Here is a 70609-nt window from a genome sequence, read left to right on the forward strand (position 1 = left end):
AATAGGATTATGAAGATCCGTCATGAGATCCTAGGAGGACTTATATCTTTAAATTATAGATATGCAACATACAAATCTCATACCGGATAATACATTCCTGATGAATGGTCACTCTCTAGTGTAGAGAGAATATCTCCTAGTTGAGATTATAGTTCCCAGATGGAACCTTTCTAGAAGAAACAAAGTTTATGTTGAACACCAAAGTTTGATAACCCCTATAAAAGGATAAAGACCCATACGAACTCAAAAAGGAATAAGACGAGGAACAAAAGGACTTGAAGTTCACCGAATAAGCACATGTGCATTCCATAAGTTTTACTCATGGTATTTTCCACTTGATGTGGAATTACGGTATCCTCTAAAGCCTTGATGGCAGAACCTATAAGGTTTAGGTGTTACTAGCAAAATATCCCCATTGTACCAGAATGATAGACTATAACGATGTATTTGATCGATGAAGAATCCCTGATGGATTACGATCTTTGATGGATTTATGTTACACCATCATATAAGTTGTAATGAATGAACGCCTAGAGCGATGAGTAATATCTAGAATATTGTCGGGGACCATAATTAGGGGTACCCTCAAGGCTCCTAAATCTCAGCTGGTAACCCCCATAAGCACTAAGCTGCAAAGGCCTGATGGGTGCGATTAAGTCAAGGATCGGTCCATTCAAGGGACGCGATCGCGCCTCGCTCGAGCCCAGCCTCGGGCAAGGGCAGCCGACCCCGGAGGGTTTTACATCTCGCCCGAGGACCCGCTACGGCGACGAACGCACCTTCGGCTCACCCGAGGCCCAGTCTTCACCAAGAAGCAACCTTGGCCAAATCGCAGGGGCATTTAATGCAAAGGCGACCTGACACCTTTATCCTGACGCGCGTCCTCCGGTTGACAGAGCCGAAGTGACCGTAGTCACTTCGCCGCTCCACTGACCAGCCTGACAAGAGGACAGCGCCGTCTGCGCCGCTCCGACTGCTGTGCCACACGACAGAGTGAGGCTGACAGCAGCCAAGCCCGGCCCCAGGCGCCATAGGAAACTCCGCTCCGCCCGACCCCAGGGCTCGGACTCGGGCTCAGCCTCGGAAGACGACGAACTCCGCTCCGCCCGACCCCAGGGCTCGGACTCGGGCTCAGCCCCGGAAGACGACGAACTCCGCTCCGCCCGACCCCAGGGCTCGGACTCGGGCTCAGCCCCAGAAGACGACGAACTCCGCTCCGCCCGACACCACGGCTCGGACTCGGGCTCAGCCCCGGAAGACGACAAACTCTGCTCCGCCCGACCCCAGGGCTCGGACTCGGGCTCAGCCCCTGAAGACGACGAACTTCGCTCCGCCCGACCCCAGGGCTCGGACTCGGGCTTAGCCCCGGAAGACGACGAACTCCGCCTCGCTCGACCCCAGGGCTCGGACTTGGCCTCAGCCCCGAAGGACGACGAACTCTGCTTCGCCCGACCCCAGGGCTCGGACTCAGCCCTGGCCTCAGCCGACGGTCTCCGCATCGCCCGACCCAGGGGCTCGAACTCGACCTCGGCCTTGGAAGACAGACTCGACCTCGACCTCGGAGGAGCCTCCACCTCGCCCAACCCCAGGCTCGGACCGACCACGTCAACAGGAGGCGCCATCATTACCCTGCCCCAAGCTGACTCAGGCTACGGGGAACAAGACCGGCGTCCCATCTGGCTCGCTCCGCTATACGAGTAATGATGGCGCCCCGCACGCTCTATGACGACGGCGGCTCTCAGCCCCCTTACGGAAGCAAGAGGACGTCAGCAAGGACTCGACAGCCCCGACAGCTGTCCTTCCGCCAGGCTCCAGCGCTCCTCCGACGGCCACGACACCACACGAACCGGGTGCCAAAACCTCTCCGGCTGCCACGATGGCATGTACTTAGGGCGCTAGCTCTCCTCCGCTAGACACGTTAGCACACTACTACACCCCCCATTGTACACCTGGATCCTTTCCTTATGCCTATAAAAGGAAGGTCCAGGGCCCTCTTACAGAGGGTTGGCCGCACGGGGAAGGACGGGACGGCGCTCGCGTGAGGCCGCTCGCTCCCTCCCGCGTGGACGCTTGTAACCCCCTACTGCAAGCGCACCCGACCTGGGCGCGGGACAAACACGAAGGCCGCAGGATTCCACCTCTCACGCCCATCTCCCTCCGGCTTCTTCCCCCCTTCGCGCTCCGTCTCGCGCTGACCCATCTGGGCTGGGGCACGCGGCGACAATTTACTCGTCGGTCCAGGGACCCCCCGGGTTCAAAACGCCGACAGTTGGCACGCCAGGTAGGGGCCTGCTGCGTGTTGACGAACAGCTTTCCGTCAAGCTCCAAATGGGCAGTCTCCAGCAACCTTTCCAGCCTGGGACGGTACTCCGTTTCGGGAGTCTTGAGTTCATGTCTCTCGGCGGCAGCTACGACATAATACTCCTTCCCCCGCCGCACGACAGCGACAATGGCGGCCGATAGCCCACCCGCCGGCGGCGGAATCGACGACGTCTTCCCCGCGTGGTGGAAGAACAACATTCAAGCTCGCCCCGTCCCCACCCCCGCCGACGGAGGAGGAGGCGGGGCAACCAAGGCCAAGCAGGAGGCAGCACCTCGTCGGTTGTCGAGCGAGTCGACGGCGCCGGCCCCAACGGGGGGCACGTCGGGCATCGACCTCGCGTCTGAGACGAAGACGAGCGCCGTCTCCCCGCAACACGCCAACCCCAAGCAAACAGACGACGCCAGCACGCTCGCGAAGGACCTGCTGGGCGTCACCCTCGTACCTGAGACGATGGTGTAGTCAGCCCCTGACGTGACTTTGTCACCGCCCGTCGACCAAGAGGTACCAACCGATGCCCATCTCACGCCTTTTGGATCCAGCCTCAACCCACCAGGCAACTTCGCTTTGGTGGACGCTCTCATAGAGGCGAGTCCAAACCCTCTGGGGTATCGTATGCGGTCACCCTGGGACCGGCTGACGGCCGTCTCGACCTACGGGCCCTCGGGGTCCGAGGAAGATGACGAGCTCGACTTCTATTGGGATTTCTCCGGACTTGGTAACCCCAGTGCCATGCGGGACTTTATGACCACGTGCGACTACTGCCTTTCCGACTGTTCCGACGGTAGCCGCAGCCTCGGCGACGAGGACTGCGGGCCAAGTCGTGAATGTTTCCACATCGATCTAGGGTGTCCCAACGAAGGCAACCATCTTGGTATGCCGGAAAACGGTGATCTCCCTAGGCCTGTGCCTCGCGTTGACATCCTTCGGGAGCTAGCTGTGGTCCCCGTCCCGGCGGGGGGTCATGACCCACAGCTTGAGCAAATCCGTGAGATGCAGGCCAGGCTCGACGAGGGGGCAGGAACACTTGAGCCGATCCACCGGGACATCGGGCAGGAATGGGCGGGCCAACCTCCGGCCGGAGAAGTGCGTCATCTACCCCAGGGTATCCAGCACTGCATCGCCGATGATGTCAGGGTAAGGCCGCCACCGACTTCCAGTGGAGTCGGCCAGAACCTGGCTGCAGCGGCAATGCTTCTCCGCGCGATGCCGGAGCCATCAACCACCGAGGGGCGGCGTATCCAGGGGAGCTCAAGAATCTCCTGGAGGACGCCGCGGTCCGACGGGCCGAAAGCTCCGCCTCTCGAAGGCAGGGGCACCCCTCGGAACATCGCGCCGCGACTTCCCGATTCATGCGGGAAGCCTCGGTCCACACCGGGCGCACGCGCAACACAGCGCCTGCGACCCCGGGTCGCCTCGGCAACGAGAACCATCACCACAACCGTCGGGCCCACCTCGACGAGAGGGTGCGCCGAGGTTACCACCCCAGGCGTGGGGGACGCTACGACAGCGGGGAGGATCGGAGTCCCTCGCCCGAACCACCCGGTCCGCAGGCTTTCAGTCGCGCCATACGACGGGCGTCGTTCCTGACCCGGTTCCGAACCCCGACTACTATCACAAAGTACTCGGGGGAGACAAGACCGGAACTGTGGCTCGCAGACTACCGGCTGGCCTCCCAACTGGGTGGAACAGACGATGACAACCTCATCATCCGCAACCTCCCCCTGTTCCTTTTCGACACCGCTCGCGCCTGGCTGGAACACCTGCCTTCGGGGCAGATCTCCAACTGGGACGACCTGATCCAAGCCTTCGCCGACAATTTCCAGGGCACGTACGTGCGCCCTGGAAACTCCTGGGATCTCCGAAGCTGCCGATAGCAGCCGGGAGAGTCTCTCCGGGACTACATCCGACGATTCTCGAAGCAGCGCACCGAGCTGCCCAACATCACCGATTCAGATGTCATCGGCGCGTTCCTCGCCGGCACCACCTACCGCGACCTGGTGAGCAAGCTGGATCGCAAGACCCCCACCAGGGCGAGCGAGCTGATGGACATCGCCACTAAGTTCGCCTCTGGCCAGGAGGCGGTTGAGGCCATCTTCCGGAAGGACAAGTAGCCCCAGAGCCGCCCACCGGAAGATGTCCCCGAGGCGTCAACTCAGCGCAGCGCCAAGAAGAAAGGCAAGAAGAAGTCACAAGCGAAACGTGACGCCGCCGACGTGGACCTTGTCGCCGCCGCCGAGTACAAGAACCCTCGGAAACCTCCCGGAGGTGCCAACCTCTTCGACAAGATGCTCAAGGAGTCGTGCCCCTATCATCAGGGGCCCGTCAAGCACACCCTTGAGGAGTGCGCCATGCTTCGGCGTCACTTTCACAAGGTCGGGCCACCCGCGGAGGGTGGCAGGGCTCGCGACGACGATAAGAAGGAAGATCACCAGGCAGGAGAGTTCCCTGAGGTCCGCGACTGCTTCATGATCTACGGTGGGCAAGTGGCGAACGCCTCGGCTCGGCACCGCAAGCAAGAGCGTCGGGAGGTCTGTTCGGTAAAGGTGGCGGCGCCAGTCTACCTAGACTGGTCCGACAAGCCCATCACCTTCGACCGAGACGACCACCCCGACCGCGTGCCGAGCCCGGGGAAATACCCACTCGTTGTCGACCCCGTCATCGGCGACGTCAGACTCACCAAGGTCCTCATGGACGGAGGCAGCAGCCTCAACATCATCTACGCCGAGACCCTCGGGCTCCTGCGGGTCGATCTGTCCTCGGTCCGGGCAGGCGCTGTGCCTTTCCACGGGATAATCCCCGGGAAACGCGTCCAGCCCCTCGGACAACTCGATCTACCCATCTGCTTTGGGACGCCCTCCAACTTCCGAAAGGAGACCCTCACGTTCGAGGTGGTCGGGTTCCGAGGAACCTACCACGCAGTACTGGGGAGGCCGTGCTACGCTAAGTTCATGGCCGTCCCCAACTACACCTACCTCAAGATCAAGATGTCGGGCCCCAACGGGGTCATCACCGTCGACCCCACGTACCGACACGCGTACGAATGCGACGTGGAGTGCGTGGAGTACGCCGAGGCCCTCGACGAATCCGAGGCCCTCATCGCCGACCTGGAGAGCCTCTCTAAGGAGGCGCCAGACGTGAAGCGCCACACTGGCAACTTCGAGCCGGTAGAGACGGTTAAATCCGTCCCTCTCGACCCCAGCAACGACACCTCCAAGTAGATCCGGATCGGCTCCGAGCTCGATCCCAAATAGGAAATAGTGCTCGTCGACTTTCTCCACGCAAACGCCGACGTTTTCGCGTGGAGTCCCTCGGACATGCCCGGCATACCGAGGGATGTCGCCGAGCACTCGCTGGATATCCGAGCTGGAGCCCGACCCGTGAAGCAGCCTCTGCGCCGATTCGACGAAGAAAAGCGCAGAGCCATAGGCGAGGAGATCCACAAGCTAATGGCGGCAGGGTTCATCAAAGAGGTATTCCATCCCGAATGACTTGCCAACCCTGTGCTTGTGAGAAAGAAAGGAGGGAAATGGCATATGTGTGTAGACTACACTGGTCTAAACAAAGCATGTCCGAAAGTTCCCTACCCTCTGCCTCGCATCGATCAAATTGTGGATTCCACTGCTAGGTGCGAAACCCTATCTTTCCTCGATGCCTACTCGGGGTATCACCAGATCAGGATGAAAGAGTCCGACCAGCTCGCGACCTCTTTCATCACACCCTTCGGCATGTACTGCTATGTTACCATGCCGTTCGGTTTGAGGAATGCGGGTGCGACGTACCAACGGTGCATGAACCATGTGTTCGGCGAACACATTGGCCGAACGGTCGAGGCCTACGTCGATGACATCGTAGTCAAGACGAGGAAAGCCTCCGACCTCCTTTCCAACCTTGAAGTGACATTCCGATGTCTCAAGGCGAAAGGAGTGAAGCTCAATCCCGAAAAGTGTGTCTTCGGGGTTCCCCGAGGCATGCTCCTGGGGTTCATCGTCTCCGAGCGGGGCATCGAGGCCAACCCAGAGAAGATCGTGGCCATCACCAGCATGGGGCCCATCAAGGACTTGAAAGGCGTACAGAGAGTCACGGGATGTCTTGTGGCCCTGAGCCGTTTCATCTCGCGCCTTGGCGAAAGAGGCCTGCCTCTGTACCGCCTCTTAAGGAAGGTCGAGTGCTTCACTTGGACCCCTGAGGCCGAGGAAGCCCTCGGGAACCTGAAGTCGCTCCTCACGAACGCGCCCATCTTGGTGCCCCCCGCTGCCGGAGAAGCCCTCTTAATCTACGTCGCCGCGACCACTCAGGTGGTTAGCGCCGCGATCGTAGTTGAGAGACGAGAAGAGGGGCATGCATTGCCCGTCCAAAGGCCAGTCTACTTCATCAGCGAGGTATTGTCCGAGACCAAGATCCGCTACCCGCAAATTCAGAAGCTGTTGTACGCGGTGATCCTAACGCGGCGGAAGTTGCGACACTACTTCGAGTCTCATCTGGTAACTGTGGTGTCATCCTTCCCCCTAGGGGAGATCATCCAGTGCCGCGAGGCCTCGGGTAGAATTGCAAAGTGGGCGGTGGAAATCATGGGCGAGACGATCTCGTTCGCCCCTCGGAAGGCCATCAAGTCCCAGGTCTTGGCGGACTTTGTGGCTGAATGGGTCGACACCCAGCTCCCAACAGCTCCAATCCAACCAGAACTTTGGACCAAGATCTTCGACGGGTCGCTGATGAAGACAGGAGCAGGCGCAGTCCTGCTCTTCATCTCGCCCCTCGGGAAGCACCTACGCTATGTGCTACGCCTCCATTTCCCGGCATCCAACAATGTGGCCGAGTACGAGGCTCTGGTCAACGGGTTACGCATCGCCATCGAGCTAGGGGTCCGACGCCTCGACGCTCGCGATGACTTGCAGCTCGTCATCGACCAAGTCATGAAGAACTCCCACTGTCGCGACCCGAAGATGGAAGCATACTGCGATGAGGTTCGGCGCCTGGAAGACAAGTTCTACGGGCTCGAGCTCAACCACGTCGCCCGACGCTACAACGAGACTGTGGACGAGCTGGCTAAAATAGCCTCGGGGCGAACAACGGTTCCACCGGATGTCTTCTCCCGAGACCTGCATCGACCCTCCGTCAAGACCGACGACACGCTCAAGCCCGAGAAGGCCTCAGCCCAGCCCGAGGCACCCTTGGCTCAGCCCGAGGCACCCTTGGCTCGGCCCGAGGCACCCTCGGCTCGGCCTGAGGTACCCTCGGCCTCCGAGGGTGAGGCACTGCGCATCGAGGAGGAGTGGAGCGGGGTCACACCTAATCGAAACTGGCAGACCCCGTACCTACAATATCTCCACCGAGGAGAGCTACCCCTCGACCAAGCTGAAGCTCGGTGGTTGGCGCGGCGCGCCAAGTCGTTCGTCTTGCTGGGAGATGGGAAGGAGCTCTACCACCGCAGCCCCTCGGGCATCCTCCAGCGATGCATCTCCATCGCCGAAGGCCAGGAGCTCCTACAAGAGATACACTCGGCGGCTTATGGCCATCACGCAGCACCTCGAGCCCTTGTTGGAAACGCCTTCCGACAAGGTTTCTACTGGCCGACGGCGGTGGCCGACGCCACTAGAATTGTCTGCACCTGCGAAGGGTGTCAGTTCTACGCAAGGCAGACCCACCTGCCTGCTCAGGCCCTGCAGACCATACCCATCACCTGGTCGTTTGCTGTGTGGGGTCTGGACCTAGTCGACCCCTTGCAGAAGGCACCTGGGGGCTACACGCACCTGTTGGTCGCCATCGACAAATTCTCCAAGTGGATCGAGGTCCGACCCCTAAACAGCATCAGGTCCGAACAGGCGGTGGCGTTCTTCACCAACATCATCCATCGCTTTGGGGTCCCAAACTCCATCATCACCGACAACGGCACCCAGTTCACCGGCAGAAAGTTCCTGGACTTCTGCGAGGATCACCACATCCGGGTAGACTGGGCCGTCGTGGCTCACCCCATGACGAATGAGCAAGTAGAGCATGCCAACAGCATGATTCTACAAGGACTCAAGCCTCGGATCTACAATGACCTCAACAAGTTCGGCAAGCGGTGGATGAAGGAACTCCCCTCGGTGGTCTGGAGTCTGAGGACGACGCCGAGCCGGGCCACGGGCTTCACACCGTTCTTTCTAGTCTATGGGGCCGAGTCCATCTTGCCCACATACTTAGAATACGGTTCCCCGAGGACGAGGGCCTACGCCGACCAAAGCAACCAAGCTAATCGAGAAGACTCACTAGACCAGCTGGAAGAGGCTCGGGACATGGCCTTACTACACTCGGCGCGGTACCAGCAGTCCCTACGACGCTACCACGCCCGAGGGGTTCGGTCCTGAGACCTCCAGTTGGGCGACCTGGTGCTTCGGCTGCGACAAGACGCCCGAGGGCGGCACAAGCTCACGCCTCCCTAGGAAGGGTCGTTCGTCATCGCCAAAGTTCTGAAGCCCGGGACGTACAAGCTGGCCAACAGTCAAGGCGAGGTCTACAGCAACGCTTGGAACATCCAACAGCTACGTCGCTTCTACCCTTAAGATGCTTTCAAGTTGTTCGTATACCTCGTTCCCACGCAAAGTTTAGTCATCAAGGAAGGGTCAGCCTTGCCTCGACAAAGCCCGACCCTCCCTCGGGGGCTAAAAGGGGGGAACCCCCTCTGTGCCAAAATTTTCCTCAGAAAAAGATCTTTTTGCTAGAATGTCTTTCGTGCTTTTCGACTACTTCGAAAGAGGATCCTGAAAACGACGGAGTACACGTAAGCAGCCAAGGCTGACCGAGCCGAGGGACTCCTACGCCTCCGGGATACGGATACCTCACTCATCACCTTCTGCGATAAGTAACTCGCGCTCGGATAGGTGATTCTGCGGACCGAACAAGTCTTCACGCTCGAAAGCTCCTCTGCCGAAATGATTTTTCGGGCCTTCTTGACTGCGTCGGTGACAGAACCCTATGGACGAGTAAGAGTGCGCGTAAGCGGCAAGGCCGATTGAGCCGAGGGATTCCTACGCCTCCGGGATACGGATACCTCACTCATCGCCTTTCGTGAAAAGTAACTCTCGCTCGCACAAACAATTCTGTTACCGACAAATAAGTCCAGATACTCGAAACAAGGGGAAAAGAAACGCAGCTTTACAACATGACGATGGTGTATTTGGGCCTCGGCGGCCGCAGAGAACATACACACACTACAAGATAATCCGATCCTGCAGGCTCAGATCTTGACAATTGAAGGGAGCAGCAGCACCCTCGGCGTCAACTACACCTTCGGCGAGGTCTGACCTAGCCTCGGACGGCGACGCGGTCGGAGGATCTCCACTCTGAAGGACGACATCAGCACCACGCCCGGGCCATCGCCGTCAGGGTCTTCTCTAGGAATCCGGCTCGAGCAGACGGCTCAGCCGGCCACCCCGAGGCCTCAGCCAGCTGCCCCCCGAGGACATCGACTCGGTTTGTGGCCCCGTCAACTCAACTCCGGCGTTGGTCCCGCCAGTGGACGACCCGGCCAGGCTCTGGCCGACCAAATCTTCTTTTTGAAGCCAACTCTGCCTCTGTTCGAGCTGACACCGCTACCTCCGGCTTCGGCTCACCGAAGAGCGGCCGAGGGGTTCCTTTAACTAAGCAAGAGAAGCCTCAGACAGCAAGGTCGATCGAGCCGAGGGACTCCTACGCCTCCAGGATACGGATACCTCACTCGTCACCTTCGCACGAGGCGACTCACGCTTGGTGAAGCGGTTCAGATAGCCAACAGGCGAGTCTTAGTGCTCAAAATGAGGAAAAAACACGACTCCGTGCCGAAAATACATACATGTTCAGGCCCCGACAGCCACAATGAACAAAACACCGGCATTCAAGGTGCCATTACAAACGGAACCCCGGTTCCACCTCCGCAGGTACGAACAACCCCACACGACTGGGGGGCCTGCGGAGCAACAGAAGGACGACGGATGGCTCGCCGCCGCTCGCTCCAGCAGCAGCGACAACGACCCCCGCTCCGGGTGGCCGAACTGCAGCAGCGATGGCCTCAGGGCGGACGCCGCTGCAACCTTGCCCTCGCCCATGCCGACGCTCGAGGGGCGAGGACAAGTACAAAGAGCTGGAGGCCCGGAGCGCGGATGGTGGCGGTGATCCCGTCGGCGACGAGGACTTCTCGAGCCGCCTCCACCTCGACACCGACGACAGGAGCCGTCAGCCCACCGGCAGATCCCCACTCGGATCCTCTCGGACAAGCGGAGCACCGACCTCCGCGCGGAGGTGCCGTACCGGAGCAAAGGCAGGACAGCCCCAGAACACGAACGCCGCCCTGGCAGCGCGCGACGTCTTGGGCGGTCCTCCCGTGCGCACGGCGCCACAACCGCCCTTGCGGCGGGAGGGGGCGCCAGGAGCCAAGCCGGCGAGCCCAACGCGCTGAAGCTGACGGCGCCCGCCGTCGACCAGCCCCGCGTTGTCGAAGTCCGCCCCTCTCGCAGGGCCAGTGAGTGCCCTCTCCCTTGAATGCTGAAGGAGAGGCTGACCCACGAACCCGCGCGGGAGGTAGAGCTCCGGCTCAGCCCGGCCTCCGCCCCAGCAAGGATGATGAACATCCTTGAAGCTGAGGGCGGGACCAAGATCGCAGCCTGGCTTGCTTCTCCCCACCTAGGGGCTGGTGGTCACCGTCTTGGGTGACCACCGGCGAGGGGATGCAGCCGGGCTACCTGATGAAAATCCTTGAAGCCGAACGATGGCTGAAAGGTACCAACTTCCACGAAGTTGTGTTCCTCCAACAACAAGGCGGAAGGATTGCGGGTGTTCCCCGTCCGGGGGCCCGGAAGGTGGAAAGACACGATGCATAAGGGAGCGCGAAGACATGGTCGCCTTTCAAGGGGGTCACCCTCCTTTTAAAGGCGACTCTCCCTACTTGCGTCCCCAGCCGTCACGGGCTGAGTCTTCTCCAACACGCTCCAAGGTCCTCCCCCTACGGCGCGGGGGCTGGGTCCCACGCGCATGCAAGCTGGCCCAGAGCAGAAGAAGACAAACCGTCGCGCGCGGTGCATGCAACTGCCCAGCGGTTACGAGCATTCCTCCACTATCGCCCAGACCAGCGGGTGAAAGGGCGGACAGCCATGCAGGCGGCATGCAACCGCGCCAAGTGGGCGCGCCCCTCCGACTTCCAACGCACCCAGCATGGCGGCCCAGGCCCACACGTCATGCAACCGGCGCGCCGGCTGCTACGTGCGAGCAACTGCACCGCCACTCGCACCACTACCGTGCCTCCTCGACTGCAGAACCAGTACCGCGACTCGAGGCAACCCTGCGTATGACCCAACAGCGCCAGCCAGGCGCGACGGTCAATACTGCCAAAAATGGGCCGGCAGTAATGGCGGTGGCAGGCGGGCAGAAGCAGCGGTCACGTCGTCAGCCAAGCTTACGTCCCATCCAGGGACAGCAAGGGAACCCTCTCCCACGGCGTGAAGACGGCGCGCCCGGGTTCCGTTCCTCGAACGGCTCGCGCACGCGCAACGGCTGCCCCGCGAACCACTCGCCCCGTCGCATTAACTCTGCGGCGAGACAGGTGGCGCCCTTGGCAGGAGAAGCGAGCGACGCTTCACCTTCGCCATAATGACCGCGTCAAAAAAGGTGCACCACGTCATCTCAATTTCGTATTATTTCCCTTTTCCTCTCTCTCTCTCTCTTATAGCAGGGACCGGGAAAGGGGGATACCCCGAAAGGGATCCTTCTCCGCGAAGGAAACAGGCCCTGAGCCTCCCTACTGATCAGAGGTTCAAAGGCTGGCCCCTCGGAGGGGTTCAACAGCCGCCTCAGAGCGCTTGGGCTCCGCGCCCACTACTGGTCAGAGGTTCGAAGGCCGGCCCCTCGGAAGGGTTCAACGGCCGCCTCAGGCCACTCGGGCTCCGCGCCCACTACTGATCAGGGGTTTGTAGGCTGGCCCTCAAAGGGTTCACAGCCGCCTCATACACAGAGCGAGGGATGACCCTGGGTATGTTCGATACATAACCAAGGCTCGGGCTACGCTCCCGAGGTACCCTAGGACATTTCCGAGACCAGCGGGAACAATCTTGTAACAGAATCCCATTAGAGGGAGGCATCGAGCCCTCGGACCCCGTCGAAAGGGGACCGGGTCCGGCAGATCACCCGCAGGTACTTTTGGAGCGCGCCTCCGGGCCTCTATCCGACCCCTAACAAATGGGGCACGGGCGTCCACTCGGATTACCCGTCAACAGCTCACTGGAGACACCATGTTCGGCGCCCTCCCTGGGCAACATGGCGCTTTCCCCCCCTCCTCCTTGCGGAAAGGCGACGCAGGGGCGTATGTAAAAAAGCCGAGTCTGTCCTTGACCGTCCTCTCGCCCTGTGCGGAGGCTCGGGGGCTGCTCTCGCAAACCCGGCTCTGGCCAAACCGTTGACAGCGTCAACATACCAGCCCGAGAACTTGGGACCCAACCGTGCACCCGGGCTACGGCCAGCTCGCATGAGAGAACAACCAGAGCAGCCGAAGTGTTGCGAAACGCACTAAGACCTCGAAGGAGTCAAACCACTCCTCCGAGGCCTCGGGGGCTACACCCGGCGGGTGCGCTCGCGCGCACCCACCGGAACAAAACGCAACCAAGAAAGGCTGGTCCCCTTGCAAAAAAGTGCGACAAAAGCCTCCAAGCGAGTATTAACACTCCCTTCGAGGCTCGGGGGCTACTGTCGGGGACCATAATTAGGGGTACCCTCAAGGCTCCTAAATCTCAGCTGGTAACCCCCATCAGCACTAAGCTGCAAAGGCCTGATGGGTGCGATTAAGTCAAGGATCGGTCCATTCAAGGGACGCGATCGCGCCTCGCCCGAGCCCAGCCTCGGGCAAGGGCAGCCGACCCCGGAGGGTTTTACGTCTCGCCCGAGGACCCCCTACGGCGACGAACGCACCTTCGGCTCGCCCGAGGCTCAGTCTTCACCAAGAAGCAACCTTGGCCAAATCGCCACGCCAACCGACCAAATCGCAGGGGCATTTAATGCAAAGGCGGTCTGACACCTTTATCCTAACACGCGTCCTCCGGTTGATAGAGCCAAAGTGACCGTAGTCACTTCGCCGCTCCACTAGGGATGGCAATTTTACCCGCGGGTTCGGATATCCACGGATATCCGACCCGTCGGATTCGGGTTCGGGTACGAAATTTAACCCGCGGGTCTCACCCATACCCGACCCGTGATAAAATCGGGTCGGGTACGGGTTTTATCTTTCACCCGCGGGTCTTGGCGGATATCCGAAATTATTTCAGTTTTCACTTTTCAATTTCAGCCCACCAGAAACCAGCGGCCCGGCCCAATGTCCATCTCTATTCACCAATCACCAAAAAACCTAGTCTCACACACAGTCAGTCAGTCACCGAGTCACCGTCTCTGTCTCTCAGCCGCCACCGCCAGAAACCGAGCACCGGCCGCCGGCCAGCCTCCACCATCAGCCGCCACCACCAGCCGCCACCACCAGAAACCGAGCGCCGGCCAGCCGGTCTCCAATCCTGCAATCCCTCCAATATCCAATAGGGGATGAGGTGCAGCGAGCAAGTCCAATAACCTACAGTGCTTGGAATTTGTGGAAGGAGAGATGCTGGCGAATCTTTGATAACAGGTGCACACCACAGCAATATTCAGACTTTGCTTCATTATCCTAGCACACGAGGATAATCTGTAGTACTTCACTAGTTTTTCAGTTTTTTCATTATTTGCTGTTTTCATTACCCTGTAAATATTCAGACTTTGCTTTGTACTGGATGAAAAGGCAGAGCACCTGCCAGGCTCCAATCCTGCGTCAGCGTCCCTGGCTCCGTGCCGGCTGCCGGTCTCCAAGAATCATGCGTCAGCGTCCCTCCAATCCGAGGAGCGTCCCTTCATTATCCTTGCTGTTTTTGTTCTTTGCTGCCCAACAGTCCAAGTTTATGTCCAAGACTGAAGACTCTAAGAGACATTTGTTGTTTTGTTTAATTATACCCGCGGGTGTCCGATACCCGCCCGATACCCGATGGGTACGGGCACGGGTACAAAATCCTACCCGCGGGTATAGACGCGGGCGGGTATGAGTAACACCCCGCGGGTATTATTGCGGGCGGATATTTACCATACCCGATCCGAACCCGACCCATTGCCATCCCTACGCTCCACTGACCAGCCTGACAAGAGGACAGCGTCGTCTGTGCCGCTCCGACTGCTGTGCCACACGACAGAGTGAGGCTGACAGCAGCCAAGCCCAGCCCCAGGCGCCATAGGAAACTCCGCTCCGCCCGACCCCAGGGCTCAGACTCGGGCTCAGCCCCGGAAGACGATGAACTCCGCTCCGCCCGACCCTAGGGCTCGGACTCGGGCTCAGCCCCGGAAGACGACGAACTCCGCTCCGCCCGACCCCAGGGCTCGGACTCGGGCTCAGCCCCGAAAGACGATGAACTCCGCTCCACCCGACCCCAGGGCTCAGACTCGGGCTCAGCCCCGGAAGACGACGAACTCCGCTCCGCCCGACCCCAGGGCTCGGACTCGGGCTCAGCCCCTGAAGACGACGAACTCCGCTCCACCCGACCCCAGGGCTCGGACTCGGGCTCAGCCCCGGAAGACGACGAACTCCGCCTCGCCCGACCCCAGGGCTCGGACTCGGGCTCAGCCCCGAAGGACGACGAACTCCGCTTCGCCCGACCCCAGGGCTCGGACTCAGCCCTGGCCTCAACCGACGGTCTCCGCCTCGCCCGACCCAGGGGCTCGGACTCGACCTCGGCCTTGGAAGACAGACTCGACCTCGACCTCGAAGGAGCCTCCACCTCGCCCAACCCCGGGCTCGGACCGACCACGTCAACAGGAGGCGCCATCATTACCCTGCCCCAAGCTGACTCAGGCTACGGGGAACAAGACCAGTGTCCCATCTGGCTCGCTCCGCTATACGAGTAATGATGGTGCCCCGCACGCTCTATGACGACGGCGGCTCTCAGCCCCCTTACGGAAGCAAGAGGACGTCAGCAAGGACTCGACAGCCCCGACAGCTGTCCTTCCGCCAGGCTCCAGCGCTCCTCCGATGGCCACGACACTACACGAACCGGGTGCCAAAACCTCTCCGGCTGCCACGATGGCATGTACTTAGGGCGCTAGCTCTCCTCCGCTAGACACGTTAGCACACTGCTACACCCCCCATTGTACACCTGGATCCTTTCCTTACGCCTATAAAAGGAAGGTCCAGGGCCCTCTTACAGAGGGTTGGCCGCGCGGGGAAGGACGGGACGGCGCTCGCGTGAGGTCGCTTGCTCCCTCCCGCGTGGACGCTTGTAACCCCCTACTGCAAGCGCACCCGACCTGGGCGCGGGACAAACACGAAGGCCGCGGGATTTCACCTCTCACGCCCGTCTCCCTTCGGCTTCTTCCCCCCTTCGCGCTCCGTCTCGCGCCGACCCATCTGGGCTGGGGCACGCGGCGACAATTTACTCGTCGGTCCAGGGACCCCCCTGGTTCAAAACGCTGACAAATATGTACTATCACAACTATAATATCCCCTAAGTCCTGTGGAAGGACAAGTTATTTGCTTTGCACAACTATGTATACATTGTGGTGTATGATAGAATGAAAGGTGTAGCTCCCTAGCCTCATCCACCCTCATTATTCCAGATGAACAATGAGACACATATCTTGAAGGATGCGTTTGAGTTACGAGGGATAAATACTTTGACAGATGTCATCGTCAGGGGGAGCGAATGCTTAATATTGATAACAATTGCGAGACGCTGAATATCATATCAGTATGCCCTAGGGGCGTCAACTTGATGATCAATACGTGAAGCTTTATAGAAGTTTCTATCAAATATGTAGATCCAGTCAATCGAACACCACGAGTTGAAATGGCTTATTTATGTTGATATGTGCACTTACCTCGTATATCCTAAAAGTGAGTTGAGGTGAACTTCCTCATATAATCATTGCAACAGTGTGCAATTCGTTTGCTAAGTCTTTGTATGCATATACTTCCAGAAGAAGATGTTTTATCATATTGAGACAATTTTGCAAAGATCAGGGGGAGCATATTTCAAAAGTTAGCCCTTATAGAAGATTCGATGCAATCCAAATCCAAAAGATCAAAATCTATCCTGATGATAGTTGTTGTGCTCTTTTTCCCTTAGTGAGTTTTCCTAAAGTTTCTCACATGAGGTTTTTAACGAGGCAACAAAGTGCAAATGCATTATGCGTCACCATGCGCTCTTTCTCCATATTTTTTCCACTGGGTTTTTTGGGAGTTTTAATAAGGCATGTGTTGGTCACGGTATTCGCCCAAGGGGGAGTGTTGAGAAACCCTAATGAAGGGTTATGTGGGCAAATACCGAATATGCCCTAAGGGCTATCATGTCTCTATATATAGAACACGTACCCCCTCATATGAAATACAAAAGAGAAAGAGGTCATAGGCCCAACCCTACATCATGTGTCTCGTGTGCTCTCTGTCGGGTTTCTGGGAAGGGATACGGGTCATCCACATCTTCTCGCGCCTAATCTGTCGACGAGAGGAAAGGGAGCGGATCTGGTGATCCATGGTAACATAGTTCTTAATAGTGGCAAGGCAGTACTGCAGCACGTGTACTACCAGACTATCTCCAAATCTCTATTTTATTTTCTACCTAAAACTTAACTATTGTTGTTCAGGAAACTTCAAAGATAAAGTAAGGAAAATGTAGCTTCATACGGACTCCAAAGTCGAAGATCGCACGGAGCCGAAGGAAACAGGAACAAAGCTCATAAGTTTTCATGATCATTTTCTAGCAAAGGAAGCCAAAGGTAGACCCCAAGGGACGAGAAGTCACACCATTAGTTGTGGAGGGATGTTGTGTAACATAAAGAACATAGTTGTAATTTATTAAGAAGTTATATATCGGTCCGACCCTAAAAATAGATGAATAGTCCACTACTACTAAAGGCGGTCATTTGTAATCTTGTGCTTATAGCGGCTTCTCCCTAGAGAACCTCTAAAGGTATAATAAAGACGAAGCTATGTTGTTTGTCGATTCCTTTACAGTTCATTATTCATAGTTGTCATGGTATCTCAATTACTCAAAGAAATGGATGATGGCTGTTAACAACAACTGGATGTTTGATTCAACTTGTGTTATACTTCATGTTCAATTAAATAGTTGTTCATCTAATTAACTACTCAAACTACTTCTAGACATTAAACTCTTTAACCATCCTTCCCCTTCAATATCTTCAAAGGGGAGAAGAATATAACACAATAACATATTGTCATGTTGTGTTTATTTCCATAATCTTGATGGGTTCACAACATTTGGCGTCCATCACCGGTGAACTCATCAGTGACCTAGATCATGCCTCCATGAAGAGAGAAAGAGAAAGTTGTTAGTGTAACCAACTGCGCTAACGACACAACAGAGCAAGACTGCAATGAAGCCACTCAGTAGATCAAAGCTGTCAATCAAAGGCAAGAGAAGAGGAAAGCCCAAGAGCTACGAGTTCAACAAGATGACGTTAATGCATAAATTAAGAGTCTTGAGGCCATTCAGAGACAAATGTAAGTCTAGAGACAAGATGCTTCGAGTTGCCCAGCTTTGACGGCAGATTGATGAATCCTCCGAAAAGCTTCATCGCATGAGAAGAAAAGAATATGAACAAATACAAGAACAACGAGGTTTCAACACAAGAACCTTCCTTCTAGAGGAGCAAGACCATGCCAGTTTCATCTATGATAACATGTCTTATCTATCAAGCAATCTACAACGACACCATGACCATCTTTGTATAAGCCATCTCAGCTTCCATTTATAATGTCCAATCTGATCCATGGTAATTCCTCATGAGCTACGAAGCAACCATAGCTTTCTTCTAAGGGAATACAAGAGGCGTAGCATAAACTTGGTATGCATCACTTTGCCTAGGATCAATCCATACGTGGTATCAACTCAAAAGCCAGCTACTCACAAGCTTCCAGAGTTTTCAGACCAAGCCAGTCAGAGCCCACGCATTATTTCAGTGTGCTCAAGAAATAGAGGAGACCCTCCAAACCTCCAAGGTTATATATAAAGGTTTCTTTGAATTAGGGCATAAGCACTAGGGGTGTCACACGAAAATGATATTGAGGCAGTAATCAAGGGGCTTCGAACTGGCCCATGATCTCAAGACTTCTCTAGGAAGCCTCCACAAACCTTAAAAAGCTTTCTTTATAAGATAGATGAATATATTAGAACAGACAATGACTTTCGACAACGCCAGCAAGAGAAGCACAAATATGCCAAAGCCACAAGGAACTTTGGCAGGGATATAAGGCATGTTCGAAGCATCCAAAGTATGTGTCAACCTGACGATATGCACTTGCCAACTCAAGGCCAAGCCAATCTCTGAACAAAACCCAACAAAGCCAGCAGACTAACATTCGGGATGGATCCGTGATAAGAAGGTTGTATTGTGTATTCTGTGAAGAGGAGAAGAGACACACAACCAAACATTGTACCATTAGTATTCAAAAGCAAAAGAGTTAAAAGATGTAAAACAAGGCCCAACTTCGAATGAAATGTGCCATACTTCATCGTGCTGCCTGCCAGCGTATGTGCCACAACACATTCAACAAATTCTTAAAACAAAGTACCTTGATTTTCCAAAAAAAACATTTCCTAACCATTTTGGCAGGTTTCTTAGTTCTTTTTTGTGTTTGTATGTATGGGTAACCTACATGGTTAGAGACCATTTTAGCATAGGTTTCTTGACAACACTTTTGCTGCATAGGCAGGTCAAGAAAGACTAGAAATATTGGTGACAAAAGATTAACTGACAAGCTCAAACTTCACTTTTGCATGCATGGGGAGGAAGACACTTTTGCTGCATGGGGCAGATCAAGAAAGACTAGAAATATTCGTAGAACTTTTCCATTAGCCATCCTATGTGATCCCTATCTCATCCCCTATTTTAAACCTCACTCTGTAAACGATGTAATCTACAATATAAATCACCTATTTTACACAATATGCTGCAGACAACCTTAGACTCTATACAGCGATAATAATATTTTCACCTTTCGAGATTAGGTACATGAGTAAGTTTTAGGTAGTACAATGAAATGTTCTCTTATAACACTAAACCTCTGAAGTATTTTCAGTGCTGACACATATTTCGCTTTTTGTATCTCCATAAAGCGAATTAATTGAAGTAAAATATGTGTTAGTTGGTTAAATAATCCAGCATAATGCTTCGTTGATGTTGAAAAGTCTAATATGGTCACAGTATCACATCTGAAAAGTGAAAACACATGCTATATAAAAATATAGTATTTGATCTATTCTGGATAAAATGATTTGTTGTTGTGTCAATGACCTCGGCTAGTGATGTGCCAATATCGGTTGTGATTGTTGCAGCTTGCTACGGCTGCAGCTCATAAACTATCATTTACATAATCAAAACCAACGATTATTCAGTTCCTAGCCATTTCATTTTCCTGACAGAAAAAAAAACCCAGGAGTTGTCCAACTGCGGATTTTCTTATATAAAATGGATATTATTTTTTGTATTTCCCCTTCGCGTAAAGAGGGCAATGGCAGACCTTGGAAGTTGGAATCCCATAAGCCATGACAAGTTCAACCGAAGCAACATCTTTGAATGTCTAGCAAAATATGTGTCCCCAAGTGAAATTATTTTAAGAAGTATATATTAAAAGAAATCCATGACTGATAGGTAAATCAAGTTTCAAGTCCTCAAATTCTTCTGAAGCTCACTCTGTAAAAAAATAAGGGAAAGCAGACATTATTAGCACTTATAAAAAAAAGACATTATTAGGACTTAGATGCTTCTATATTACACTGCAAAAACATAGGCACAAGAAATCATTCATCTATACTACTCTATTAAGAGAGCAAAGAGGGCGTCCACACCCTGCTGCCCCCGCTCCCGTCTCCCGCCGTGCCCCCGAGGCCTGATAGACCCCCATCAACGCGGCGCCCCCGTCATCGGCCCGTCCACCATTCCCCCGATCCGCACGGGCACGGACGCCATCCCCGCGCGATACCATCGCCGCGACCGCCCTCTCTACGAGACAGCCGCCGTCCACCCCAACCACGAGGCCACGAGACCCTAGGCGACAACTCCACATCTGCTCGCGCCGTCTCCGCCTCCAGGTGACCCGCTAACCCGCCAAGCCTGTCCTGGGTTTCTGCCGCCATCACGCGATGGATCCCCTCTCCCTCCTGCAGCTCCCTCGCGCCTCGCGCCCACCGCTGCCCCTGGCCGCGGCCGCCGCGCCATTGGTCTCCGCGAGGCTAAGCATAAGCAGCAGGCCGCGCCGCTCGGCTGTCGGTGTCCTCCGTGGCGACCGAGACACCGCAGACCGAGGAGCAGCAGCCGTCGCCGTCCGGGGAGGAGCGGTTCGACTGGCTGGACCTGTGGTACCCGCTGGCGCCCGTGTGCGACCTCGACCTGCACGTGCCGCACGGCAAGACGGTGCTGGGGCTCAGCATCGTGGACTGGTACGACCGTGGCGCCGGCGAGTGGCGCGTCTTCGATGACGCCTGCCCGCACCGCCTAGCGTCGCTCTTCGAGGTCCGGATTGACGACAGGGGGCGCCTCCAGTGCGTATACCACGGCTGGTGTTTCGACGGTGCCGGCACCTACAAGTTCATCCCCTAGGCACCGCCGCTCGGCCCGCCGATGCACACGAGCAGCAGGGCGTGCGTGGCGTCGTACCCCTGCGTGGTGCAGAACAACATCCTATGGTTCTACCCGAGGGATGACCCCGAGTACAAGGACGTGCTGCAGAGGAAGCGCCCACTGCTCATTCCGGAAATTGACGACCCAGACTTCGTCACCGTCTATGGCATCAGAGACCTTCATTACGGGTAAAGGATCCATGGTTTTTTCTTATGAGTTTTGATCCTCGGATCTATCCACTATCCAGCTGCATGCCTGCAGTGCACATTTGGACATTCGCAGTTCAGTCATGATTTGTGGCACTGTTGCATTGTATTGCAGGTATGATATTTTGGTTGAGAATCACATGGACCCTGCTCATGTCCCGTATGCACACAAGGGGATCATGCGTGGCATCCGCAAGAAGGAAGATCCTGGAAGATATGTCCCTGAAGCTTCCTTCCTTCATGGACTGCTACAAGTTGCAGAGACGTTATCTTCAATGGGAAGCAGGCAGGTAGCGATGATCACATTTTCCATTCAACAAATTGTTATTTCTTTCTTGTGTTTCAGGAAATGGGGCTACTTGAGATTAAACATGGACTGCTACAAGTTGCAGAGACGTTAGATTTTCTTCGTACAAGAAGCAGGCGGGTAGCGATGGTTATCCTAGGTGGAAACCTGACTCAAGGTGAGCTCTATTTCGATCAGGCACATCACACTAGCTGGTCCTGTAGATTTAATATGTGAATCAGGAGGAGATAGAATAATCACATTTTAATGTTTCTTTAGAAGTCTTTCAGTGTAGCATGTTGCCAATGCTTTTCAGTAATTTCTCCCAAGTATACTTTTTTTATGAATTGCACGGTAAGGATTGACGAAGTAATCTGGAAATTGAAATTAGAATTACGGGTTGTCGTTGTTTCCAAAAAAAAAATCTATTTGATGTTTGGTTCACTATTGGTTGCCACATTATTCAGAATATATAAGGAGATTCCAGTAAGAACTTTATTCTTTACCTTTGCATCAGATGCCCAATTTTATAGATAATTTGGACATATTTCTTCAAAGAAACTTTTCTCCCTCTATGCATTTGTCTGTACATTGTAAAGTTCATTTCTGTTCTTCATTCATAAATAAAATCTGTATTCTTATTCTGTTCATGGACACCATTTATTTCAGGAAGAACTTATGAAAGTTGAGGAACAATCAGTGGAGCTGGGGATGGATTAGAAGGAGAGATGCTATTGAAACAGCAGTCATTTCTTGATCTCAATGTGAGAAATACCTCTGTCCTATAAGTTTTGATTCCTTGATCTCAATGTGAGAAATACCTTCGATCCAACCACATGTAACTTCCATTTTTAACAAATATAGCATTCCATCTGTCATATAAACTCTATCTCATCTGTCCTTTTCTTCCTATATATTTTTTCTTGCTTCATATAAGCACCCTTGTTCTCATTATCCTATAAATGGGTTGTCAGATTTATGCACATGAATTGTTATATGCAGGGGTTGGAAATCTACAGATGGTAGTCATTTTCACTTTCTATTCCAGATTCTTTGCATTAACTATGATTCGGCTTCACAATCCTGTTTAAACAATATATTTAACTTATTTGTCTACTTATCTTGATTCAATTATTTAAATCAGTGATTACTTAAGGGTATCACTGTTACTTTACAACAAACTGAACATAACCTTTTTATGTCATCATGTCTGAGAACAAAATCATGAAATAATTTGTTGCAGGGTCGACTTTTTTATATCTCCAAGAATATTTGGGTTTTACACAAATATTTTTGGCCACAAAACAAAATTCTTTTTCTTTGTGAAGATATTCACTACATCGTACAGGTCCCTACGACCTTATCTTCAATGGGAAGTCCATCTCTTGTGATTATTCTTTGAAAGGACAGATGAATGAAGGCAAAAGCATGGAGCAGAGCAACTGGACAGTTAAGGGAGACTAAAGTTCCATTTCCAGTCTTTTGTCTCATTCATGGCACATAAGTATGTACATTTTCTTGCATGATTTTTTATCCTTTACATTTGACTTAGTATTCAAATAATCATAATTGAAATAAATCGACCTATCTTCATGATTAGTATTATTGTAAAGGTTTATAACATGGTCGAACAACTAGCGCATTTAAATAAGTTGTAACTATGTGATACATAAAAACTATCGCAACACACAGGCACTTCCACTATATGCTATTAAGCCTATGCTTTACCTTGGTTTGTAGTTATAGGGTCAAAGTGTTACAAAGTTGCATTGTTTTTGGCATTAGAAAATATGATGGATCAACATGGACATTAGGTGCCAAAGGTCATCTTTTGTTTGGATTATTCAAAACAAATGCCCATCAATTCCAATAAACGATAATGTTAGATCAGTTTGTGCAATAATTAAATAAAAAACTATATCAGGTCCTACACTTCTTGGAACAAGAAATATTTTACGTCCAGTTTGGGAGTCTTAAGTTATAGTTTTAATGAACTGCAAAAAGCTTAACTTATCCTACGTTATTACCTTTTTGGTTGGTTTCTTACTTGGTTTGCTCCCCAACAATTAAGCAGCATAATCTGTTGGGACTTGATGTTCTGTACTTATGCAGGTTGGGATTAGTATTTCATAAGTTGTGTAATATGTGTGGTAATGTTTCACATGTGTTTCTTATCCTTTTTTATGCAATACAATATGGATGCTTCTTATTTTTGGTGAAATTACTATATTATGCCTAATTATTTTTGTACTTATGTCATGAACTGGGTTTTCACGCCCATGGCATGGCAGCAAGCATAGTATATCTTCTGGCTAAACCGCTAAACTAGATTTTAGTTGAGTGCTTCACCTCTACAGCTTGCTTCCCAAGCAGGATATACAAGCTATTGTCATGTCTGGCTATCATAAAATCGGAAGCCCGTCATTTCTACAAAACGGTTAAGAGAGAGTACGTGGAGGTCAAAGGAGATGTAAGCTTAGCTGCCATTTCTAAATATATAATATTTTTCCCACTTCAGTTTTAGCTGTAAGTACGCAATAATAATATCATTGTATTCTTCTTTCTAGGCATGTAGCATTTGCAAATTTAAAGTATAAATCTTATGTCACTCCAAAGGACGAGGCTAAAGTTAAGACCGATGATGTTGGCCACATACTTCTAACTTATCGAAAGCGTGCAAGGTCTGTTGCCATGTATGGATTTATGATTGGTTGCTTTGTTTTCTGTCCATAATTAGTTGATATGGTGAATCGAGGACAAATGAGTAAATAACACAAACTTAGACATATTCTTATCATGTACCTTTGTGTAATTTGGTGCTCCAATGTACCAGATTCTAAAGAAAACTTCATTGATAATATATGTGTTCTTTTTTATGTAATTGGTGTGCGCTCACATTTTGTTGAATATTTGTGTGCCGTCGCAACGCACGGGCACCTAACTAGTCCTGATATAAGAGTTCTACGGCCACTGCATACATTGCAAAACAAATTGATATGTTCGCTCTGTTTTAATATAGTAGTTGTTTTAACTCTTAGTTTTTATGTCTATATTCAAATAGATGGAGATAAATTTAGACACATATAAAACACATATATCAAATATTGTATGAACCTATTAATTAACTAAAACGAATTTTAATTTAGAATGAAGTGAGTATAATTTTTCTGATCAAGAAGCAAACAAAGGGCAACAGCCGCAAGACTTCATCATAGCAACAGCATAAGTTGCTTATGTACACTCAGAACCCATCTAGACCCCACAGGTGTTCTATTTTCCTAAATCAAACATATGTCTTCTACCTGTATCACTTTTAGTCCATATTTACAGACCCGCGCGAGGGCGCGCGCTTACCGCTAGTGGTGCAATAATGGGGCTGGAGAAATCGTGTAGTACACGGAGACGACCTTTGCATATCTGAATCTGAAAGCACGACTGCCATTTTCGGCTGCTTCCCCTTGCTGGCTAAAAGTAAAAGTAATCTTGGCAAGTTCATCTGTAGACATGCATTGTACACTGCCATATAAGCCTGTTCGTTTGCTCTTAGAAGAATCCTCGCACGGTTTACTGTATAAGAAGCAGCAGATGGCTGTGCACTAGCTTCAGCGAACAGGTATGTGAGGCTGTCAATCCGTTGGCATTCATTCATTCTTTCAGAAAGCAAAGTGGCGACAATGGTTATCAGATGAACAGCAGAGTTAACGATCGGCTTCGCTCTTGTATGGCGAGACCTTGTTTTTGGCGACTACCACCTGCCGATAAAAAAAGACGATCGGGAGAGCAGGCACTCGTGGCCAGCCTTGGTCTCCTGGGATATGGATATTATCCGCTCTGGGAGTTCCGCAGCCTCTCAAATTCCGGCGTTCTTCCACATCCACTCTTTTCTTCGTCCCGAGGCCCGGCCGGCCCCCGGTGGCCCGCCCGATCACGAGGCACCCATCCGAACGCTGGCACCTGGTCGCGCCACGTCTCCGCACAATACCACATCCACATGGTGACCCCCCCCCCCCCCCCCCCGGCTGTCTCTACCCTCTCCTCCTCCTCCAGTCCTCCCTCGCTCTTCCTCCTCGCGAAACGACGCGGAGGAGGTTGCCGGTCAGGCCACCGCCGCGCCCGCCCGCCCGCCGGAGACCCGGTCCGCAGCCAACGCGTGACGTAGGGAGGACACGCAGCCATGGCCACTTCCTCCTCGTCGCTCACAACGCTCCACTCCCGCTTCCTCTCTCCCACCCCTTCCTCGCCCTACATGGCGGCGCTGCCCCGACGGCGAAGGGCCGGAGCGCGGTACCCTCGCATCCGGGCCATTGACCTCGACCAGAACACGGTACGCTACGGGTGCCCAAACCGACCGTGCCCTGCCCTTGCTTGATTCTCGGCGGAGTCATTTGATTTCCCGGTGCTTCTAGATTGTGGCCATTTCGGTGGGCGTCGTCAGCATCGCCGTGGGAATAGGTGTCCCTGTGTTCTACGAGACTCAAATCGACAATGCCGTGAGTATTCGCCACTTTTTAAGTTTGTTGCGACCCGTTCGCTCTTCACTGCACAGCCTGTTGCCGTCCAAGTCGTGTTAATTAGGCTGGGAGTTAGCAGCTAAGAACATTGTTTACTGAGACTGGAAGATCCAATCTTGGGTGAATTTGCCACTGTTCTGTACGAGTATTTATTACTGTTTTAAGTCATAAAAAAGGTTGCAATATATTTTTTTCCATGCAGGCCAAGAGGGATAATACACAGCCATGCTTCCCCTGCAGTGGTTCTGGCGCGCGTATGTGATGATCCTGCTCCTTACATAGCCTTATCTCCTTTATTCCAATTCGCATTTAAGGGTCTGTTTGAATAGAAGAGCTAATTGATAGCTACCTAAAAACTAGCTAAAATTAGCTCTAATGCATTTAAACAAAAGAGCTGTTTTTTAGCCATGCCTTTAACTAGTTGTTAGATAACTAGGTAGCCAATCTTAGTTAATTTGAGCTAATTCTAAGCCCAACTAGTAACTGGCAACAACTGCTGTGCAAGCAGTGCTTCTAACTAGCCCTAGCTCATACAACATTGGTTGGACAACCACATGGCTGAGTGAAACACACAAAATCTGGTAATGGGACTGACTCGTTAAAACGAAAAAACCATGGTTATATCCAAGCTCCCTTTTAATCAAAGAAGCATCTTAGAGTGTATTTGTTTCCCTTCTATATTATATAAATTGAATTATGATGGAAGGGTAAAAGTGTAAAATACCACTTTGGAACCACAAATAAGCTGAAATAAGCTAGTATTTGTGATACCAAAGTGGTAATTTACCCTCCTACCATTCCATCATAATCCAACTTAAATAATCTAGGAGAAAAACAAACATACCCTTAGTTCTGCCCATGTACTATTTTATTTTGTTGACCTTTTAATATTTTGCAAAACAGTAGGAAGAGGACTAGGGTGAAAAATTATGTGACATCTGCAGGGTCTGAAAATAGGAACAAAAATTTAGTAATGTTTGCTACTGCAACCATGCAATGTGTCCCTGCACCTCTACCTTTCATGGCCACATCTATACTTAAATATGATGGCATCAAGGGAAAAAACAGATATCTATTGTTCACTTATTCTGCAATAATTAAGTTGGTACTCTGGTAGCAAAGCTGTCATTGAATTTCCCGGGAAATGACAAACATTCACCTGTTTAAAACACAATATTAATAAGAGCCTTGAACCAAAAGGACTTGCAAGCTATGTGCTTCTGCGAATTAGACAACTAGCCATGATGGAAATAGATAATGGGCTGGGCATGGTGGTATGTTGCACAAAATGCATACAGTACTGCCTTGTAACTATGCATCTTCTCTTTTTCTTCTCTAAACAGTGTCCAATGGTTCTGAATATTGAACTGAATCTGTTGATTTTCCAGAGGTATGCAGGTTTTGCAGTGGAAAGGGCATTGTTACTGTAGTACTTGGTGCAGGCGAGACTGAAGAATCGCAGTGTGTCAACTGCGAGGGCATCGGCTCTTTGACATGCACTACATGCCAAGGCACCGGAATCCAACCACGCTATCTTGACCGCAGGTAATATGCTTTTATCTGAAACTTTTGCATGTAAGCGTCCGTGTTACCTTTTTGCCTGACATACATTAACAACTTCTGAGCAACATTATCTATATTAATTGAACTTCGAAAATGGACCTGTGCTTAAAGTATATCTATATTAATTAGGTGAATCTCATTCATGCATGAGGTCCTTTGTGTAGAGGCAAATTTGCGTAACACAGATGGTTCATATTGTTGAAGTGAATGATTTAGGAACCTGTCATGTAGGGGACTTTTCACTGTGACTAGGGGTGGTAATGGATCGTGATCCAAATGGTTCTTCACAAAATGTCAAGACCCTAAATAAATTATAGTTCAAAAATGACTAGAAATAGAGTCCGATCCTAACCCGATTCGATCCTTAAATCTTATAATGCAAAATTTATAGCTCATTGTCAGCCCTACCTGTGACACTTCTCCATGAGAAGAGAAAGGTCCTGTATATTTTCCTTTCATTTCGTCAATGTTTTGGCCAAACAACGTTCAAAATAAATGTAGGCAGGATAAAAAATTTGTCAGAAGGAGATATCTAATGGTTATTTGCTTTGGATTGGCTAATCAGGGAGTTCAAGGATGACGATTGATGAAGGTTTTATTGCCATCTTTGGTAGTATATGTCAAAGATGTAACATCACGTCTAATTTGAGGACAAAGTTGCGGACTCAGAAGAGATGTACCTATCAGCCATAGGAATCATCTGATTGTTTTGTGTTTATATGTTCCAGTTTGGTAAATATAGATGGCAGTCGCCCTCCAGCAGAGAAGATAATGTCTCAAATTTAAGTGTTGAACGTTTTTTGCGGGAGATGTAGTACACATTGTTCTTCTGGTTTTGTCATGCATAATTGCAAATAAACAACGCGAGTAAACAAAAAATTCATTGGTCTTTGCAACCAGAGCAGCTGTGCCCTATATTGTTGTGGCCTTGGGGATGGAGATACAGGTGAAGTGCAGCCAGACAAGGCCAGCTAGGATGTGATTTTCCCTGCAAATGCAGCTTCCAAACTGGTTGCTTGCTTCAATGACCATATCCAGCGGTTGGAGTGACAGGTTCTAGACAATGAGTAGAGAGGTCCAACATGACTGGCTTAGGATGTGTTTGGTTAGATGTATAAGAAGAATGGAAGGGGAGGTCATAGTTTTTATAGACTTATAGTGTTTGGATAAAAGTCACGTGAGAGCAAGGTAAACATCGGAGTAATTTCTTGTGACGGCGTGATCCCAAAAAATCGAGGGAACAATGTCGCTCCCGTCTCATCCCACTTTGAGCTCAAACCAAACACATCCTTAAAGATTGTTCGATTATATTGTATCTAGAGAAGGGGTTGGAGAGGATTAAATTTTCCCCTAGGCAAAATTAAAGGAGCTCCCTCAATCTTCGCAACCGAATAAGGCCTTAAGGGGCATTCCAGGAAAAGTTGTATTTGTATTTTTTTTTTCAATTTCTGAATTGCACTAAACACAATTATAGTCATCTAGTGATTTGTTCTTCTCTTGAGCAAGTTTCTGATACGTAGTATGTCCCTTAAAAGAAGCCAAAATGTAAGTATTTGTGTTTACCAACGACGCTCCAACTCCAAAGCCATTTGAGAAGAGGTGAAAGCGGCAATGTTCCCAACAATTGTGATTGGCATTTGGCAAAAGAGATCGACTAACGGAAGCTTCGTCAACCCAGTCTCCCGCCCGCTTCAGAGCTCCGCAACGGCACCACTACTTGGTCGTCCGGCGACGGTCTTGAACTCTTGATCTGGCGGCCTACGCGCGGCGCGGAACGGCAGGCAAAATGGTTGCCGATGAGGAAAAGACGACCAAGCGTGGCATTATCAGGAAAATGCAAGAGAGTGAAACGTACCAAGATCACGAAGGAGAGGAGGGCACGGCGAAGGAAAGTGCATTGGCGGGCCATGCTGAACTACTCGAGATCCAACCGTTGAAGAGTATAGTTAAAGAGGACAGTTAAAAAATTGCTGAATTATATAATCTAAATAGATTATAATTCTAAATAATAAGATTATAATCTATCAAATTATATAATTTAACAATCTAACTTATTTTGAATTAAATATAAATATTAATTTAAAATAAGTTAGATTATATAATTTAAATATATTATAATCCTAAACATATATGCTCTAAATGACAAGCATGACGTCGGGAGAGTATGAATCGGGTCAGGTGACCGTCGGTCATATGGTGCACACGGAGAACAGGAATCTATATGACACTAGGCAAGGGCGCCCATGCTTAAGCTTAATCAAGTGCTTGATGGACAATTTGAATATGTGTTAGCCTCTCTGAGCAGGTACACGAAGCACAAGTGCACGGGGGTAAATTGAAGGGTCATCTATGTGATGTTGATGGCTGACTTGTCCAAAAATAGCTCTATCTCTGTCTTTTTTCTAAAGACAATTTTTTAGAGCTCAAGCTAAATTGTAGATTATTTGGCAGAAATGACTTATCCTAGAATCAGAGCTATTTTTTTATTATGTGCCAGAGATAGAGCTTGATTCGGTGAAACTACTATTTATGACTTCTTATTCGTAGTATAAAGTGGCTCTAGCTTTTAGGTGTTTTCACAGTGCCGTTTTTTTAATATTTGATCTGAACTGTTTCTGTATTAAAGTGTCAAAGCTAGAGCCGTTGAAGGTACTATTTGTGGTCTCTTCTTCGTAGTGTAAAAATGGCTCTGCCTTTTAGGTGTTATTCACAAAGACCGCTAAAAAAGTGTTTGACATGGCTCTAGCTTTTTTTTAATAGAAAAGTCAGAGTTGAAGCCCTGCTAAACGGGCTCTTAGACTAAGGACTCGTTTAGCACAACTCAACTTTATTATTTGGGGGCAATTGTGAGTATACACTTCTCTGATTTATAATTGTAATTTTACCCTCATTTTTCAACTTTATGATTTACCCCTCGGTTTTGAAAATGAAGTCGCCATTTGCCCCTCCCTAACACCGTTAGTGAAAATCAGAATTAATAATTAAAAACAAAAAACTGCTGGGTAAAATCACAATTGCAAGGTGAAAGAAGAATATAATCATAATTAACCCTAAAATGTCAATATTTTTTCAGGGTTAATTGTGATTATACCCTATCCCACATTGCAATTACGATTTTACCTCTCGGGTTTTTATTTTTTAATCATTAATTTCGATTTTCATTAACAATGTTAAGAAGGAGGGACAAACAACAACTTCGTTTTCAAAAGAGAAGTAAAATCACAAAATTAAAAAACGAGGGATAAATCGCAAATACAATGCCGAAGAAGGGTATAATTAGTTTCCAGAGAAGTAGCTAAATTATTGAAAGAAAGTATTTAAGACTTGTTTAGAAGCAAGAATATCGAAAGGGGATTTGAGAACTAAAATCTGCTGCCTATTCAAAATTAAACAGCAAGAGAATTTTAGCCCATTCAAATAACTCTTGTATTTTTCTTCTAAACAAGCTCTTAGCCAAACCCGGTGTACAAGTGCATGAATGAGCACGAGAATTCGCTAATAAATCCTTGACGAGGACAATTCTCTAGTTCAGCCCCCCAAATAAAACTGAAATATCGAGGAAGGGACGGGCTCGGCCTCTCTGCCCGAATTCCCGATTGCGCCTCCTCCGACTCCGAGATCCCGTCAGCCATGGACGGGCTCCTGTCGAAGCTCCGCAGCCTGGACGCGTACCCCAAGGTGAACGAGGACTTCTACAGCCGCACCCTCTCCGGCGGCATCATCACGCTCGTCTCCTCTGCTGTCATGCTCCTCCTCTTCGTCTCCGAGCTCCGTACGCGTCTTGCCTTTTCCTTGTTCTCCCCCCTTGCTCCTCGATCTAGGTACTTGTACCCGTTTTTGAGATCGGCTGGTTAGGTTTGACCGCGTGGGTGGTGCTAGACGGATGCTGGTATGCCGACCCCCCTGTCGCATTACGATTCTGGCGTTCTTCCCACGATACGTCGAGATCTGGTGGTGGAGCGGGTGGGATTGATCAAGCGTGATTGGGTTGGCCAGAGTGGGATTGAGTGCATATTTCCGTATTTCAACCGCGCAAGATGTTATTTTACTGTACTTTGCAGGATTCAATTCATTTCACGATTAACTGCGAAGCTAATGAGATTCTGCTGTTGCTTTCGTTTACTTTTGGTTAGTGAATAAGGCATTGACCTGTCATGTTTTATTAACTTGTAGAGAATAACAGCTAGAAATGGTGATTTTGCATACGTAATTACTGGTTCCATACGAAATTTGAGATAAAAGGCTGTTTCTCTTGTGCTTGTTGTTTTGTTGCCGAATGTTAGAGGCATTTTCATCAGAGATTCAGAAGCAGATTTACTCACTGTGACGGAAAACTTAAGATTTAAGTTTACCTAGTACCCACACGTCTTGTTGAAGTAAACGAGGGGCTCTTTTGCTCTCATTGTGTTAATAAAAGGTTTTTGGTGTGTAGTTATTTGAAACTTTAGGTTTGCTTTCTTTCGGGTTTCTTCACTGGATGAATAGTTCACCAACAAGAAGGATAGCTAAAGGAATCATTCTACCTATCTACTATTTTATACTCAGTCTTTTGCTATTCATGATCGGTCCTTATTTACCAGTTAATGTCTCTCTATGCAGGATTATATCTCCATGCAGTTACTGAGACAACACTAAGGGTTGATACTTCAAGGGGAGAAACACTTCGCATAAATGTAATGCACAGATTTTATATTCTTGAATCGTTTCATTGTCACCCTTTACCAACTGTTTGCAAACACTTATTTCTTTTTAGGCCCTTTTTGTCTGCTAGTTGTTCCTTCATTCCTATATATTTTCTAACACTGGACCTTGGCTTACCAGAACTTATTCCTTACATGATAACTTTGTGTTCAAACACTTGTTGACATCTACCTTTTCTGATGCTTTAAATGCAGTTTGATGTCACCTTTCCAGCCCTTCAATGTTCTATAATTAGCCTGGATGCAATGGACATCAGTGGACAGGAGCACCTAGATGTGGTATGCATTTGTGTATTCAGCTTTTTAGCTGTTATGAGTTATGTTCAATAACTGATGGTTCATGGTTGTAGACTTGTGGTAACTAATTTGTTCATGTTTAATGCTCTTATGTAGAAACATGATGTATTCAAGCAGCGAATTGATGCCCATGGCAATGTTATTGCGACTAGGCAAGATGTAGTTGGTGGGATGAAGGTGATATCATCTCTTGTGGTGTTAAAAGTCACACCTATAGCATGTAGAATGTATAACAACACTGCGTCAAAGTTCTTTGAAACAGTCCAAATATGGACTATTATGCCATTACCTTTTGTGCGTGGAGTCACCCTAGTTTCTTAGGGTGTGATTTGTTCTGCATATAATATCTAACTTATTTCCTTGAGCATTACATACACATATTGGCTTCATGAGTGAATTGACTTAGGTGTTTTTATTGCTCAAATCAATACATGATTCGTTATACCTAAAGACACACATTTCCTTGCCTTTTCAACAGATGGAGGCACCTCTACAACATCATGGTGGAAGGCTTGAACACAATGAAACCTATTGTGGCTCTTGTTATGGTGCACAAGAAGTATGCTTCTATCTTTTGTGAGATGATATCTATCCCTGGCCCACAAAATAAGCAATTGTATTACTACCTTTTGCGTTGTGTGGACTACTTGCGAAAGGGCCTCTAGCGTAATGGTTAAGGCTTGGGTTTGATTCCCCTCGGGGACGGATTTCTGGCTTGGTTAAAAAAAATCCCCTCGCTATGCCCCGCTTGCTCTAGGGTTATGTCCTGTGTGCCACCCTTCGGCTGAGCCATTGCAGAGTGAATTTTCAATAACACCCCTAATTTGTGTCCTGTATACTAACCTCTCTAAAAGTTACGTCGCCCCCATCCATTGCTCTGATGAAGAAAGGCACCAAACCGAGGAAGTCTTGGCCTGCCACATGCCCACATCAAATATTTTCCTTGTACCTACCTTGGCCTGCCTCTTTCTATTCATAAACCCCCCAAGGAGGCCCTACAGCGGCTTGTGGACAAAGTCTCTGATTATCTCCCAGGGTGGAAAGGTAGTTAGGTACCCTGCTGAATCGAGCAGGTCGCTTGATCATGGTTCGTGCTGTTCTGACAGCCTCCCCCATCTACCTAATGCTGGCTATCGACTTACCTAAATGGGTCATTAAGGCAGTAGATTAGATAAGATCATAAGAAGGGATTTTCTATGGAAAGGTCAGGAAAAGGCTAATGGGGGTAATTGCGTTGTATCTTGGGAAAAGGTCCAACGACCCCTTGAGTATGGGGCCTAGGAATTCTGAATCTTGAAAAGTTAGGCTGGGCTTTGAAAATTCGATGGCTTTGGGTTCAAAAGGTGGACCAGCCCCGGCCTTGGGCTGGTTTGCAGCTTGGGATTCCCTGTAAGACTTCTGCGCTTCTCAGCATGGCAGTGGTTTCATTAGTTGGCATTGGAGAAGAAATTCTGTTCTGGAAAGACAGATGGTTGGATGGTAAATCTATCTGAATTTGCTCCCCACTTGCTCCAAACTGTTGCCAGGAGAGTTGTTAACAGAAAAAAACAGTTGCAGAAGCTCTAAATAATCGAAGTTGGGTGGCTGACATACAAGGAGCACTAACAGTACCTGTTCTACATGAGTATATACAGGTTTGGGACCAAATGGAAAGAGTAATCCTGCAACATGGAGTACCAGACATATATAGATAGAAATGGACAGGTTCTGGAAACTACTCTAGCAGTCTAGTAGGATGGCCTATGCAGCTTTCTGGAAGAGTGCACGTAGAATAACAAAAGGGGTTACTCATGTTTAAGCCAGTTTCAACAATACCATTATAACTGTTACAGACCCACCAGGTCGGGTCCTTAGGTACTTGTGGATTCAAAAGCTCAAGAAAAGCATCACCCTATGCTGGTCAAAGAACAGCAGTAGATGCTATTCGTACAGTGGGTTTGCAACAGAAGCTATGGTAAAAGGTGTTGGTAGTGGAAGAGATGCCGCATTACGAGCCATTGCTAAAAGTGGTGTATAGTTAAGTTGTATACAGTATACACGATGTAACACCTATGCCGCATAATGGATGTCGGCTGCAAGTTCTTTATTTGGTTGGCGTTTAAGAAGCGTTGTTGGATTGCTGATAGACTGGCCAAAAGAGGGTTATCCCACCCAGAGGCTTGTCCTCTTTGTGACCAAGAAAATGAGATCATCAACCATGTTCTTGCTAACTGCAGATTCACTAGACAGCTATGGTACCATATCTTTCAACTCCTACATTTCCTGATCTGGTACCCGGTATGGCTGAATCTTCATACCCTAAGTGGAGTAAGGTGGTTTGACTTGTACCAAAGGGAAGGCGAAAAGGGCTAAACACTTTAATCATCCTAATAACTTGGGAGACATGGAAACACAGAAATTCACATGTATTTGAAAATACAAGGTCCTGCATACCTGATCTCCTCAGGAAGATTGCGGAAGAATGCAGAATGTGGGGGATGGCTGGACCGCTGGAGCTTCGAAACTTCAGGAGTTCCTGGTCTGGTCCCAGTTTGGAAATGCTTAATGCTTGGTTGATCTCCCTGTTCTGGTAGTGTAATCCTCTTTTGGTCTTTATTAGGGTGTTTGGTTTGAGGAATGAGTTGGTACATCATCTTTTCACTACTCATTTTTTGTTTGGTTTGTGGAATGGAATGAGTTGATCCATCACCACCTCATTCCTCATAGTTAGTTAGTTAGTTAGTACTCATGAACTACAGAGCAAAAGTCAGACCTAATGGGGCTATCAAATATATCTTTGTGAGTCAGGTCATTTTCAGTTTATTTAGCATATATCTTTCTCTTGACACTTCTTCATTTTTGTTACTGTGCAAGAAATTACATGATTGCTTTAGAACCTGTTGTCGTGGTATAACACTCCTACAGATATTTAGTTCATCTGCTGTTTTGTTATGATTTTTTTGAGCTAACATATTTCATTATTGAATGTAGTCTGATGATCAATGTTGTAACACATGTGAAGATGTTCGTGAAGCCTACAGGAAAAAAGGGTGGGGTGTATCGAATCCAGATTTGCTTGACCAGGTAGAACCATCTGATGTAATTACCAAAAAAGAACATCTGTTGTAACTACCGAAAAGAAAAGATCACTTTATGTAGCCAATGTCCCCTTTACCTTCAAGACAATTATTATGCCTGCTGTGTGTTGTTCTGTAGTGCAAAAGGGAGGGCTTTCTTCAAAGTATAAAGGACGAAGAAGGCGAAGGATGCAATATTTATGGTTTTATTGAAGTTAATAAGGTTGCTGGGAATTTCCATTTTGCTCCAGGGAAAAGTTTCCAGCAGTCAAATGTGCACGTTCATGACTTGCTCCCGTTCCAGAAGGACAGCTTCAATGTAATCATACTTGAGCAAATATGTAAAGGCTTGTTTGGTTGATTGGTTCCCAGGAATTGAGAGGAATTTAAAAGTAATCTAATAATGAAATGGAAAGCACTTTCTAGATATTGATTTCAATTCATGGGATATAAGCAGGTCTTATAGCTGTGCATAATGACAGGAAGATTTGTCATTTTCTCACTAGCATTTTTGCATTAACACTAACCATTTTATTCTTTACAATGCCAGGTCAGTCATAAGATAAACAGACTAAGTTTTGGAGAATACTTTCCAGGTGTTGTTAATCCACTTGATGGGTAGTTTCTTGCTCCTACAATGTTATTTTCATTTTATATCTGGGTTTGTTACTAGGGTGAAAATGATCCCAAAAATCTAAGTGAGAATCTAAGATTCTTGTTAAATGTGCAGGGCAAATTGGGTGCAGCATTCATCATATGGAATGTATCAATACTTCATCAAGGTTTGTCCTTCTTTTCCGAACAACCTAGGAGAGCTGCGTGTCATTTTATTAAAAGAAAGGGTAGAGCCAGTTGGGGGTGGCTCCCACATGAGTGGGGTTTAGGGAAGAGATAAACCGAGACAAGCCTTCCCCCACAAATGCGGAGAGGCTGCTTCGAACCCACAACTTTTAGTGAATTAGCTCTGACCACTACACCATGCCTTTCATTAAGAAGAAAGAAACAAAGGGTACAAAAGCCAGGTAACAAACTCTTACAAAATTAAAAAAACAACACAAATCTCGACCAACAAAAAACACTCACATCATAGTCTAAGTTGCCAAGGACAGTGACCGGGCAAGGAACTCTTGGAGTTTAGAAGCTTCTGCCATCCCCTATAAACCGCCACATTCATCAGCTATCACTCGGAGCGGATCTGGTATGCTAAGCCTAGCGTGCTCGAAAACACAAGAGTTCCTGCGTTTCCAGATTCACAGGTTTCCCAAGTTACCAGAAAACTAAAGAGTTGAGCCCCTTGTGCAAATCTTTTGGAATGAGCCAAAGAACTTTCCCTCCACCAACTTGAAAATTTGGTGTCTGATGTTGAAGGCACTAAAGCAGGTAGATGTAGGGCTGGGAAAATTGAAAACCAAATCTGCCCACAAGGATGTGCTATGGTTTCTTCCTCCTGGTCACAAAAAGGAGAAGCCTGAGTGGGGCAAGCCTCTTTTAGCAAGTCGGTTTGCCATCCAACAACGATTATTGGTCACAAAAAGGTACATATCTGCCGGGAACAAAGATGATGAAAAGCACCAAGCAGCCACTCGAAGACCTCACTGATTAGAGTGTTGGGAAGAACACCACTGACCTGGCAGACTTCATTGAGAAGATGTTCCACCGTCCACAACTCCCAAGCATGAGCAGGAATACCACGTAACCAACCTCAACCGTAGAGGCCAAGAACGCTGAGGAGGATTGCAAGAATTGCGACATGCATGACATGCAGCCTCAGAGGAGGTTCAACGATTGGTCTTTTGCTATTGTAGACCCTTAGAGTTGCCTCCTCATTTGTCAAGGTCAGTATGAACAAAACATTGTTGCAATAACGAGCTTTATACGACCTCAAACCGAACGGAGACGAGGGACTTGATGGCCACCTCCGGGTCGTCAAGGTAATCTCCGACCACTGTGATGACCAGGGCGTAGCCAAGTGCCACCTCGCATTGAACAATACTGTCTAAATGATCGACGACCCATTCCGCATGACCGAACGAAGAGCCAGGGAGTCGTTGCCTCTCGAGGGCAAAGCAACAACATGCTTAAGCCCCCATAGAGTTTCTTCTCCTCGTTCATGGTGCTATCTGTCATGCGCTGCATGTGAACTCGTGTTGCTTTTGTCGACCACAACGAACCACACATGGGCTGCTACTCCTCATCCCCTGCGAACATCACCAACGGTGTAGGGGAGGAAACATGCCTCCAAACCATCTTCCTCGCCACTGGAAGAACCTCCGGCCGCGGCATAGTTTCCATCCGCAGGGCCGAACGCATGGTCACATGTAGGATCGATGTCCAGGAGCGGGCACAGGAAGCGAGTGGAGAGGAATGGCAGCTCGCCACCAGGTGTCGAGTCGAAAAGCACTTGAAACACTTTCGCTGGAGATCCGCCGGAACAGGCCGCCTCGTTGGCTGTGACTGGTGCCGGTGAGACGACTCACCATGGGAGACCACCCGTTACCCTCAGGTTGTAGAGTCATGGGCAAGGCCTCGACGAAGGGTACCTTCGAGGGCCCCTCACATAACATAACCAGCCTGTGATCCTCACATTGCAGCACAATTTGAAGCAAGGCCTCGACGAAGGGTACCTTCGAGGCTGCGAGCGAGCAGAGTCATGGGCTCACATAGAGGAGCCGTCGAACGGCCCCGCAAGCAGCATTTGGTTGAAGGATAGGAGCCGACATGGCGGAGAAAACGCCAACAAAGCCGACTGAGGAGAAAGGCAATGCTCGCACCATTGTTGGGCCTTGGAGCGTCCGACTGTACCACAAAGGAGCCTAAAAACAAAAGATGAAGAAAGGCTGGATGCTGATGCCGAGGTAGGGGATGAGGCCTGTCCAGAGGACACCGCTGTTGAGGGGATGGCCGCGGGACCCGGAGTGGGCGCCGGCATGGGGCTGGTGGTAGGCAGGGCGTTGGCCAAGTGAGGTTGGAGGGGAAAGGGAGGGGGAGGGGGAGGGGGAGGGACGAGAGGGAAGAAAATATGTTATTTAACCCACCAAACTACAGTCTCATCAAGGTTTGTCCTATCCTTTGAGACATAATTAAAGAATATCAAACTAGTTAAGTTGCTCTGTTTTTTCTTCTTATTTTCCATAGTCTTATACTAGTGTTATACCAATAACTTAATGCAAAATATCTGAAACTATTTTTTCTTTCTCTTCCAGGTTGTTCCTACAGTCTACACGGACATAAATGAACACATTATTCTCTCTAATCAGGTAATTTCTTTCTTTTTTTTACGGGAAAACATATTCATGCTGATGATGCATATTATCGATATCTATTATGATTTCAAGCATTCCCTAAGATGCAGTAATTCATTGCCACAGTTCTCTGTAACGGAACATTTTAGAAGTGGTGAGAGTGGTCGGATGCAGGCCCTTCCTGGTGTGTTCTTCTTTTATGACCTTTCTCCAATCAAGGTACCATCTTGATTTCTCGATGTACTTACATTTGATACTGTATTGCAGATAGATAATGTAAGGGTAGCCTACTTTACGCATTTGCTTCTTTTGTTTTTCTATGTGAGATTTGTTTGTTCTCCTTCAGTAATGGTAAAATTTGGATTTACTGAAAATCATTGTATTGTAGTTGCTTTACATGTGTTTTGCAGTACATGAGTGTAATTTTTCATGAATGCCTTTTACAGGTCACATTCACGGAACAACATGTGTCATTTTTACACTTTTTAACTAATGTTTGCGCTATTGTTGGAGGTAATGTTTCTGTCTGTCTGTTTTTGTTTATGCTAATTAATTTCTGTTATGCACTTTTTCTGTTGAACACACTTGTAATTCAATTGAACATTTGACTGTTCAACATGGGTGTTTGCCCCCTTGCCAGCTTGACCATGAACAACGTAAAAGCTGCGTTTCCGTGTAAAATATAGCCAATGGTAGAGGTAAAGCTGGTATACCATCATTGAGAGCTGAAGCTATCTGTAACTGTGGTTGCTGATCCTAGTGTTTTGATCTGTACTTGGGGAAGACCTCTTGGTCTTCCTCGTGGTTTTCTCTTCTTTCTTAATGAAATAACACGCAGCTCTCCTGCGTGTTCGAGAGAAAAAAAACTGTGGTTGCTGATTGTTCACTCTCTGGTTGTTGAATGATTTAGACCAGGGGCGAAGACAGAGGGGGGCAATGCCCCCATAATGCTTCTCCAATTTTATAGGAGCCACTAATTTTCTTAGCTAATCACCATATAAATAATCTAAAATATCTCTCTAATAGCCTCCCTCAATCTGATTTGTCCCCCTAAACTCGAATCCTGGTTTCGTCCCTGATTTAGACTATTCCTGGTTTAGTTATGTCTTCAAGGTCTATAATTTCAAGCATTAAAACAAAACTTCAACAACCTTGGAGCAGTTGCACCTATTACCTGAGATATTTTTTTCTTGATGTGCAGGTGTGTTCACCGTTTCTGGAATCATAGATTCGTTTGTATACCATAGTCAAAGAGCAATCAAGAAGAAGATGGAAATAGGCAAATTCAACTGATGTTGCCTTACTATTGCTGCAATTAAGTAGCTCCTGTTGCAGCTCCAAGATCCAGAAATGCAATGTGGCTTTTCCTCGAACTCTTGGCACAGTTGCGTAGTTGACAAACAATTGCTCATCAGATAACTCTTGATGTGCTTGCCAACTTGCTTCCGGCAAAGATACCAGCGAGCAAGATGGTCATCTTGTATACTTCGATGTTACATTTTTGTACGCTTAGTCTGACAAGAAAACATTTTACTTCCTCGAGCTGCAGGTGTTCGTGTACTGTTGTAAATTTGTGGTAGAGGGAGCCTATCTGTAGTTTTTTTTTACAATTATGTGTTTGTACCAGTTTTTTCTGAGACATTTGTAGCTTAGACAGGTAAAGATTGTTTGAAATACATATAAACCATTTTTGAAGGAAAGCAAGCTTATCGTTGTAACCCCTGGATTCTCATTCTGAACTCATACCGAGTTAAGCCAAGACAACGAGGTCCACGAGCATTGTGCTCCTTCCAATTCAAACTATCAGGCTTTATTTGGCTTGGTATGACAAATCGCAAATATAAGAGGCTGCTTTCAAATACGGATCCAAGATATTACTTTGGCACAAAAAGGTTTGCATAGTCTGACGAACTCTGAATCCAAAAATGCGTGTGCTCCTTATAAAAAAATGGAGGGGTTGTTATAGAGCACCCATTTGGCACCTTTTCAGTTTTTATAGAAATATTCCTGAAGAGACTGATTTTGATATCGTGAAGTTAGTCTTTTCCAGTCTGTAGGAGAACCTTTTTTGTGTGTATGTGTGTTGGTGGTGGTTAGCGGGGTGGGGGGTGGGGGGGAGCCGGAGGTTCTGAACTACTGATTCTGAATCCCAAAAACATTTGGTATGGATTCTCGTATGGTGGTCATGACATGGATACCATAAAAAGTATGCACATCAGACCATAAAAAGTGCCCATTTTTTTAAAAGGCTATAATCCTCAGTTCTAGAACAAGAGTTAAAGTACGGATGAACTGCAGGTAACCTTGTGTCAGAAAAGCACCTTTTAAATTTCTTATTTCGTCCACTTGTCCCTTCGTAGACTTATAGGATCTTTGTTTGAAAAATGTAGTTCATTTTCTTCTCATTCTTCATTTTTATTTGGTTTGCAGAAAAAAAATTAGATTGATCTATCGAACTGTCACCAACTCATTCCTCACAGAGTAATATTAGTTATCAAGAACAAAATCATTTTACCAAATTTAAAGAATTAATTTATAGTACAGTACCTAATCTAGAGCCAGATTGTTCCTCAAACAAACTTTCTTCAATCGCAATCGTTTGCAAGGTCCGAGCTCAGCAAATATGTGCCATGGTCTCTCTATCTTAAGTTTTGTGTCTTGTGAGTTGTGACTTCGTGAGGTTGCTATACCTGAAAGTAATCACAACTTTGCTTCATAATACATTGCGCCATTTGGTGCTTGGCCCCCCTTCCAGTTTAAGCTCAAGCTCCACCACTTAGGCTGGTTTATGCATTCTAATGATCCCATCTCCGGCAACAATAAGAGCGGATCAAGTTTCTGGGACCAAATAGCGGCAACATATAACTCCACCTCCGACCCTATCCGTCATCGAACCGCCAAGCAACTTAAAGATCATTGGGTCACCTACAACCGGGAGGTGACCAAGTTCAATGGATTCTACCTCCAAGAAGAAAGGTTGCGTCAGAGCGGAGCTGACGATGCAATGGTCATGGATGCAGCCATGGCGAGGTTCGAGGGTAAAATGGGGCATCCATTTAAGCGCCATCATTGGTGGCAAGTTGTTCGCCACGAGCCCAAGTGGTCAGCAAAGCATGGTCTTGGTAGTGGATCTGATTCGACTGCGAATAAGAGAACCCGACTCGGAGTCTTTGGTGAATATAGTTCTGGAGGCACTGAAGACACCGAGGAGGAAGTGCCCCGACCAGTGGGGCGTGATAGGGCAAAGGCGGCTGCGCGAAAGACAAAGACGAAGGGGAAAGGGAAGGAAACCACGAGCAGCGAATCAACAAGTGAAGCATTCAAAATGAAGAACTTGTGGGGTGGATTAGTGAAGACCAAGCTTTTGAAGCAATGGAACATCCTAAAGGGCCGATCAACCAGAGATATGGACCCGGCTGAAAGACGTACCCATGGCAGGCCGTAAAGATGGTCGAAAAAGAACTTGGTCTGCTAGATGACGAAGAAGAGGAACCGGAAGCGGAACGTGAAGAGGAGGAAGATGAGGATGAGATCGAGGAGTCCGATTAGAGTTATGTAATTTTATTTTAATTATCATGTCATTTTATTTTAATTATTATGTACTTTGTAATTTTTAATTCAATAAAAAATATTATGTTGTGTGTTTTCTGAGCGTTGAAATAAATCCGCGTGAATTACTTAATTCTGAAATAGAAAAGCTGACGTGGCTATAGCCTGAGGCTGTAGCCTGCTGCAGCCTGTGCACTGGAGCAGCAGGGGCGAGAGTGGAGGCGAGAGCTGACGTGGCAGGGGCGAGAGGGAGGCAGTGCACTGGACTCAGCCTTATAATTGAACAATGGTCCCTTTGATTAAGAAAATGACCCTTGTGAAAGAGTAGGTTTCTTGTACTAGAAGTAGAATCTGCTACCCGATCCTTAATTTGACGTATGTGTTTGTATTCTTTTGGATTTATTTGAAGATTTAATAGTGATATACTTTTAGTTAGTCTCCTTCGATTGAAGATTTAATGGTGATATTTTTTCAATAGTGCAGCGAGGTTTATGTGTTTATTTTCGTAAATCTCGACTTCTGTTACCAGGTCTCCGAATGTGGTACATAATATTTTGAAAAGGAGAAAATTAGGTAGAGTAGTAAGTTATCACTTGACAGTAATTTGGTTGTCCTCCTCAAATTCTGCCAAACTGGCTGTCTCTGCTTTCCGCGAATCGGCACCTTCTCCTTTTTTTTAAGCTGAATCCCCATCTTCGACTTCCGCACCTCGCCTGAATCGCTCATTCGCTCCCCACCCCAACGCTCCGTCCCCGCGGCCCACCAACCGCCGCCGCCGCCGCCACAGCCATGCACGGCCGCCGGCACCTCGCGGCGTCCCTTACCCGGGCCCTGATCCAGGCGCCATCCCGCTCCATCTCCTCCACCCCGTCTCTCCTCCAAACCCTCGACCCCTCAGTGCCGTCGCCTCCCGCCGCGGGAGCAGGGCGGCTCGCGGAGCTGCGGCGGCGGCTGCAGGCGGACGCGCCGTCGCTGGGTGACTTCACGTACTCGGTGGAGGTGGGGACGCGGCAGCGCCCGCTGCCCAAGCCCAAGTGGATGAAGGAGACCGTGCCTGGCGGCGCCAAGTACGCGGCCATCAAGGCCAAGCTGCGGGAGCTGAAGCTGCACACCGTCTGCGAGGAGGCCCGGTGCCCCAACCTCGGCGAGTGCTGGTCCGGCGGCGAGACTGGCACCGCCACCGCCACAATTATGATCCTTGGGGACACCTGCACGCGCGGATGCAGGTAAGAGATTCGTCATGCTCATTTTTCTGCTTGCAGTACCGTGGACGGATGCTTAGATGTTTAGGCTGTGCGGTCTGAACCTTTATTGCACTATATTCGGATTCAATGTATTAGGAATTAGAATGTGCTTTTCACTTGCTTCTGCATGGTAGACATTTGGACTAACATGCTGCAATGTGCTCTCTCTTGATTCATGAGCTGTTTGAATTCATATGATCTAATTCTGCATCCACATATGTTAAGAGTTTCTTCTGGATTTAGTAACTGCTCCAGCAGTTTAGCTGTTGGGTCGCATGAATGTTCTCAATATCTAAATATACAAACTGTGTAGTTCTATCTAGTGATGGAGTGATAAGAATTGATTTTTTTTATGTATGAAGCAATTCTATATAAAATATGCCTTTTCTGTGTGTGTGATGTCCATTTTCGGGGCACCTGCTGGTTTTGTTGTGTAGCCGCTTCATCAGTAGTTTTGTTTTTGTGTAAGCCTGCATAGCAAGGATGTTTGTTGTTTACGATTTGGAATTCACCTTTTGAAGAAATGAACTTAAGGCCCATAGTTGCTTACGAATTTGAGAAAATACTACATTCGCAGGTTCTGTAACGTCAAGACATCTCGAACACCCCCTCCACCGGATCCTGATGAGCCTTCCAATGTTGCTCAAGCTATTGCCTCATGGGGCCTTGAATATATAGTAATCACGAGTGTTGACCGGGATGATCTACCTGATCAGGGCAGTGGTCACTTTGCTGAAACAGTACAGAAGCTAAAGGCTTTGAAGCCAGAAATGCTTATTGAAGCGCTTGGTAAGAGACATGTACCTCACTGTATGCTTGGCTACTTGAATGTTAGTATGGAGTTGGTCACCGGCCCTGTCAGTTAATACATTAACCATTCCATATGCTGTACCCTTGCTACTAATTTTGCAGTACCTGATTTCCGTGGAGATCCAAGCTGCGTAGAGAAGGTTGCGACTTCTGGATTGCATGTTTTTGCGCACAACATTGAAACTGTGGAAGAGCTTCAAAGGAATGTCAGAGACTACCGTGCAAATTTCAAGCAATCTATAGATGTTCTGGAAATGGCGAAAGAGTATGCTCCTCCCGGTACCCTTACAAAGACATCGATAATGCTGGGATGCGGGGAGACTCCAGATCAGGTTATTAGGACCATGGAAAAAGTGAGGGCTGCTGATGTTGATGTCATAACATTTGGCCAGTACATGAGGCCATCAAAACGTCACATGCCTGTTTCTGAGTATGTTACGCCTGAAGCTTTTGAGAAGTATCGGGCCCTTGGTGTCGAAATGGTATGCCTATCTTTCTCGCATGTATATCAATGTTTTATCAATCCTGATGCCTCTTTGTTCGACCTATGACGGGTAAGACAGTCTCTGGGTAGTATATTAAGGTTTTTTTTTTAACCCCGCTCTGAAATGATTATTGGACATCATTGTTTGGCAGCTTAGAATGCTGCAAAAGGAAGAACCATAAATAGCATTTCCATTCCTTTTTGTGATTCTATCTTAGTAATCCAAACATAGTTGTGCTAGCAAAACGAGGCTTTAGAAACCTTCGTTTTTTCACCTATGCTGCAGCGTCGGTTCGTTTGTAGGCTTCATTACTTGTCATCGTTCTTATCGGTTCCTAGAATCTCTCATCGTCACCGAGCTTCAAGCACAGAGTCGTTTTCCCCGCATCTGCTCGTATTTAGCTGGGGGGGTTGCTGACAGAACCGCCTTATCTTTTGTTGCAAATGGCACAGGGGTTCCGCTACGTTGCGTCTGGGCCAATGGTCCGGTCTTCGTACAAGGCAGGTGAATTCTACATCAAGGCTATGATCGAAGCGGAGCGAGCCAAGGGAACCGCTGCAGACTCAAGTGCATAACCGAGATAGCACCTCCCGGCCCCACCCACCCCTTGACTTGGTTGTGCTGCAAATAAGCTCCTCACTGCTTTTGTAGTCAGAGAGACATGTCGATTTTTTACGTCATAATTGTAACCACACATTCACTTCTATTTTTTTTGGTCAATTGAACAGTTCCGGCGCCTTCGTGCCTTGGTTCATCCTCCCTCTCAAGTCCAAGAAAAAAAAAGAGGTATTTGTTGTAGCAGTATATTTAGGCGACCGCTTCCTTTGTATCTCGCTCGTACAGAACATGAATACAGGGCGTGGGGTTTCTGTGCCGTTGGTAGATCCAATCTGCCGCAGATCTGAATCAGATATCCAGATCACACACACACACAAGAGGCAGACGGAGCTTGCAGGTAGTGCGGAAATCCTGGAGCACTCCGCGCGTGGCTGGGACGGAGTCAATTTGACCATCTTTTGCGCGGTCAACCGACTCGACATGGCAAAAGCAGGAACGCTGCTGCCCTGCCACTGGCTCGTACGTGAACGATCTGGGATTATGGCTGGATGATCGTCCGTCAGATGGCCGTGGCCCCCAGTGGAGGAGGCAGCTGGGCAGTGTTGCTTGCAATAATGCTAGGAACATGTAGTGATGAAATGTGGTGTTGCTGTTGCTCTCCTAATTGAATCTGTCGACATCCCCATCCAAGGCGCGAGTGTAGTGTAGGCACCCCCCACCATCTCCTCCGGCCACTGCAGCTGCAGGCAGTGGATCCGGGTCAACCGAGCACTAGAACGCTCGCTCGCCCCCCCGAATCACGCGACTGGCCGGAGTTCTCCGAGCGCGAATCACCGATAAGAACACGTTTAACATCGTCTCCAGAGTCCAGAGCGGGGGGAAAGGCGGCTGGGCCTGGGAGAGTCCCCGTCTGCTTATCCGATGGATCCGAGGTGTAATACAACTAGTTCGGAACCGCCCGTCCCCATCTGCTTATCCGATGGATCCGGTGCGGACGTGCGCAATCAGTCTACCTCCCCTGCGTCCATGGCCGCCTCCCCCCGCATAATTAACCACACATCTGCTAACCCCGCATAATAATTAACGATATCGGCCTCGCAATTTGATGCGGCGCATCCTTATCTGCCCATCGGCTAGCTGATCGGTCCCCGTCACTGCTCCAATGGCCAAATCACCCTTGACACGCCCAAGGGTTCACGCGGGGATCAAAGCCAACACCCCCCACTACCACTACAAGGCTGGACGAATCGCAGCCCACTCGGCTGGCCTGGCTCCATCGATCGATCGGGCGGTCCCTCGAGAAAGCGAGGGCCGTTTCCACGAGCGCAGAGCACTCGTGTGCGCGTGCGTGTCTGTCCGCCTATATATCGGAGCCTTGCGCATGCAACTCTACTACTACTACTACTCCACATCAGCTCAACCCTACCCAGCGCTAGCCCTACGAACCGCAGCTGAGTATTCAACTAGCTCGGACGACCAGCAGTGCTGCTGCGTGCGTACGTTGCTGTTATAGCTAGCCACTGCCCCCTGCAAGAAGCGCGCAAGGCATAACATAACCAACCATTCATGGCCGGATCGAGGGCGCAGCCGAGCCTCGAGTTGAGCGTCAGGGTCGTCAGGGTGGACGGCCTAGACCAAGAGCAGCTGGAGCGCGGCGGGACCCTCTTCCTGAGGTACTACGTGCCGGCAGGGGACGGGCGGCGGCGGCTGCGCGTGGACACGCGGGAGGTCCCGTGCGGCGGGGACCTGCGCTGGGGCGGCGAGCTCGCGCGCTTCGAGCGCCGTGGTGGCAGCAGTGGCACTGGCGGCGCGGCGCCGGCCGCGGGGATCGCGTTCGAGCTGCGCTGGAGGCCGCGCCCGTCCTCGTCCGGGCTGGCGGCGGCGTTGCTGGGGGCCGCGGCACGGGCAAGGAGGCCGTCGTCGCGGGTGCTGGCGCGCGCCGAGCTCCCGTGGCCCGACGTGTCGTCGTCGTCGCGGCCGGCGGAGCGGTGGCTCACGCTCTCGCTCTCGCAGGTGGGCCGCGACCGCGAGCTGGGCGGGTGCAAGGCGCCGAAGCTGCTCGTCGAGGCCGAGGCTGTCCACGCCGTCGCCGGTGCTCAAGTGACGACGGGAAGGACGCCCGGCGGCGTGCCCCCCGAGTGCTGCCGTGCCGGCGAGCGCTGCGGCCAGTGCGGGTGGATTGGGAGCGAGGAGGACATGTTCCTCGCAGCAACGTTCAGTCACTAGGCCGTCTCAATTGTCGTTTCTCACAGCAAAATTAACAACTTCGGACACTCCCATGTCAGCGTACCTCTATCGAGTTCGAGTGTAGCGGGGTAGCCCCCAGCTCCAAGTTTTGAGAATTGAGATATGATTGATTGAATGGTTTGCGTCACTCTCCAGCTTAGCCTATTCTCAATTTATTATGAGACTGTTTGGATCAGTTTTTTTTCTTTTCTGAGGGGATTTTGTGAGAAGCTGCATGTAAGGAGAAGCTGGTGTGGAGAGAAGCTGACCTATAAAAATATAGGTGTTTGACAATAAAGTACTTTATCATCCTATAAATACAAAAATGTTACAAATTAATTTAAACTGATAGTGCATAAGTTTTACAAGTAAACATACCGTCGCTCACTCAGATTCTCACGGACGCGGCCTTCAGATCGCTTCGGACTTGGCGTGCTACTACTGCAGTCGTAGGAAGCACTTCCCGGAGAAGCTGGTCCAGAATCCGACCGTTTGGTAACCATCATGGGCTTCTGCCGGTCAGAAGCAGCTCGGAAGCTGAACCAAACACGGGCTATATCTTGTCACAATATCCAAAGATGTTATTTCATATAGCATTACATAAGATACAACTACCCGATGCATGCTACGCTGAATATTAAATGCTAATATATATGAGAGTACGAGATGTGGGCCACTTGAACGGCTAGGAAGTGGTTGATGACTATAAATACAACTCCAATCACCTCCATTCACTTCATCCTAGCATCTCATTCATTCTCATTCAATACAAGAGCAAGCACTTCATTTCAAGACACATTCAAATCTTCCAAACTCTTCCAAGTGTCATAATTGTGACTAGTGATCATCAGTGATTAGTGCCTTGGAAAGTCTAGAGAGAGTGTAATCTTGTAATTTTCTTATTGCTCTTGTTGCTTGGATTTTCTTAATCGTGCTTTCTTCAACTCTTTCTAAACTCTCAAGTGGCTTGTAAAGCTAGCAAGAGACACCTAATTGTGTGGTGATCCTTGCGGGGTCTAAGTGACTCTCGAGATTAAGAAAAAGCACTCAACCGATCTAAGTGATCGTTTGAGAGAGGGAAAGGGTTGAAAGAGATCCGGCCTACGTGGCCTCCTCAACGGGGAGTAGATTCTTTGGAACCGAACCTCGAGAAACAAATCGCTCGTGTCTTTATGCTAATCTTGTATTGTGATTTGATTTTTCCTCGCCTCTCCTCTCTCTCTAAAGTTCTCTTGCTTGCAATTTCTTTGAGTTAGCTCCCAATGTTATCCACATTGATTGAGCAACTCATAGCAAGAACAACTCTCTTCCGCACTCCGATTTCATTATTACTCGTTCTAACTCTAACCCCGGGCGAAGTTTGTGTTCAAAGTTTATAATTTTCAGGTTTCGTCTATCCACCCCCTCTAGGCGACTTTCACAAAGAGAGTAAAAAAAGAAGTAAAGGAGTTTGGCTCAAAAGAGTCAAACTTGAGCTAGACTGGGCTTCACTTATCGATCCATGTCACACCTGGTTTTAGAAGGCAAACCGAATGCGAACCATGTACGTGTCAGGATCAGCAATTCACGTACACAACAGTTACATAACTGGACATCATCACACAGTGCTCAATTAATAACATAAAAGGGTAACAATAGTCGATTACATCATGATGTCCAAGACATCCACATAGTCTTTAACAATAATCAAAGTGCGGAAAAGAAACGTAGATACACACGGCCTACACAGGCAGCCGACTGAGGGTTTGCCGCTAACCCACGCCTAGAACTCATCGTACTCTTGGAACTCCTGGAAGTCCTCCTCCACGACTTCATCTTCACCTGAGCAGTGGTTGCAACGTGGACAACCTGGGGGGTTTGATGTGTAAAGCAAGGGTGAGTACACATCAACATACTCAGCAAAATGTCCCGTTTGGCTGTAGTGGACTAGCTTTATGTGGAGTTAAGTCAAGCAGTTGCTTTTAGATGGTCAGGTTATTATTTACTAGTAGAAAGCCAAGTTTTAGCATTAACCCAAGTTATTAACCCGAAGTACCCTTTCCAAACGGAAAGAATACCACTTACCAGTACCATAGTCATAATCATAACCATCATCCTCATCACCACCTGTAAACCATACATCTCTGATCAAGTATCTCTAATAAATGGAGCTCCCTTGGCCGCTCATAACCGCGAGCATGGCTGATATATCAGTTTCATAACATTCTGCAGAGGTTGCACACTTTACCCACAAGCCGTGATTCCCTCTTGCCTCGGGCCGATCAAACCCTTAAACACTACCAAGGTGAATAGGCAGGGTCTCACTACGTAGCCTTTACAAAGATTCCCTGGGGCTGTAGCCGCCCGTTAGGTTTCCTAAATGCACCGCACTCCTCCCCAAGGGGCGAACCAACCTTGGCAGAGCGAGCCGCATACACCGAGCCCCATTAACGGCACGACGGCGAAGCGAACTACACCCCAGTTCCTCTAATTACTCAGCTAAGGGTGTCCCACTCCACCCTCATGGTTGCACTGTTTTCCCGGGCGGTCATCCAACGAACAGGTCCTTACAGAGAGGCACTCGAGAAACAGCTCGAGTCCCCTAAATGGCCACAAGTACTATCATCATAATCAAAAGGGAAAACAACGTATCATAGATAATTTCATCATGTTCATTGATTAATGTGAAGCGCTAGCATAAAGCTAAACCATAATAACCCAACCAAAATAGGTAAACAAGGACAAGATAAACAAAAGCTAGTCAGTCCTTAGGTATAAACTGTGTAAATGCGGGGAATGAATTATAAGAATGAGTAGGACATAGATGGGTCAAGGGACACTTGCCTTCACCAACCGACTGTTGCTCAGGGTCTTCACCTGCAACTCCTTTGGACTCCACCAACTGACCGTTATCTATACGAGTTCAAACATACATTCCACATATTTCATACAAAAGAACAATACACCATACAATGGAATGCAATAAATAAACAGACGTTCGGCGCAAGGCTCACACTTACGACTAAGCGAGAAAGAGAAAGTAACGGTGAAGACTACGGTCGAAGAGCGATCACGTTACACGATTATAAATTAAAATACTCATTTAAACATAATAGTATTAATTTAGCCATCACATTAAGCATAAGGTAAAGTCATGTTCCATGTTTAATTATTATAAGCAGACAAAGGTAAATTAAAAAAGGATTGTCGCGCGGCGAGACGCGCGACACAACACTTAAATTGAATTAAGAAATAAACGACTCGTCGCGTGATGGAGCGCGCAATGAGACACTTGCGTTAATTATAAAGAGACGTTAGGCGTCGCGCGACGAAACGCACGACGACATACGTCATCAAAACTGAATTTAAAATGAAGCGTCGCGCGACGAAGCGTGCGACACAACTCATTAATAAAGATGAATTTAAAATGAATCGTCGCGCGACGAAGCGCGCGACGCAACACATCGACTAAACTAAAATTAAAAATGGATTAAACTGAAAGTCGAACACTGCGCCACTACAGTCGCGCGCGCGACGGGGGCACGCGAGGTCACGTCGGGGCTCGAGGGTGCAGGGTCGCGGGGCGCGAGGCCGCCGGGGCGCGGACGCGCAGGGGCACGGGCGCGGGGGCGCCGAGGTCGCGCCACGGGGGAGAAGGGGGCCGCCGTGGTGGAGGGCAGGGGCTGCGCCGCCGGGGAGCAGGGCCCATGCCGCCGGGGGCTGAGGCCGCGCAGGGGAAACAGGGGGCGCACGTGGGGAGGAGAAAGGGGAGGGGGAGGGGAAGAGAGAAAGGGAGGGCCGCACCGCGGGTCAAAACCCACGACACGCACAACCACAGATCGGAATTCAATTCACGAAGCAAAATCCGAAACAAAACTAAGCAACACACGCGACTAAACACGACATCAGAAAAAAGAAAATATGATTCGACATGATGCAACACCCATGTCAACTTAGGTTTTGTTTACACTCGATCTGGACACCAGTCGCTATACTGCTTTGAAATTGGGAAGAATGAGCGAAACGGGAAAAGAAAAGGGAGTAACGCCTGAATTTGGTGAGTAAAAAGAAGAAAAAATTCTACCCCCAAATTCAGGGCGTTACAAACCTATCCCCCTTAAAAGAATCTCGCCCTCGAGATTCAAGGTTGGCCAGCAAAGAGTTCAGGGTACTTGGCCATCAGATCATCTTCACTCTCCCAGGTTGCTTCTTCCTTAGAGTGGTGACTCCATCTGACTTTGCACATCCTGATAGTTTTCCTCCGGGTAGCTCTGTCTGCAGTCTCAAGAATCTACGCTGGCTTCTCTATGTAGGTCAGGTCCTCCTGGACCTCTAGACCTTCCATTGGCAACTGCTCTTCTGGCACACGCAGACACTTCTTCAACTGAGATACATGAAAGACATCATGCACTGCGGACAAGCCTTCTGGCAGACTGAGCTGATAGGCCACTTCTCCACGCCTTGCGAGAATCTGATACGGGCCAACATAGCGGGGTGCTAGCTTTCCTTTGACTCCGAATCTTCTGACTCCTCTGATCGGTGATACTTTCAGATAGACAAAATCTCCGACTTCGAAACTCAACTCTCTCCTTCTTGTGTCTGCATAACTTCGCTGCCTTGACTGCACTATCTTTAGATTCTCCCGAACCATCTTGATGTTCTCTTCAGCTTCGAATAGAATGTCTGGCCCGGACACTTGCTTTTCTCCAGGCTGATCCCATTGCAACGAAGTTCTACAACTCCTCCCATAAAGCGCCTGAAATGGTGACATCTTCAAGCTGGCCTGGTAACTGTTGTTATAGGAGAATTCTGCGTAAGGCAATCTCTTGTCCCATCCGAACTGATCTTGCAGTGCACAAGCTCTCAACATATCTTCAAGGATTTGATTGGTTTTTTCAGTCTGACCGTCTGTCTGCGGGTGGTAAGTTGAACTGAAATTCAGATGTGTACCCAAAGCTTCATGCAACTGCTGCCAGAAATGAGAGGTGAACTATGTTCCTCTGTCTGACACTATCTTATTTGGCACACCGTGAAGACAAACGATCCGGGACATGTAGAACTCTGCCAATACTGCACTGCTGTAGTTGGTCTTGATGGGTATGAAGTGGGCTGACTTGGTTAAGCGGTCCACCACTACCCAAATGGAATCGTAGCTGGCTCGAGTGCGAGGCAATCTGACTATGAAGTCCATCCCGATTTCAACCCATTTCCACTGAGGAATTCGCAACGGTTGCAACAATCCAATTGGCCTCTGATGCTCTGCCTTGATCCTTTGACAACTGTCACAAATAGCCACATGCTCTACGATCTCCCTTTTCATTCCATACCACTAGAATTTCTTCTTCAGATCCTGATACATCTTTTCACTTCCAGGGTGTATATAATAAGCTGACTCATGAGCTTCCTTGAGGATCAACTCCTGAATGGACTAGAATTGGGAACACACAAGCGGTCCTTGAACCATATCACACCTTCTGCACCTTCTCGAAAATCTTTGCCTCTTCCTTCTAGAATCAACTTCCGGATTTCACTGATCTTCTCATCATTCTTTTGTGCTTCTTTGATTTCACACTCTAGGGTAGGCTCTAACTCAACTGTCACTCCTCGCATATTGTTCAGAAATCCGAGGCTCAACCTGTCAAACTCTTTGGCTAGCTCATAAGGCATCGGATGAGCGACCATCAGGTTGACTTGACTCTTCCTGCTCAAAGCATCTGCCACTATGTTCGCTTTGCCTGGATGGTAATGAATCTCCAATTCATAGTCCTTGATCAACTCTAACCATCTTCATTGCCTCATGTTCAGCTCCGACTGAGTGAATATGTACTTCAGACTCTTGTGGTCTGTGTAAACATCACATTTATGCCCATACAGATAGTGTCTCCATGTCTTCAGTGCATGAACCACTGCTGCCAACTCTAGGTCATGGATTGGATAATTCTTCTCATGAACCTTTAGCTGTCAGGGCGAGTAAGCGACAACTCTTCCCTCTTGCATCAACACACATCCCAAACTAGTGTAACAAGCATCACAATACACCGAGAAGGGCTTGTGCACATCAGGTAGGACTAAGACAGGCGCTGTAGTCAACTTCTCTTTCAGCGCTTCGAAAGCTTCTTGGCATTTCTGGGTCCACTTGAACTCAACCTTGTTGCCTAGCAAAGCTGTCATCGGTTTTGCAATCTTCGAAAACCCTTCAATGAATCACCGATAATATCTGGCCATTCCAATAAAGCTCTTGATTCCTCGAGCATCTGTTGGCGCTTTCCAGTTCAGAATGTCTGCCACTTTCTTCGAATCCACAACCAATCCTTCTTTGTTAATTATGTGACCCAAGAACAGGACTTCATCAATCCAGAACTCACACTTGCTCAACTTCGCATACAACTGGTGCTCTCACAATCTCTGCAATACCATCTTCAAATGATTCACATGCTCTTCTTCACTTTGAGAATATATAAGAATATCATCAATAAATACCACCACAAACTTGTCAAGATAATCCATGAATACACTATTCATCAGATTCATGAAGAAGGCTGGTGCATTTGTTAGACCAAAAGACATCACAGTGAACTCATACAACCCATACTTGGTAATGAATGCCGTCTTCGGAATGTCTGAAGATCGAATCATGAGCTGATGATAACCTGGCCTCAGATCTATCTTTGAGAACACGCTGGCTCCTCTCAACTGGTCGAATAGATCTTCTATTCTGGGCAAGGGGTACTTGTTCTTGATTGTGACCTCATTCAGAGCTCGATAATCGATACACATCCTTCTGGTGCCATCTTTCTTCTCCACGGACATGAGAGGGGCGGCCCAAGGCGAGGTGCTTGGCCAGATGTAACCTTTCTCTGACAGTTCATCAATCTGCTTCTTGAGTTCAACTAACTCTAGTCCAGATACTCTGTAGGCTCTTTTAGAAATGGGGGCGGTGCCAGGAAGAAGCTCTATAGCAAACTCAACTTTCTGCTCTGGTGGCATACCTGGTAAATCTTCCAGAAACACATCTGGAAATTCTGACACAACCTTGATAATCTCGAGTGGATCTGCTTCACTGCTATCAACAGCCATCTGATAACAACTTCCTTTCTTTGGCTCAGGCAGGACTAACTCGGTCACCACTTCCTCTCCTAGTGGAGACATCAACTTGATTGTCCTCTTATCACAACTGATAACTGCCTGATACTTATCTAGCCAATTCATCCCTAGGATGACATCTATTCCCTGAGTACCCATTACTATGAGATTAGCGGGAAACACTATCCCCCTTATTTCCACACTTACATTCAAGCAAATGCTATCAGCTCGAATTCTACCACCGGCTGAGTCAATTTGGATGGGGGTTGACATGGTAGTGATTGGAAGATTATGTGCTTCTACCCATGATGCAGTAATAAATGAATGCGTTGCTCTAGTATCAAATAACACTTCTGCAATATGAGAGTCGACTGGAAACATACCTACTGTCATACCGGGGGTTTCCTGAACTGCTTCAGCCTTCAAGTGATTCAGTCTCCCATGGTTATAGCGTGGCTGAGAGCGGTTGCCTGCTCCAGGCTGAGACACATTCTGCTTTCCTGGGGCACTAGGGCCTGACTGCTGCTGGGCTGCCTTCTTCGGATATTGCATCACCCAATGGCCTTGCTCTCCACAATGGAAACATGCTCTGCTTCCGCCTTGAACTGGTGCTGCTTGACTATTCTGTTGGGTTGCTGGGGCAGGAAGACGAGGTGCCTGCTGATTCTGCCTCTAGAACTGACCTCCTCCTGACTGGTTGTTCTAGCGATTCTGTTGCTGGTGCTGAGGATACTGCCTTTGGAACTGCTGTTGCTGAGGTGGGCGCTTGTTTTGTCTGAACTGCTGAGGTGGATTGCCTGAGAAACAGGGCGGTTGCTGCTTCCAGGCTGAGGTCCACCAATCTTGCGCTTGTGATCCTCCATCTCTTTGCGCTTCCTCTCTGTCATGATTGCTCTGTCGATCAGGTGCTGAAATGTGGGGAAGGTATGATTCATCAGATGATACTGTAGAGGGTCAACCAAGCCTCTCAAGAAGCGATACTGTCGCTTGGCATCTGTGTTGACATCCTCAGGAGCATAACGAGACAGCTGCTGAAACTTGTCTCGGTACTCACTGACGGACATAAGCCCTTGCTTGAGCGCTAGGAACTCCTCCTTCTTCACTGTCATCAGGCCTGCTGGAACATGGTACTGACGGAAGCTATCTCTGAATTCTTCCCAAGTAATAGTGTCGGGGTTGGCATGGGTGGCAAGATAAGACTCCCACCAAGACTGGGCTGCTCCTCTCAACAGACGGGGACCATACAAAACTTTCTCCCAGTCATCACATTGAGCGATGTGCAACTCATGCTCCACAGTGCGCAACCAGTCTTTAGCATCCATGGGGCCAGAAGAGTGAGCGAACACTAGGGGATGACCTCTCATGAATTCAGCACGCTTGTCTCTGGGCATCTGAGGCATCTAAGGCTGAGGTGGTGGCTGCTACTGCTGCTGCTGAATGGCGGCTAGAGTCTGACCGATGGCTTGAACCGCCTGAGTCTGCATTAGGAACAGCTGCTCGATGGTCATCGGGGGCGGGGGTGGCAGCTGCTGTTGCTGGGGTGTCTCATCCTGCGGTGCTGCCTGCTCCTGCTGAGCACGCCTTCCTCCTCTGTGCCTGTTGTCTGACATCTGCAGAATGAAATCACACATCAAAACTGATCTTGCAACTTGCAGCATAAGAAAAGAGTATAGAATCCTTCCACAATACTGAACAAATGAACATCTTCACTGATCTCCAACACAGACCAACACAGCTTCTCAGATAAAGAGGAAAGTAGAACAAAAGGGCTTCCCTACTAGATAACTATTTTTATTAACATTTAATAGGGAAACCAAAGTGCAGGGGATGCCTACACCTTGGCGACAGACATTACAAAGATCTAAATCCAACATAGTTCATCATGACAAACATAAGGCACATGATAAGCAAACTACCCTGTCTAACTAAGACTAACTAAGAGTAAGACTGATGCTAAGACTATAGCTTCTATATGTATATATTTTCACATTAATTACAAGATCTGACGCTGACAATCTACGGTTCTAAATTTATCTTGGTCCTACAGTCGGGGTTACCATAAGCACGGTGTCCACGCTGAGGTGAGCGGTACGGGTGCTGAGTTTCGACGGGAGCGGGGGAGCCATCCTCCAAGTGACGATGCTCCGCGCGCTCAGCCCGCAGGTGGGCGATCTCAGCATGAGCCCTACTCAGCTCGTCTAATGCATGGTCCAACTCCATGTTTAGCACGACAGCTAAGTTGACTGTGCTGCTCAACCTAGGATTGTCCTCGCCGACAGGTGAGACAACCACGCCTCCTGTGCTGCCAGATGGACGGCGGGGGTAATACTTCAGGTTGAGACCGTCGGCTACCTGAGAGCACCTAGAGGGGGGGGGGGTGAATAGGTGATCCTGTAAAACTTAATACTTAACACCACAAACTTGATTAGGAGTTAGAATAATGAAATCAAGTGAGTAGAGAGGAGAACTCTTGTGAAGCACAATAGACACAATAAGGACAAGCACAAGAGACACGAGGATTTATCCCGTGGTTCGGCCAAGTACAAAACTTGCCTACTCCACGTTGTGGCGTCCCAACGGACGAGAGTTGCACTCAACTCCTCTCAAGTGATCCAATGATCAATTTGAATACCACAATGTTCTTCTTTACATTACTCTTTTCCCGTTTGCGAGGAATCTCCACAACTTGGAGTCTCTCGCCCTTACAATAAGAATCTCAATGAAGCAATAGAGTAAGGGAGGGAAGCAACACACTCAAAACCACAGCAAATACGCACACACAAGATCAAGACTTGAGCTCAAGACAATATCTCGAGGTTCTCACTAGAACGGAGCTCAAATCACTAAGAATGTCGAACAAGTGCGCAAGAATGAAGTGTGAGTGATCAACAATGCTCAAGGAATGCTTGGTGTTCTCCTCCATGCGCCTAGGGGTCCCTTTTATAGCCCCAAGGCAGCTAGGAGCCGTTGAGAGCATTTCAAGAAGGCAATTCTTGCCTTCTGTCGCCTGGCGCACCGGACAGTCCGGTGCACCACCGGACACTGTCCGGTGCGGATCTCTTTCCTCATTTGGCGAAGCCGACCGTTGCAGATTCCGAGCCGTTGGCGCACCGGACACTGTCCGGTGCATACCGGACAGTCCGGTGCCCCTTCTGACCGTTGGCTCTTGCCACGCGTCGCGCGCGGATTCCGCGGCCGACCGTTGGCCAGGCCGACTGTTGGCTCACCGGACAGTCCGGTGCACCACCGGACAGTCCGGTGATTTATAGCCGTACGCCGTTAATTGCTTCCCGAGAGCAGCCAGTTGACAGACGCCGGCTTGGCGCACCGGACACTGTCCGGTGCACCACCGGACAGTCCGGTGCACCCAGACCGAGCAGTCTATGGCTGAACAAAGCCATCTCTTTTCCAACTTGATTTCTCCTGTTTCCAGCACTTAGACACAATACATTAGTCTAAAAAACAATGTACTAAGTCTTAGAAACATACCTTTTTACTTGATTTGCACTTTGTCCATCACTTTGCATAAGTCCACTTGTGTTGGCACTCAATCACCAAAATACTTAGAAATGGCCCAAGGGCACATTTCCCTTTCAATCTCCCCCTTTTTGGTGATTTATGCCAACACAATAAAAAGCAACTAAATGAAGTGCAACATCAATACAAATGAGAACTCAAAATTGTTTTGATTCAATTTTGGCATATATGGATCATTCTTTGCCACCACTTGGTTTTGTTTTTGCAAATCAAACTCAATTCCCTATCTCTAAGTCAAACACACTTGTTGAGGCATAAAGAGAGTTGTCAAAGACAAATTGATTCAAAGATTTCAAAAACTCCCCCTATTTCCCATAATAAAATATTCTCCCCACAAGAGACCAACTTTTGACAATAAGAGACAAACAAGAGTATTTTGACAAACAAAAAACTCTAACTCTACTTTTTCAAAATTCTCAAGTGGTAGCTGATCCATTTCTTGCTTTGGCCTTATTTTCTCCCCCTTTGGCATCAAGAACCAAAACGGGATCAATTTTGGCCCTTTAACCCCATTTCCTCACCAAAATCTTCAACTATGAGTAAAAAGGCAATAAGAGTACATAGATGAACTTGGAGTGAGTTACTCTCTCATCGGAGTGCAGTGGAAGTCTTGCATGGTCCAAGTCCACCTTTTCCCTTTCAAACCTCCTTTGAGACTAAATTAAGTAAACTCAAGCACATAGTTAGTCTCAAAGGGTCAAGTTGTAGCACATCTCCCCCTAAATATGTGCATCACTTGCAAATGGACTTGTGATGTCTGGGGAGTGCTTGTACAACTTGAGCACCATAAATAAACAACGAAATGCATTAAGGATCATGATCAAGGCATAAAACACATGTATGCTATAAGTCAATCCAGGTTCCGCGAATCTAAGACATTTAGCTCACTACGCAGCTTGCAAAAGGTCGACTCATCTAGAGGCTTGGTAAAGATATCGGCTAGCTGGTTCTCGGTGCTAACATGAAACACTTCGATATCTCCCTTTTGCTGGTGGTCTCTCAAAAAGTGACGCCGGATGTCAATGTGCTTTGTGCGGCTGTGTTCAACAGGATTATCCGCCATGCGGATAGCACTCTCATTATCACATAGGAGTGGGACTTTTCTCAGATTGTAGCCAAAGTCCCTGAGGGTTTGCCTCATCCAAAGTAGTTGCGCGCAACACTGTCCTGCGGCAACATACTCGGCCTCAGCGGTGGATAGGGCAACAGACGTTTGTTTCTTAGAACTCCACGACACCAGGGACCTTCCTAAGAATTGGCACGTCCCCGATGTACTCTTCCTATCGACCTTACATCCAGCATAATCGGAGTCTGAATATCCAATCAAGTCAAAGGTAGACCCCTTTGGATACCAGATCCCAAAGCAAGGCGTAGCGACTAAATATCTAAGAATTCGCTTCACGGCCACCAAGTGACACTCCCTTGGATCGGATTGAAATCTAGCACACATGCATACGCTAAGCATAATATCCGGTCTACTAGCACATAAATAAAGTAAAGACCCTATCATAGATCGGTATGCCTTTTGATCAATGAACTTACCTCCTTTGTTGAGGTCGGTGTGTCCGTCGGTTCCCATTGGAGTCTTTGCGGGCTTGGCGTCCTTCATCCCAAACCGCTTGATCAAGTCTTGCGTGTACTTCTGTGATACCCAATTTTCTGAAAAAGAAGTTAAATTTATTTTTATCTTTTCTTTCGTGATCTGTGTAGTTGGGGTTGGAGTTTTTTTAGGAAGCATTCACCAGTAAAACAGTAGAATACTTGTTGGATTTGTGCGCTGGGGTCGGGAGCAGACGTGAGAGCGAGTTTGGGCCGTGGATCTCGATCCGGCGGTGGGGAGCCCATTAGTTTCCCCCCCTTAACCCTAGTCGCCCCCTCCCTCTCACTCCCCCACCCCTTTGGCCGCCCCCCTCTCTCTTCCTCTCTTCCACTCTTGTAGCCGCCCCAATTCCTCTCCTCTTGGCTGCAGCCGCCCACTCCCCATCAAACCCTAGCCACCCCCTTCCTCAATCCCCCTCCCAAGGTGCAGCCCCTCTCCTTTGGGATCTCCATCGAGTGGTGCAAGCCTCTAATTGGAGAATTGGTGGAGGAAGAACAAAGAGGTGAAGGAATAACTCAAGGTGATCTTATGTTTATTTTGTATTTTTGCTGCGATTACGTTTGATTAACCGTTCCCCTAAGCGAATTGGTGGTAGTCCTGTCCTGATTTTGGGTGGCAGGCGGACAGAAGTATTGTGGGCAGTTTCTGGGGTTTTTGCGGCGGTAATTAGCTGTAATTACTATGATAATCATGTAGAGCTTTGTCATACCTTTCCAACGAGTACTTATGCGCTCGATTCGGAGTTATAATTTAGGAGATATCGCTGTTTGAATCCGAGTATGTTGCTGTCCAAAAAACAGATTTCCGCAGGTGGGCGAACAGCATTAGTATTAGCAGATTCTGGGGATTTTTCGTGGGAAATTAGTGATAATCAATATGATAATCATGTATAGCTTTGTCATACCTTTCCAACGAGTACTTATGCGCTTGATTCAGAGTTATAATTTAGGAGCTATCGCTGTTTGAATCCGGGTACGTTGCTGTCCAAAAACAGATTGCAGGATGTATCTTGTGGACGGTTTTGGGCTAAGTAGATGTGGGAATTTAATTATCTTTGGAATACAAAACTTGTGGGGAATTTTATGTAGATGCTTCCGGAGTTTTTGATTGATATCACTGCTGTTATAATTTTAAAGTTATGAAATTATCAAGCAGCGCCGCTGCAATTTGGTGGTGATGGGGAGAGTTGTCGCTCGCGACGGGTTGGAATTGTGCGTAGGTGCGGCGTGTTTATTAGCGTTTGTTATGTGAATTTGTGCACTAAGGTGTGTGTCAAAAACAGGTGGTGGACTTCCGGATCGTACTTAGTACCATTCCAAATTTCTGGTGAAGGCAAGTAAATACAGTGGTGGTTGCTACCGTTTGGTTTGCATCCTATTCCCTCTCATTGAGTATGCATAAGTTTTAAATATATTAATCATTGAATTCTATGATGAAGTTTATTGGTTTGAAAGTATTAATTCTCAATTGTCTAATATTGTGGATGATCATAATTTGGTAATGATATATGTGGTTGATTCCCATCTTGGATGAAGTTGAAGTGTCTTTTTGAATCATATTATATGAAGTGTTGTAGGCATATCATGCACATCACATCATCCATCTTGCATTTTGAAGTTATGTCGTGATCTTATGGTCCGACCGTACCGGTACATTTTTAGCATCGTACGTTGCCCGAGGAGGGGTACGATGCGGCTTCATATCCTTAGAGGTATGAAGGCAGAAGTCATCCTTGCATTTGCAGACATTTGCACTCATGAGGAATATATGAAGTGTGACATTACTATGTTACTATTGTGGTTTCTACCTGCGAGGTGTGGTAACTAGGTGTGTTGTACGTTGTATACGTGTTGCACCTTCGTAATAAGAAGGTTGTGGAATCAAGTGGTGGTAAAACAATGTTCTTATGTGGTTGAACAGTTTGATATTATTTTACTTGCTGAGATGTGTCATCTCACTCTTGCATTACTCAATGCAGGTACTTGATATATGTTGGGAATGAAGGGAGTAGCAGCACGTCCACTTTCACTCTCACAATAACGCTGCCCAGGCGCAACCATGATTTAATTAGAAACTTATTGTCAAAGAAAGTTTATTTTTTTATATAGTCGTGTGTATTGGTTAATTCAGTTCAGGTCGTATGTTTATCTTCCCTTGCTAGACGATTAATAATACTTAGTATGTTTCTGTCATGATATATGTTTATACCCTGTTGCCCCCTCATTTATGCAATCTTGCAAAGGGGATGCTGCCGAAATTTTATATATGGACGTCGGAAGTGTAGTTCAGTAGCATTCCGAGTTGTTTGTGGAACCCGGGGTGTTACAACTTCGTTTGGGAGATGAAGGTTCCATCCTTGAGTTGCTTCACTTGGAACCCAAGGAAATAACTTAACTCGCCCATCATCGACATCTCAAACTTTTGAGTCATCACCCTGCTAAACTCTTCACAAGACTTTTGGTTAGTAGAACCAAATATTATGTCATCGACATAAATTTGGCACACAAAAAGATCACCATCACAAGTCTTAGTAAAAAGATTTGGATCGGCTTTCCCAACCTTGAAAGCATTAGCAATTAAAAAGTCTCTAAGGCATTCATACCATGCTCTTGGGGCTTGCTTAAGTCCATAGAGCGCCTTAGAGAGCTTACACACGTGGTCGGGGTACCGTTCATCCTCGAAACCAGGGGGTTGCTCCACGTACACCTCCTCCTTGATTGGCCCATTGAGAAAAGCGCTCTTCACATCCATTTGGAACAACCTGAAAGAATGGTGAGTAGCATAGGCTAACAATATGCGAATTGACTCTAGCCTAGCCACAGGAGCAAAAGTCTCCTCAAAGTCCAAACCTGCGACTTGGGCATAACCTTTTGCCACAAGTCGTGCCTTGTTCCTTGTCACCACCCCGTGCTCGTCTTGTTTGTTGCGGAACACCCACTTGGTTCCCACAACGTTTTGCTTGGGACGAGGCACCAGTGTCCAAACTTCATTTATCTTGAAATTGTTGAGCTCCTCTTGCATGGCCAACACCCAGTCCGGATCTAACAAGGCCTCTTCTACCCTGAAAGGCTCAATAGAAGAGACAAAAGAGTAATTCTCACAAAAATGAACTAATCTAGAACGAGTAGTTACTCCCTTGCTTATGTCTCCCAATATTTGGTCGACGGGATGATTCCTTTGAATCGTCGCTCGAACTTGGGTTGGAGGTGTCGGTTGTGCTTCTTCCTCCATTAAATGATCATCTTGTGCTCCCCCTTGATCACACGCTTCCTCTTGATGAACCTGTTCATCTTCTTGAGTTGGGGGATGCACCGTTGTTGAGGAAGAAGGTTGATCTTGCTCCTTTTGTTCCAGTGGCCTCACATCTCCAATCACCATGGTGCGTATTGCGGCCGTCGGAACATCTTCTTCATCTACATCATCAAGATCAACAACTTGCTCTCTTGGAGAGCCATTAGTCTCGTCAAATACAACGTCGCTAGAGACTTCAACCAAACCCGATGATTTGTTGAAGACCCTATACGCCTTTGTATTTGAGTCATAACCTAACAAAAAACCCTTCTACAACTTTGGGAGCAAACTTAGAATTTCTACCTTTCTTCACTAGAATGTAACATTTGCTCCCAAATACACGAAAGTAAGACACATTGGGTTTGTTACCGGTTAGAAGCTCATATGAAGTCTTCTTGAGGATGCGATGAAGATAGACCCGGTTTATGGCGTGGCAAGCCGTGCTCACGGCTTCCGTCCAAAACCGTTCGGGCGTCTTGAATTCACCAAGCATCGTCCTTGCCATGTCTAGTAGCGTCCTGTTCTTCCTCTCTACCACATCATTTTGCTGTGGTGTGTAGGGAGCGGAGAACTCGTGCTTGATTCCTTCCTCCTCAAGATACTCCTCCACTTGAAGGTTCTTGAACTCGGACCCATTGTCGCTCCTTATCTTCTTCACCTTGAGCTCAAACTCGTTTTGGGCTCTCCTTAGGAAGCGCTTGAGGGTCCCTTGGGTTTTAGATTTATCCTGCAAAAAGAATACCCAAGTGAAGCGGGAAAAATCATCAACTATAACAAGACCATACTTACTTCCTCCTATGCTTATATAGGCGACGGGTCCGAAGAGATCCATATGAAGTAACTCCAGGGGTCTTGATGTTGTCATCACATTTTTGGCATGATGAGAGCTTCCCACCTGTTTACCTGCTTGACAAGCTGCACAAGGTCTATCTTTTTTGAAAGTTACATTAGTTAGACCTATCACGTGTTCTCCCTTTAGAAGCTTTTGAAGGTTCTTCATCCCCACATGTGCTAAACGGCGATGCCACAGCCAGCCCATGCTAGTCTTAGCAATTAAGCATGCATCTAGACCGGCCTCTTTTGCAAAATCAACTAAATAAAGTTTGCCGTCTAGTACACCCTTAAAAGCTAATGAACCATCACTTCTTCTAAAGTCACACACATCTACATTGGTGAATAAACAGTTATATCCCATATTACAAAGTTGACTCACAGACAACAAGTTATATCCAAGCGACTCAACTAAGAACACATTAGAAATAGAGTGCTCGGATGAAATAGCAATTTTTCCTAACCCTTTCACCTTGCCTTGGTTCCCATCACCGAATATGATTGAATCTTGGGGATCCTTGTTCTTGACGTAGGAAGAGAACATCCTCTTTTCCCCCGTCGTGTGGTTTGTGCATCCGCTGTCGATAATCCAGCTTGAGCCCCCGGATGCATAAACCTGCAAGGCAAATTTAGGCTTGGGTCTTAGGTACCCAACTCATGTTGGGTCCTACAAGGTTAGTACAAATAGCTTTAGGGACCCAAATGCAAGTTTTATCTCCCTTGCATTTTGCCCCTAATTTTCTAGCAACCACCTTCTTATCCTTTCTACAAATAGCAAAGGAAGCATTTAAAGCATGATAAATTGTAGAAGGTTCACTACTTGTTTTCCTAGGCACATGAGCGTTTCTCCTAGGCACATGATGAATGACATTTTTCCTAGCCAAACTTCTATCATACATCATAGAAGAACTTGAAGCAAACATTTCATTTGAATCATAAGCATGTGAAATAATATCATTGCAACTTCTATCATGATGAACATTCCTAGAATATCTCTTATCATGGTATAAGAAAGCATGGTTCTTTTGAATACTATTTGCCATAGGGGCCTTCCCTTTCTTCTTGATGGAGATGGTAGCCTTATGACTTGTCAAGTTCTTGGCTTCCCTCTTGAAGCCAAGACCATCTTTAATTGAGGGGTGTCTACCAACCGTGTAGGCATCCCTTGCAAATTTTAGTTTATCAAAATCACTCTTGCTAGTCTTAAGTTGGGCATTAAGACTAGCCACTTCATCATTCAATTTCGAAATTGAAACTAGGTGTTCACTACAAGCATCAATATTAAAATCTTTACACCTATTGCAAACTACAACATGTTTTACACAAGATGTTGATTTATTAGCTATTTCTAACTTAGCACTCAAATCATCATTTATGCTCTTTAAGCTAGAAATAGAGTCATGATATGTAGACAATTCACAAGAAAGTATTTCATTCCTTTTAATTTCTAAAGCAAGGGATTTTTGTGCCTCTACAAACTTATCATGTTCTTCTTACAAAAGGTCCTCTTGCTTTTCTAATAATCTATTTTTATCATTTAAGGCATCAATTAATTCATTAATCTTATCAACCTTAGTTCTATCTAGGCCCTTAAATAAACATGAATAGTCTATTTCATCATCGCTAGATTCTTCATCACTTGAGGAAGCGTAAGTACTAGTATCACGAGTGCTTACCTTCTTTTCCCTTGCCATGAGGCAGGTGTGATGCTCATTGGGGAAGAGGGCCGACTTGTTGAAGGCGGTGGCGGCGAGTCCTTCGTTGTCGGAGTCGGACGACGAACAATCCGAGTCCCACTCCTTTCCAAGGTGTGCCTCGCCCTTAGCTTTCTTGTAAGCCTTCTTCTTTTCCCTCTTGTTCCCTTGTTCCTGGTCACTATCATTATCGGGACAATTAGCGATAAAGTGACCAATCTTACCACATTTGAAGCATGAGCGCTTCCCCTTTGTCTTGGTCTTGTTGGGATGCTCCTTGCGACCCCTTAGCGCCGTCTTGAAGCGCTTGATGATGAGGGCCATTTCTTCATCATTAAGTCCGGCCGCCTCAACTTGTGCTACCTTGCTATGTAGCGCCTCCTTGCTCCTTGTTGCTTTGAGAGCAATGGTTTGAGGCTCGTGGGTTGGACCGTTCAACGCATCGTCAACGTATCTTGCCTCCTGGATCATCATCCGCCCGCTTACAAACTTTCCAAGTATCTCCTCGGGCGTCATCTTGGTGTACCTAGGATTCTCATGAATATTGTTCACAAGATGTGGATCAAGGATAGTAAAATACCTTAGCATTAAGAGGACGACGTCGTGGTCCGTCCATCGCGTGCTTCCATAACTCCTTATTTTGTTGACGAGGGTCTTGAGCCGGTTGTATGTTTGGGTTGGCTCCTCGCCCCTGATCATTGCAAATCTCCCAAGTTCGCCCTCCAATAACTCCATCTTGGTGAGCATGGTGACGTCATTTCCCTCATGAGAGATCTTGAGGGTGTCCCAAATCTTCTTGGCGTTATCCAAGCCGCTCACCTTATGGTATTCATCCCTGCACAAAGATGCTAGAAGAACAGTAGTAGCTTGTGCATTTTTGTGAATTTGCTCATTGATAAATGTGGGACTATCGGTACTATCAAATTGCATTCCACTCTCTACTATCTCCCATATGCTTGGATGGAGAGAGAACAAGTGACTACGCATTTTGTGACTCCAAAATCCGTAGTCCTCTCCATCAAAGTGAGGAGGTTTACCAAGTGGAATGGAGAGTAAATGAGCATTTGTATTTTGCGGAATACGAGAATAATCAAAAGAAAAGTTTGAATTGACCGTTTTCTTTTTCTCGTAGTTGTCGTCGTCCTTTTGGGAAGAAGAGGACTCATCGCTGTCATCGTAGTAGACGATCTCCTTGATGCGCCGCTTGTTTTCTTCTTCTTCCCGTCTTTTATTTTGTGGCTTTAGCCCGAGTCAGTAGGCTTGTCATCTTTTGGATCATTGACGAAGGACTCCTTCTCCTTATCATTGACCACCATCCCCTTGCCCCTGGGATCCATCTCTTCGGGCGATTAGTCCCTTTCTTGAAGAGAACGACTCCGATACCAATTGAGAGCACCTAGAGGGGGGGGTGAATAGGTGATCCTGTAAAACTTAATACTTAACACCACAAACTTGATTAGGAGTTAGAATAATGAAATCAAGTGAGTAGAGAGGAGAACTCTTGTGAAGCACAATAGACACAATAAGGACAAGCACAAGAGACACGAGGATTTATCCCGTGGTTCGGCCAAGTACAAAACTTGCCTACTCCACGTTGTGGCATCCCAACGGACGAGAGTTGCACTCAACTCCTCTCAAGTGATCCAATGATCAACTTGAATACCACGGTGTTCTTCTTTACTTTACTCTTTTCCCGTTTGCGAGGAATCTCCACAACTTGGAGTCTCTCGCCCTTACAATAAGAATCTCAATGAAGCAATAGAGTAAGGGAGGGAAGCAACACACTCAAAACCACAGCAAATACGCACACACAAGATCAAGACTTGAGCTCAAGACAATATCTCGAGGTTCTCACTAGAACGGAGCTCAAATCACTAAGAATGTCGAACAAGTGCGCAAGAATGAAGTGTGAGTGATCAACAATGCTCAAGGAATGCTTGGTGTTCTCTTCCATGCGCCTAGGGGTCCCTTTTATAGCCCCAAGGCAGCTAGGAGCCGTTGAGAGCATTTCAAGAAGGCAATTCTTGCCTTCTGTCGCCTGGCGCACCGGACAGTCCGGTGCACCACCGGACACTGTCCGGTGCGGATCTCTTTCCTCATTTGGTGAAGCCGACCGTTGCAGATTCCAAGCCGTTGGCGCACCGGACACTGTCCGGTGCCCCTTCTGACCGTTGCCTCTTGCTACGCATCGCGCGCGGATTCTGCGGCCGACCATTGGCCAGGCCGACTGTTGGCTCACCGGACAGTTCGGTGCACCACCGGACAGTCCGATGATTTATAGTCGTACGCCGTTAATTGCTTCCCGAGAGCAGTCAGTTGACAGACGCCAGCCTGGCGCACCGGACACTGTCCGGTGCACCACCGGACAGTCCGGTGCACCCAGACCGAGCAGTCTATGGCTGAACAAAGCCATCTCTTTTCCAACTTGATTTCTCCTGTTTCCAGCACTTAGACACAATACATTAGTCTAAAAAACAATGTACTAAGTCTTAGAAACATACCTTTTTACTTGATTTGCACTTTGTCCATCACTTTGCATAAGTCCACTTGTGTTGGCACTCAATCACCAAAATACTTAGAAATGGGCCAAGGGCACATTTCCCTTTCATTACCCCACCGAGCACTGAGCAGTAGTGCGAAAGCGCACGCCGTGCGGCATCTTGCATGGCCGCCTCAGCCGAGTCCCGCTCAGAGATAGAATAGTGCTCTGAGGAGACCTCCGCACCCCGGAGACCGTTCTCCGGACGGCGCACCAAGCAGGTCGCCTCCCAGCGGTCCGGGTAAACCCCGCGACTATGCTGAAAGACAACACATCGATACTCGATAGACCAAGTACGTCGGTCAAGTGCCTGGCGTAGCATGGTGTCGAGCGCATCATGGAAGTGACACCCGCGAGCGACGTCACGAGTGATGGGTCGGGCAACCCATCCTTCCAGCTCCTGCTCCTCTGAAAGGTCGGTGCTGTGGCTCGAGCTACGGTCGCCACCTCCGTCGTCTAGGTCTCCCCCAGTAGCTACTCCAGCGGCTGGGGAGCTCAGTGGTGGTGCAGGGGGCGTCTCCAGTGGGAGCACAGGGGAGCAGCTCCTCATAGACTCTATCTCCTGCTGAAGCGAGAAAGAAGAGTCATGCTGCTCCAGCTCCTGTCGTCGATGCTCCTGCTCCTCGTGCAGGCGGTGGTGTAGCCTCACCAAGTGGCTAGACTGACCAGTCACCGGACGGCAAAGCGGGCGCTCCACGAGATGAGAAGGCAAGAAAGGAATGACTGACTTCTGTGCAGTGTGTCTAAGACGAGCCATCTACAAAAGACACCGTAAGCATAAGAGTGAGAACATAATTAATATGACCAGCAAGTAGACCATAAATGAATGAGGAATTAGAATAAAACAAAAATTTTAGCAAGGTATAATAACATATATTAGAACATAGGTTTGGTCGATATGACCAACTTTTGAAGGGATACCAAAGTCAAGGTGATAATAGGGGTCTATAATCCTTAGAACGACCATTCTATTCTAGGTTAGCGGTCCTACAGTCAACCTGGCTTTGATACCACTTATGTCACACCCGGTTTTAGAAGGCAAACCGAATGCGAACCATGTACGTACCAGGATCAGCAATTCACGTACACAACAGTTACATAACTGGACATCATCACACAGTGCTCAATTAATAGCATAAAAGGGTAACAATAGTCGATTACATCATGATGTCCAAGACATCCATATAGTCTTTAACAATAATCAAAGTGTGGAAAAGAAACGTAGATACACACGGCCTACACAGGCAGCCGACTGGGGGTTTGCCACTAACCCACGCCTAGAACTCATCGTACTCTTGGAACTCCTGGAAGTCCTCCTCCACAACTTCATCTTCACTTGAGCAGTGGTTGCAACGCAGACAACCTAGGGGGGTTGGTGTGTAAAGCAAGGGTGAGTACACATCAACATACTCAGCAAAATGTCCCGTTTGGCTGTAGTGGACTAGCTTTATGTGGAGTTAAGTCAAGCAGTTGCTTTTAGTTGGTCAGGTTATTATTTACTACTAGAAAGCTAGGTTTTAACATTAACCCAAGTTATTAACCCAAAGTACCCTTTCCAAACGGAAAGAATAACACTTACCAGTACCATAGTCATAATCATAACCATCATCCTCATCACCACCTGTAAACCATACATCTCTGATCAAGTATCTCTAATCAATGGAGCTCCCTTGGCCGCTCATAACTGCGAGCACGACTGATATATCAGTTTCATAACACTCTACAGAGGTTGCACACTTTACCCACAAGCCGTGATTCCCTCTTGCCTCGGGCCGATCAAACCCTTAAACACTACCAAGGTGAATAGGCAGGGTCTCACTACGTAGCCTTTACAAAGATTCCCTCGGGCTGTAGCTGCCCGTTAGGTTTCCTAAATGCACCGCACTCCTCCCCAAGGGGCGAACCAACCTTGGCAGAGTGAGCCGCATACACCGAGCCCCATTAACGGCACGATGGCGAAGCGAACTACACCCCAGTTCCTCTAATTACTCAGCTAAGGGCGTCCCACTCCACCCTCATGGTTGCACTGTTTTCCCGGGCAGTCATCCAACGAATAGGTCCTTACGGAGAGGCACTCGAGAAACAGATCGAGTCCCCTAAACCCCCATAAGTACCATCATCATAATATAAGGTAAAACAACGTATCATAGATAATCTCATCATGTTCATTGATTAATGTGAAGTGCTAGTGAAAGGAAAATGTACCCTTGGGTAATTTCAATAATGTTTTGGTGATTAAGTGCCCAACACGGTTAATTAAGTTCTTATAGTAAAGTGAGAAGTGCAAATCAAAGAAAAAGGTATGTTTCTAAACTTAGTACATTGTTTTGAGTACTAATGTGTTTTGTCTA

The 70609-nt window shown here is 48.1% G+C and overlaps 4 protein-coding genes, 1 long non-coding RNA gene and 1 pseudogene across 7 annotated transcripts; all 6 read left to right on the top strand.

The window, feature by feature from the left end:
* The first annotated feature begins 13693 nt into the window (after nucleotides 1–13693).
* LOC103646369 (uncharacterized) lies at nucleotides 13694–14460 on the top strand. Its single transcript, XR_002267541.1, has 2 exons — nucleotides 13694–13937; nucleotides 14092–14460. It is a non-coding gene; the product is annotated as an uncharacterized lncRNA (long non-coding RNA).
* Nucleotides 14461–20493: 6033 nt separating this feature from the next.
* Nucleotides 20494–22183, top strand: LOC109944166 (protochlorophyllide-dependent translocon component 52, chloroplastic-like; annotated as a pseudogene).
* Nucleotides 22184–25512: 3329 nt separating this feature from the next.
* LOC100278360 (uncharacterized) lies at nucleotides 25513–28429 on the top strand. The gene is made up of 5 exons (NM_001151661.2): nucleotides 25513–25787; nucleotides 25870–25953; nucleotides 26177–26228; nucleotides 27363–27519; nucleotides 28103–28429. Exons 1-5 carry the CDS (start codon nucleotides 25638–25640, stop codon nucleotides 28122–28124), a joined length of 465 nt encoding a protein of 154 aa, NP_001145133.2. The 5' UTR covers nucleotides 25513–25637; the 3' UTR covers nucleotides 28125–28429.
* Nucleotides 28430–31039: 2610 nt separating this feature from the next.
* LOC100282412 (uncharacterized) lies at nucleotides 31040–40554 on the top strand. Of its 2 annotated transcripts, none has more exons than XM_035964798.1 (13): nucleotides 31040–31309; nucleotides 32137–32210; nucleotides 32433–32516; nucleotides 32631–32711; nucleotides 33013–33093; nucleotides 35505–35612; nucleotides 35730–35909; nucleotides 36141–36208; nucleotides 36321–36372; nucleotides 38794–38847; nucleotides 38959–39051; nucleotides 39279–39345; nucleotides 40034–40550. In XM_035964798.1, exons 1-13 carry the CDS (start codon nucleotides 31168–31170, stop codon nucleotides 40123–40125), a joined length of 1176 nt encoding a protein of 391 aa, XP_035820691.1. In that variant the 5' UTR covers nucleotides 31040–31167; the 3' UTR covers nucleotides 40126–40550. The 2 variants fall into 2 exon arrangements, with proteins under 2 accessions (XP_035820691.1, NP_001148795.1); NM_001155323.2 differs by having other exon boundaries at nucleotides 31079–31309; nucleotides 35505–35597; nucleotides 40034–40554.
* A 2398-nt stretch (nucleotides 40555–42952) lies between these two features.
* On the top strand, nucleotides 42953–46141 carry LOC100279807 (Lipoyl synthase, mitochondrial). Of its 2 annotated transcripts, XR_004855954.1 has the most exons (5): nucleotides 42953–43607; nucleotides 44203–44414; nucleotides 44538–44917; nucleotides 45373–45706; nucleotides 45804–46141. XR_004855954.1 is itself a non-coding variant. In NM_001152763.1 (4 exons), the coding sequence occupies exons 1-4, from the start codon at nucleotides 43171–43173 to the stop codon at nucleotides 45493–45495; spliced, it is 1152 nt and encodes a 383-aa protein (NP_001146235.1). In that variant the 5' UTR covers nucleotides 43113–43170; the 3' UTR covers nucleotides 45496–45795. The 2 variants fall into 2 exon arrangements, 1 of the variants encoding a protein (NP_001146235.1); NM_001152763.1 differs by lacking the exon at nucleotides 45804–46141 and having other exon boundaries at nucleotides 43113–43607; nucleotides 45373–45795.
* Nucleotides 46142–46887: 746 nt separating this feature from the next.
* On the top strand, nucleotides 46888–47852 carry LOC103646370 (uncharacterized). Its single transcript, NM_001365043.1, has one exon. The coding sequence runs from the start codon at nucleotides 47045–47047 to the stop codon at nucleotides 47702–47704; it is 660 nt and encodes a 219-aa protein (NP_001351972.1). The 5' UTR covers nucleotides 46888–47044; the 3' UTR covers nucleotides 47705–47852.
* The last annotated feature ends 22757 nt before the right edge of the window (nucleotides 47853–70609 follow it).

The sequence above is a fragment of the Zea mays genome, chromosome 2 (assembly GCF_902167145.1).
Source record: "Zea mays cultivar B73 chromosome 2, Zm-B73-REFERENCE-NAM-5.0, whole genome shotgun sequence".
Lineage (NCBI taxonomy): Eukaryota > Viridiplantae > Streptophyta > Magnoliopsida > Poales > Poaceae > Zea > Zea mays.

Coding starts and splice junctions, on each gene's coding strand:
- LOC103646370 (NM_001365043.1), top strand. CDS start 47,045: ATGGCCGGATCGAGGGCGCAGCCGAGCCTCGAGTTGAGCGTCAGGGTC.
- LOC100279807 (NM_001152763.1), top strand. CDS start 43,171: ATGCACGGCCGCCGGCACCTCGCGGCGTCCCTTACCCGGGCCCTGATC. Junction 43,608..44,202: donor ACCTGCACGCGCGGATGCAG/GTAAGAGATTCG, acceptor CTACATTCGCAG/GTTCTGTAACGTCAAGACAT. Junction 44,415..44,537: donor AATGCTTATTGAAGCGCTTG/GTAAGAGACATG, acceptor CTAATTTTGCAG/TACCTGATTTCCGTGGAGAT.
- LOC100278360 (NM_001151661.2), top strand. CDS start 25,638: ATGGCCACTTCCTCCTCGTCGCTCACAACGCTCCACTCCCGCTTCCTC. Junction 25,954..26,176: donor AGACTCAAATCGACAATGCC/GTGAGTATTCGC, acceptor TTTTCCATGCAG/GCCAAGAGGGATAATACACA. Junction 27,520..28,102: donor CCACGCTATCTTGACCGCAG/GTAATATGCTTT, acceptor TTGGCTAATCAG/GGAGTTCAAGGATGACGATT.
- LOC100282412 (XM_035964798.1), top strand. CDS start 31,168: ATGGACGGGCTCCTGTCGAAGCTCCGCAGCCTGGACGCGTACCCCAAG. Junction 32,211..32,432: donor GAGAAACACTTCGCATAAAT/GTAATGCACAGA, acceptor CTTTAAATGCAG/TTTGATGTCACCTTTCCAGC. Junction 38,848..38,958: donor ACATTATTCTCTCTAATCAG/GTAATTTCTTTC, acceptor TCATTGCCACAG/TTCTCTGTAACGGAACATTT.